Source organism: Mustela nivalis, assembly GCF_964662115.1.
Source record: "Mustela nivalis genome assembly, chromosome: 5".
Lineage (NCBI taxonomy): Eukaryota > Metazoa > Chordata > Mammalia > Carnivora > Mustelidae > Mustela > Mustela nivalis.
Window position 1 is genome coordinate 67,420,292 of NC_139024.1, and position 72,089 is coordinate 67,492,380.

General features: G+C 39.4%; 1 protein-coding gene across 3 annotated transcripts; it reads right to left on the reverse strand.

The window, feature by feature from the left end:
- Positions 1-5,838: 5,838 nt before the first annotated feature.
- Positions 5,839-54,854, reverse strand: LOC309865597 (uncharacterized protein). Of its 3 annotated transcripts, XM_082732106.1 has the most exons (9): positions 54,476-54,854; positions 51,055-51,212; positions 49,567-49,674; positions 38,095-38,162; positions 9,611-9,749; positions 9,207-9,249; positions 8,818-8,948; positions 8,342-8,432; positions 5,839-6,651 (listed from the first exon to the last, which is right to left on the reverse strand). In XM_082732106.1, the coding sequence occupies exons 5-9, from the start codon at positions 9,621-9,623 to the stop codon at positions 6,507-6,509; spliced, it is 423 nt and encodes a 140-aa protein (XP_082588232.1). In that variant the 5' UTR covers positions 9,624-9,749; positions 38,095-38,162; positions 49,567-49,674; positions 51,055-51,212; positions 54,476-54,854; the 3' UTR covers positions 5,839-6,506. The 3 variants fall into 3 exon arrangements, 2 of the variants coding, with proteins under 2 accessions (XP_082588232.1, XP_082588233.1); XM_082732107.1 differs by lacking the exons at positions 49,567-49,674; positions 51,055-51,212; positions 54,476-54,854 and adding an exon at positions 38,248-38,437; XR_014312191.1 differs by lacking the exons at positions 5,839-6,651; positions 8,818-8,948; positions 49,567-49,674; positions 51,055-51,212; positions 54,476-54,854 and having other exon boundaries at positions 8,349-8,432; positions 38,095-38,437.
- Positions 54,855-72,089: the final 17,235 nt, after the last annotated feature.

The window sequence follows — 72,089 nt, forward strand, 5'->3', positions numbered from 1 at the left end:
GATTGATTACAGAAATTTGCCTTCAGAGCCCAAAACTCTGACACTTGTTTCTTGTACTGCATTCTGTATTAAGTTATCCAAAAATAACAGTGCCAAAAGCCATTATGAGGACAAGCATTTAGAAGAATTTTAGGGTAAAGCTCATGGAAAGCAAATAAAAAGGAGCCACATAATATTCCCCACTTAATGTTTCACTTTCTCTCCACTCAAATATTCTTTTTTTTTTAAAGATTTTATTTATTTATTTGACAGAGAGAGATCACAAGTAGGCAGAGAGGCAGGCAGAGAGAGAGAGGAGGAAGCAGGCTCCCTGCTGAGCAGAGAGCCTGATGCGGAACTCGATCCCAGGACCCTGAGATCATGACCTGAGCCGAAGGCAGTGGCTTAACCCACTGAGCCACCCAGGCGCCCCTCAAATATTCTTTTTTTAATAACATGAGTAAAAGAGAGAGCAAATTAAACTTTCTCACCACTATTAAACATTACAAGATACAGATATATTTCCACTAAGCATCATTAACATGTCATAAATTATCCAAATGTTCTTTCCCTCCTTAGGAATGGAAAGGAAATCTCAAACACATACACAGAGCCCCAAGATGACACTGACTTCCTAACACTAAGTTGAAGTTCTCAGCTTCCACATTTCATTGCCTTGCACAGTAAAATAATAAATATTGGACATGCAATATAAAAAGGAGCTATAATCTCATCAGAATATATAGGTACATACAACTTAATTTCTTATTAGTAATTGGGGAAAAGACCAAAGTTTGACCCTGATTCATTCTCCAGTTAAAGATATGGAACAGGAAAAAAAAAAAACCACAGGAAAAAAAAGATATGGAACAGGTTATGGTCATCAAAATTATACACAAAATGTGGGAAATATATTAAAACTTATCACCCAAATATCTATTTATAAAGATCAAAACCATTGGATTAAGAAAAACTTGAAGGTGATGAATGAGACCAATACTGAATTGGACTGATAATGTTTATTTTATTTATTTTTTAATTATGTTATATTAGCCACCATACAGTGTATCATTAGTTTATGACGTAGTGTTACAAGATTCATTGTTTGTGTACAACACCCAGTGCTCCACGCAGCAGTTGCTTTCCTTAATATCCACCACCGGACTCACCCCCCCCCCCTACTCTTCTCCCCTCTAAAACCCTCAATTTGTTTCCTGGATTTGCAGGAAATCAAAATCTTCTTCTTCTAACTAAGTTCTTCTAACTAATCTTCTTCTTCTAACTAACTTCTTCTAACTAACTAAATCTAAATCTTCTTCTAACAAATCAGAAGAATGCTGGCATAAGTTGATAAGTTGACTCTGAAAACAATTACCTACGTATGTCATACAAATGCTTTGAAATAACTGGGATAAGGTCGTTATGCAAATTATAAAGTAGCACACACCTGAGAAGGAGCCTCACCAGGAAAAACTGCTTATGCTAGAATATCAGCCAGTAGGGCGCCTGGGTGGCTCAGTGGGTTAAGCCGCTGCCTTCGGCTCAGGTCATGATCTCAGGGTCCTGGGATCGAGGCCCGCATCGGGCACTCTGCTCAGCAGGGAGCCTGCTTCCTTCTCTCTCTCTCTCTCTGCCTGCCTCTCCATCTACTTGTGATTTCTCTCTGTCAAATAAATAAATAAAATCTTTAAAAAAAAAAAAAAAAAAAAAAAAAAGAATATCAGCCAGTAGGGGAGAAAAAGAAAAACACATATGACAAATGCAACTGAGCAAAAACCCAGATATCATCTTCAGAGAATTTTGTATATTTATCAATTATTTGGACTTACCAACGATATTGTTAGAACATTAGGTGGATGGTTAGCTCTAGATAGCAGCTACATATAAGTGTTTATTATGTATTAGAAATTGTCCTGGGGTGCCTGGGTGCCTCAGTGGGTTAAAGCCCTTGCCTTCGTCTCGGGTCATGATCCCAGGGTCTTGGGATCAAGCCCCGCATTAGGCCCTCTGCTCCTCGGAGGGCCTGCTTTCTCCTCTCTCTCTGCCTGCCTCCCTGCCTACTTGTGATCTCTCTCTCTGTCAAATGAATGAATAAAATCTTAAAAAAAAAAAAAAAAAGAAATTGTCCTAAGCACTACATCAATCCCCGTAATCTTCATAATAATCCTAATAGAAAGTACTATTATGATACCTATTTTTAAGAAACATAGTAACGTAAACTGAGGCACGAGAAGTTCTATAACTTGTCCCAGGGAATAAGTAAACCAGAGCCACTACTCTCTATTACCTCTTGACTTTGAATGGACAAGACTAACTTTCATTAAATAATCAGAAAACAATTGTAAATGTATTACAAACCTATATGTGCATGCCAAAAAAATGTGGTGAATGGATATGTGGTTTTGGAGAAGGAACAGGGCCCAAAAAATGAAAAAAAAATTCATAATATTTAACTAGGGCAAAATAAAGTATATCAAAAGAGATATGATACTTCATAGTCTCAGCCTGAGTTAGCAAAATAAATTAAAGTGCATTCAAAAATCATAAATAGAACCCCAAGAAATAAGAATCTTGAGAGAATGTTCCTCCGGCATACTTGGTCAGATTATTCCTTGCCACCATGCCATCGCTGGACAAAGCTGAAGCTCAAAAATGTAGGTATAGGGGCGCCTGGGTGCCTCTGCCTTTGGCTCAGGTCATGATCTCAGGGTACTGGGATCAAGCCCAACATGGGGCTCTCTGCTCAACAAGGAGCTTGCTTCCCACCCCACCCCCCGCCTACCTCTCTGCCTACTTGTGAGCTCTGTCTGTCAAATAAATAAAATCTTTTTAAAAAATGTAGGTATAAACCATCCAAATAGTAAATTTATATTTTCTGCTTTCCAGACACTGTGCTTTATTAGTAGTATTACTGTTAGTTTCATTATTACCGTTAATACAAAAAAATCAAATTTTCCTTGCTGTGATCCAAAATAAGTACTGAAGCAAATAAGGTAAGCTCAACAAGAATGATAAGGACAGACTGGACATAGTAAAGACTCCTGAAAAATGCAGGTCAAAAGTTGTATGGAATTGCAGCATTATTGACAATAACCAAGGTATTGAAATAACCTCAGAGTCCATCAGTGGCTGTGGTATATCTATACAATGTAATAACATTCAGCTATAAAAAGAAAAAATATTGCCATTTGCAACAATATGGATAGAACTTCAGGGCATTATGCTGAGTGAAATAATTCAGAAAAAGAAAGACAAATACTGTATGATCTCACTTATATGTGGAATCTAGACATCAACAATAACAATAACAACAGCAGGAACAAATTCTCAGAAACTTTAAGATCAGTGGTTGCCACAAGCAGGGGGTTGGGGAGTGGGTGAAATAGGTGAAGACAGTCAGTGGGTACAAACTTCCAGTTACAAAATTTAAAAAGTCCTGGGGATGTAACATACAGCATGGTAACTAAAGTTAATTATACTGTATTACATATTTGGAAATTGCTAAGAGAGTCCATTTTAAAAGATCTCATCACAAGAAAAAAATTGTAACTATGTACAGTGATAGATGTTAACTAGACTCATTACCATGATCATTTCACAATACAAACAATATATTGAATCATTATGTTGTACATGTGAAACTAACATAATGTTAGTGTCAATTATACCTCAACTAAAAATAAGAAAAAAAGAGAGAGAGAGAGAGCCTGCAAGAGATAATCATACCTTTCCTGGATCTAGAGAGGATCTAGACTGGCTACTCTTCCCTTGCATGAACTTTGAGTGAACTTTTTCCTATCAGGGTTCTCTTCGAAGTAGTCCTCATAGTGAAAATTTGTGAAGAGATATTTTATGGCCGATGGAAAAGATTTTTTTTTTTTCCTAATGAAGGGCAGAACAAAATACTGCTTTGAAAATGGTAGGATTCAGTTTAGACATAGGAGAAATTTCTTGGCTATAAAAACCTACACTATCTGCTGTATCATAGGAAAGTAAATTATTGACTCATCTAGTGTTTTTATGACTAAAGAAGAAAAGTCTCTTGCTGGACTGCCTAGAAACAGGGGGATGGACTAAATGACTTCAAGGATTCCTTCCTCCTAGCTGATTTGGGGATAATTACAGGGAAGAACAAACACAGTCTACTGTTAGTTCTCTGGTATATCCTCAAGAGATTTTTTAAAAAGTTTAAAAAAACACATTAAGGTACATTAACTCATTATGATATCTTAAATACACTTACATCAAAATCTTTGCAGATGTGAAAATATGTTTCTCTTGCCTTCTTGTGTCTAGTATCTGACGTCCTTGGCAAATTTAGCCCTAGTGTATCCCTAGCACTGAGGCAGGGGTTTCAAATTACTGATGAGGTCTTCTGTCTCTTTAAAGGTGGTATTAAGAGTACCTAGGAGTTCTGAGCAATATCGTCCCTTTTTAGATCTGTCCATTCATCATGATCCCGTGCCAGAATTTGTTAGGTAAACATGATTGACAGACAGCCATCTTTATCCTTTATATGGCTGGAGGTCAGCCCTGGTGGAAAGTAATGCTTTTTTAATTAGCTGTTAGAGGATTGAATTTCCTTTGTGTGCATTGCATGCTGCTTTCTCTCTTAGCCAGTATCCAAAGTGGGCATCTCTTATGCCTTTCGTGCTTAGTATAACTCAGATGACTGAAGAACAATCATAAAAGATTCATATTGAAGCTGTTTTATAAAAATTTGCACAGCTGGCAAAAAAAAAAAAAAAAAAGAGAGAGAGAGAGAGAGAAAAATACTTGAAATAACAGAGTCCTCAGAAAGGAAAATGAGCAAACTTTTCAAGGCTATCTTGGCAAATAGAGGCTGCAAAGAGAAAATGGTTTTGTCACAATACCTCCGCTGCAAAAATAAAATAAAATAAACATAATTTTTAACTGTAATGTGCAAAATATAATTTCCCTCCAAGGAATTGGTCCTTCCATTGAAAGGTAAAATAAACCCCTGAAACACTTTTGGTTTGGCAGAGTTTGCAAAAAAAACAGAGCAAGCATTCGTGACTAATTCAATGGCACTGTTCTCCTTCCATATCTTTTGTGAGGCAAGATGTTCACTTCAGAAAAAGCTGATGATTTTTATGCCTAAAACAATTAATTCCACAATATGTGGAACCACTGTGAAATAAGAAGGGGTGTGCACAAAACATTAATACACATTCAAAACACATGCTTTTTATTTAAGTGTGAAATTGATGGGCTATAAAAGAAACACTCTCGGTCTTATAATATAAACTACTAGGTAGTTTATAAATACAGTAATGAGATATGAAGATTCAGTATAAGGGCTAGTTTATACTAAGATCCTAAAAATAAATATTCTAACTTATGAATCAAAAACTACGATCAAGTATTGTAATGTAAGGCAAAAAATAGACCCCGACTCTCTTTTGTCCAGTTTTGTGTCTACGCTAGTCTACTGGTTCTCTTTATCGTTTTGTTTCCAATTTCATTGCTTTCTGATCTTTTAATTATTTTCTTCTTCTTAGGGTTCTTATACTCTTCTTTTTCTAGTTGTTTAAAGTGAAAGCTTACACAGTTGACCAGCTGTGTGATCTTGGGAAAATTGCTTATGCTCTCTGGGCTTTGGTTTTCTAATCCGTAAAATGGGTCTAAAAATACTTCTTGCCCATTTAACAGTTTGTTGTATGGAATAAGTGAGGAAAGATATCTACAGAACTGTGAAGTTCTTTGCAATGTGTGCGATTTAAGTGCTATTATTCTTCCAAGTGCCCTGAATTTATAAAATGTGTCGAGTGTCCATCAGGGATAGTCTACCTTTTGAAAAGCTAACTTTGTTTAAATAACACATTACCAGTAGCGAAAAATTTATTGGGGTTTTTGTTTATTCTCCATTCCTCAATGCATCAATCGAGCATCAATGCACAATATGGGGTTGTACTTAGAGGAGGAAAATGAATTTATCCACTTATAATGTTGATGACGTCTATCACCCAGTGAAGGTATCCATGCCAGGGTGTGCAAGTTCAACCCACAGGAACTTGAAGAAGTCTCTACTGCATGCCTTTTGTATGACAAGAATTGATTCGTTATGAATTATCCTTGTTAGCTAATTAAGCTCCAGAAATTAATGCATTACTAACCTATACCTCTTCTCTTTTGAGAAGAGGTATTGATTAGTGACCTGGTGGATATATTGTTTAAACAAGGAACAACCTACAAAAGCAAATGGCTACAAGTCCAGATGCCATGCATGATTTAAACAAACAAACAAAGAAACAAACTCAAGGAGGACGTGGTTGTCAGAGATTTCCCAAGATGTAGTTTGGTTAGTTTTGTGCTGGATGTTGGGCATGTCATTTCTTCTGATAACTTCAGGCAGAAAACTGGTTGGTGCTATCAGAAACCTGGACCACGTTTGAATTCGCTTGAGATTTTGTCTTGCTAAGACTGAGTTTTTCCCCACCAAAGGGTTGTGATGGCTGCGAAGGAATCCACATAGAAAATGTCTGCCACGGTTTGAAAAAGTCGTTTCATCTGCAGCTGCTCGGTAGACAGGCAACCACGCAGAGCCCACCGAGCGAAGCGCCCTCGAAGGTCACATCTCGTGCACAGCCAAGATTCGTGCTTTGGTTCCAATTTTCCCCACCACATGGCATCTTCGCCTTCAGTGGGGGACTATGAGAGAAGTAGCCGGGGGGTGCAGAGAAGGGACGGACGGGAATTAAAACGAGGCAGGAAGTCATCCACATTCTTGAGCACTTACTCTATGCCAGGTGCTGTGCTAGGTAAGCCCACTACGTGTTATTCTCCTCTGATCAACTGAACAAAAGCAATCTTAGAAAAGCCTTTCAGGATGAACAATTATTTGAGAATTGGAGGTTGCGAAGAGGAGCTCTTTGGGATGGCCAGGATACAAGGCACTAAGATGTGTCAACGCTCATTTTGAGAGCATTTTGACGCATCTCTTTTCCTCTCCTTTATGGGACTGCAGGGCTCTACCTCATACAGCCAGTCTTCTTCACTGCTGTGGGTGCACACAAATCTACATAGTCATGAATATATAAAGTCTGCAAAAACCTGTTACAAGATAGGTTTTAGCCGGGGTTTTTTTGTTTTTTTTTTTTTTTAATTTTATTTCCTTTTGCCAAGACCCAGTTTGGAAGGGAAAATACTGCTGCTTTGGTGTTTCCTCTCATTAAAAGACTCCACGGAAAAGAGTGTGCTAGAAATTTATAAACAAGTGCAGCATTATGGGTCTAATTAGCTGGAAGAATACCTGTATAAATGGAATCTGTCGGACACAATAAGCTGCCCTCCCCCCACTTATATAATAATCCTGGCTTTCAGAAGACTAATCACTACACACCATCTACACAGCATCTAATTTCCTCATCAAATTTCTCTGCTGGGTTTAGCCATGCTTGTCAACTTCCCAGCTCCCTCTTCAATAACTGGGTTTATTCTTAGTGTCTCGCCAATAAACATTCCTATGAGCAAACCCATGAAAGAATGAAGTCCAGATTTCTTTATCGCTCCCTCTTTCGGGAAGGGTTTTCTGCTCAGACTCCTGGGAAAGGTCACAGGTAATTTCGGCTGGTCACTTTAGGGTGGCAGGATTGCAGCGAGCACATTGGGGCCTTTTGTTTAAACGGCTGCCCGACCACCAAAGGTGACCGCAAGCTGCAGGGAGACCGTTTAGAAAAGCGAACCGGCGATCATGGAAGCAAGTCTGCCCAATTCAGTCTCCCTTTCCGCACAAATTAAGTTGCTCATGTTCCCCATCCGGACAAATGTGGCTTTCTGAGAGCAAACTTATCTTCCCTTTTGCTTAGGTGCTCTGCATTGTTTTGGGCTTGCAAGGCATTTTTAAGATGACTCATTGTGACAGAGAAAATTGTCATGAGTGAACTGAAAGCCAAATCCTTTTCATATTAATTTCATCCAAGGAAAGTTCATTTACATCTTTCCCGCAGAGTATCTTCAGAATCCTGCTTTGTAGAGTCTCAGAAGAGAAGTGGGCACCTAGCTGGTTGTGTAAATGTGGAACGGCTGGGTTGGCTGTTTCTAAAATACTATTGGCGTGAGGCGCTGGAAGGATGGAATTATGTCCCCTCCACCTTCCCCAAAAACATATGTCAGAATCCTAACCCCCAATGCCTTAGAATGTGACTTTATTTGGAGGTAGAGATGGTACAGAAGTAATCATATGAAAATGAGATCATTAGGATGGGCTCGAACCCACCATGACTTATGAAAAGGGGAAATTGGACACACACGGAGAAGTTGGCGTGATACAGCAGAGGCCAAAGATTGCCAGCAGAGGACCAGAAGCTAGGAGAGAGGCATGGAGCAGCTTCTCGCTCACATACCTTCGCCAGAAGCAAGCCTGCTGCTACCAGGGTCTTGGACTTCCGGCTTCCAGAACCGTGAGACAATACGTTTCTGTGCCCCTCCGTCTGTAAGACATCGTTATGGCAGCCCTGGGAAGCTGCTTTCCTTTCCAATAATACATTCCAGGGTATTAAAAAAGTAATTTTTTTAATACCTGGACCTGAAAAAGCATCCTAGGCCCACAAATAAGTCAGTAGCAGCTGTAGAAGTAGAGACTAGCAAGATTCCACTATGACACAAGCTTCTTCTTGAGCAAGTTAGACTTGGCCTCTCCTTCCACCTGTTAACTACACTGCCTAAGTGTTTCACCGCCCTCCAACACTAGTAAAACCCCTAAGCCAGAGTTTCACAACCTCTGTGCTATCACCATTTGGGGTCAGATGATTCTTCAGCATGGGCTGCCCTTTGCACGTTGTAGGATGCTGAGCAGTATCCTTGACCTCTACCTACTAGATGCCCATAGAGCCATCCCCCAGCGTTGGGACAAAGGCTGCGGACGGGTTCCAATATTCCATGAGAGGCAAAATCCACCACAATGGAGAATGACTGCTCCGAACACATTTTCAGGAAGCGATTGCAAACTTGTAATGGAAAAAAAAAAAAAAATGTATAATTGATGTCCCCTAATCCCCAGTTTTCATGGCCTTCAGAGACTTTTTCCAAAACTTAGTAAATGAAAGCCTTGTTTTATTCACAGGCAAACCAATCCTATGCAATCTCATTTACTAGCATTTACCGAGGGCTTCTCACTAACCTCCTAAGTTAGGCCGCAGGTTCCTTGCCATGTGCATCTTACTCAATTAGCCTCGGAAATCCTCTTTGTATCCGGGAGCTCTTACCTAAGAAATGGGTCAGTCTGGCAACCGTCATCTTCCGCTTGTCCTGAGGGTGAAAAGGAAAGTTTATGTGAATTAACATCCCTCCTTTCAAGAGGAAAGGGTGGTCTTCCGTGGCTATGGGGCACCTTGCCAAAGTCAATACTCAGTAAATATTTGTTGGATCAATGACAGCTCTTGTTCATCAAAGACAAGAAATAAAAAGTTTCAGGCAAAACATAGGACAATCTTATTATATTGGTAAGTTCATCTTTAGTGAGTGAACTTAATCTTTTCTTTTTATTCTACACTAGTTTTTATACTATATGTTTTCAATCCCGAAATATGCATTTGTCCCCCCAAAAGAAAGTTTTTCCTCTTTGTGGGGGGAGGTGGGTTTGCCTTGTGTGGAGGGTACCAGTATTTACCATCTCTGTACATTATCACAGTGTGATATTTAGATTCCGGACTCTGGATTCAGATAGACATGAGTTTGAATTCCAGATGCAACAGGGAGCAGTTTTTTGCCAGTTCCTTGTCCCAACACAGCTTCAGGTTTTTTATAATCTGTAAAATAGGAGTAATAGTACCCGATAAAATTATTATGGGATGAAATAGGATAATGCTTGCATAACACTTAGTTTGGATAAAAGCACAGTTACTGTTAATTATTGTTTTTAGAGCTGGACAATTTCCAAACGGATCCATTTAAATGTGTTCTTCCCCTAAATCTTTCCAAATGACCCAACTTTGTTGCTGTAGAGATACTTTCCATGGCTTTCCATGAGAACAATATACAAGTGAAAGGTTTTCTAAAATAGGGGTTAGCAAACAGAGGAACAGGCAAAAATATTTTAATCTTTGTCAGACAGTCTCCATTTCAACTACTCACCTCTCCCGTTGTAGCTTGAAGACAGCCGTAAGCACCATGGTACCAAATGAACATGGTGGTGTTGCAATAAAACTTAATTTACAAAAACAAGGGACCAGCTGGGCTTGCCACACAGGCTGTAGTTTGCTAATGCTTATTCTAAAAAGAACAAACAGCTTTCCCTTTTCACATGTCACTACCCAGGCTTTGTGTGTTGGTGCTCCATTAAAAAAATAATAATAATAATAACTCCCAATATAAACCACGTCTTATCCTCTTTCCTTAGCAATTAAACTGAGCTTATAATTTGTGAGATGAAATCAAGGCTGAAAACATCATTTCACTTCTGCTCAGGAGTACAGGTTGGGCATGCGTGCCTCCACAGATGCTCATGGGTGTGTCTGATTTAGCCCTTCTCCTGCTGACTTTATCCACAGGTGAAGATGGAGTTCCTGGGGAGACCTCCCATGATACAGGAAGCACTATGACAAGAACTTCATCTCAGACATCACAGTGGCCTTAAGGACTCAGTGCCAGGACCATCAAAAACACCTAAGATTTTGTGCCCAGTTTAGGTTTACAAGTCTTTGCTCCCCTGTGGTCCAGACTTTGAGGGTTACATAATTCAAAGAACAGAGTCCAGCTTACAAAAGTCATTTCTAAAAACAAAACAAAACAAAAACAAAAATCCTCAGTCATTTATTTCGATTTTTAATAACATTGAGGGGATCTGTAGAACAAAGTATGTCTCTTTAAAATCCCACTTTTGAAGCACCTGGGTGGCTCAGTGGTTAAGAGTCTGCCTTCAGCTCAGGTCATGATCTCAGGGTCCTAGGACCGAGCCCCACATCAGGCTCTCTGCTCAATGGGAAGCCTGCTTCCCCCTCTCCAATTCCCCTTGCTTGTGTTCTCTCTCTCTCTCTCTGCTAAATAAATAAATTTTCAAAATCTTAAAAAAAAATAAAATAAAATAAAATCCCACTTTTGCCTCATATCTATGTCTATGTTTAATGTAGTTTATTTTGAAAGATTTCTTAATACCACTTGCGGTTGGACAACAACACTCAGACCAGGGACGTGAGATCCCTACTTTCATGGTCAGGATAGTCTCTGCCTGACAAATTCCCCAAAACAAAAGCCCAACCCTGGCATTTGTACCAGCTGTCATCTTCTCCTTTCTCCTTCTGGGTTGCTCATTATAAAGCCCAAATGTTAGGCTGGTAACAAAGAAAGTAGTCCAGAGAAAAAGCTAGGAACCTCGTGAATAATTAATAAATCTTATAACAAAAATAGGACGCGTCTTGATTACGATGCTGTGCTTTGAAGCCTTAAATCAGTATTCAAACAAACTTCAATCCCCTTTGAGAAATGAAAGAGTGGCTACCAACTCTAAGGCAGAGAAGAAAATGAGATGTTTGACAAGAAGAATGTAACAACCACTGCCACCATTTATAATTTGAAGTTCCTTCTAACAGGTAATTTGTGGCATCTACAGTGTGGGTACACTTTTCTCTTTCTTAGCAATACCAGTTCTGTTGATGTTCAAAATCTAGATACCATTTGTACAGAACAAAGGTGTATTCATTTTCTATGGCTGTGTAACAAAGGACCACAAACTTCGTAACAAATGACCATAAACTTAGTAGCATGAAGTGACATTCCTTTATCATTTCACAGCCTAACTGGGCTCCCTGATCAAGGTCTCAACAGACTGAAGTCAAGGTGTCAAACAGGGCTGTGAGCCCACAGAGGGCTCTGGGTTCTCTTCTGAACACCCATGGCTGTGACTCAACTCAGTGCCTTGCTGCTATAGGACCGAGTCCCGGCTTTCTTCCTGGCTGTCAGCTGGAGGTCTGTCTGTCCCAGCCCCAGAAGGGCCCTGGCATTCTTGCCATGCAGACTTCTCAGGTGCCCTCTCCTAGCATAGCACCTAATTTCAAAGAGAATCTCTCTCACAGAGAATTTTCTTTCACAGAGAATCTCTCTGACCTCAGGGAGGGCTTTAGGTTTTCTTTTAAAGGGCTTGCTTAATTAGCTCAGACCACTCCAAATAATCTCTCTTTTAATTAACTCAAGGTCAACTGATTAGGGACCTTAATGACATCTTCAAAATGCCTCCTCCTCTGCCATACATAACACAAGGTAATCTCAGGGACGATACCTCATCATATCCACAGGTCTTACCCATACCCAGGGACAGATTCACCAGGATGTGTACCACAGGACACAGGAATCCTGGGAATCATTTTAGAATTCTACCCACCACTATGGGAGAGACTGGGATGACAACAATCCATCCCAAACTACCAAAGATGTATGCGTGTAGAAGTATGCGTGTGCGTGTGACACACTCCTATCCTTAGGAACCCACTTCTCAGCATGGGCTCCCCCAAAGTGTAAAACCCCCCACTTAAGATCCACAATGATGACACAGAGTATTTCTTGTTTATTTGTTAAGACTGCGGCATAATGGGCACCTGTGTTTCCCGCTTCTGCTCCATGAAACAAAGTGAACTTGAGATAACTCTCTTGATAGGGACGGGAACCCAGATGTGCCTTTCAGGCAATGACTTTCTCTTGCCTGGAAAACTACAAAGTGAATTTGAAACCACGGGCAACACAGTGGCAGTCACATGGATAAGATTAAAAAAAAAAAAAAAAAGAGGAAGAACAGACACATCAGGAGACTGTAAGCTGTTTTCTAAATTCAGAACCAGTGGAATATTTATGTTGGCAGCACCCCCTAACTCGCAGCAGGAGAAGATCCGACAGAATGCACTCTATACATAACCCATGCAAGCCCCAGATCAAGAGGAGAGTTATTTGCATAAACAGAATCCTAGAGACCATGTCGTCGCTGTCTTGCTCTTCCTCCTTCCTGCCTCTCTCCCTTGCAAGCCAGTGGTGTTGAGTTTCCCTGGGCTACCTTCCATGAACATCAAGGAATGCAACAGAGATGAATGTTACATTGACACCAGCAGTGCCACCACAGAAAACTGTTTGTCCACTCTTTTCATTTCTCAGTCCCAGCAAGCATCTAAAGACTTTGCACCTGTTCTAGTTAGCCCTGGCAGATGCAGTCTGTATTTATATTAATAGAATGATGTTTTCATGTTTTCATAACAAAATGGGTGTGCAGCAATTGTGGCACTCCCTTTGGATGCTCTCACCAGCGCAGGACCGGGGGAGGGGCAGCTCTTACATAAAGTCCCAGGGCAAGGGTAAAAGACTCACAGATCCCAAGCTGAATCATCGGGACAGTTCGAGAACTTTTTCAGGGATGACCAGACTTGAGTATTGGAAATTGAATCAGATACTCGCGTAAGAGGAAAACATGCTGGATGTAGATGGGCTTTTCGTGGGGGAGTTTGGAGCTATGAACTTTTTTGTATTCCATCTCCTGTTTCTGTAATTTGTGTCTTATCTCCCCAGGGTAGAGCTGAGAACTGGTGAGATCATACTTGGCTCAATTCCTGAAAGTTTGTTTTGAGTCACCAGTGTAAATATTGCCCACCCAATCTGTACATTTGCACAAATTAACTGAAACCAGCTACCCATTCCTTTCTCGTATTTGGCTCTGTTGATTAACCCTGACAGCTGTAACCTCATTAGTCCAAGCTCTGGCCATAGCAAGGCAGCTGTCAAATCAGGAGGAAGTAGAAGCTGAAGTCTCCTCTACAGACCGGACATACTAAAATCGATAGGTGCTCTAAAAGGTTTCAGTTATGATTCTAATTCTAATTTATGTGGTGCAGTGGGCTTCTCCTACACCCACAACATAGGCCTGACCTCAGTTGTTGATGAAGAAAGCAGAGGGACTCTTACAAAGCAAGAACATGGGTTTTTACCTATGTAAAAACCTTCGGATCTGGATCGGTTGAAAATGGGTTTTTAGCATGCATTGTAACACAGAGACATTTTAATATATTTTAAGATATAAACTCCTAATGTATTTTTTGGCGTGAGAGATTGTGTTAGTTTTGACAAGAGGCCAACAGGGTCCTGACTATAGAAATAAGAAAGATCCTGCAGCTGGTGCTCGCTGGAAAAGTAGAGATAAAAAGCGAGGAAAGAATTAGAACACACTCCAAGAAGAATGTGGTTTCCCTAAATAGAACGCAAAGTCCTCCGAGTGAATCCTATTCTCTTCCATAAGACTCTCTGAGGAAGGGGTACAGAGGGAAAATTCTTAGTAACTATTCATTAGAACCTGAAAGTTCAGGGGAGGAGATGATTTTCCATTCACCCGTGTTGAAAAGGACAATGGGGCTGGTCAAATGCAATGTGTGAACTGCCCTTGCGGTATTCTCACTATGAGGAGATAGCATGGCGGAGCGGAAGAAGCTGTAAAGGAAAAATCTGGAGACCTCCCCTCTAGGCCCTGTTCTGCCACAGCCCACGGTCAGGGTTTTAGACCTTTGCTCTCTACAGATCTCAGTAGACTCCGTCATAAAGTAAGGAGGTTGACCTGATGATTGCAATGGCCCTGTCCATTTCTAGTGATTGAAATGATCATTTGCACAAACCCATTATCATAAGAAGTTACTCCACCATTGCCCAAGGTGGATCCAACCACAAGTTTCTCACTTGGGGGTGATTTTCTTCCACTCTTTGCAGTGCCCTTCAGGGTATTATGCAAACAGGTGCTGTCCTTTGGCACCCCCTGGTGGTGTCTATGACTGTTACATGAGCCTTCACCATGTGGCCCTTGAAAATAAGGCTTTCTGTAGGAATCCAACTGTAGGGCTCAGACTGCTCTTCACCAAAGAAAAAAGTAAATCAACACTCATTGTTGTGACATTACACTTTTTAGTCCACTGCTTTTTAGAGGCTTAGCTGAGCATGCTGATTTAAAAAAAAAAAAAAAAGCCGCATTAGTCAGGTACTTTATTGACATAAACACTATATAAGGGCCAGCCCACTTCAAGTTGAAGGATTTACAAAATAACAAGGACTTCTACTTTCATTATTGTGAGGAAATAAGATTGCTTGTATAGGAAGTATTCAGGTATTGATTGGAAGTGTTTGCTTAGCACATGACCAATTTAAATTACCAGAAATACTAGATTAACTATATCCTGATGTTTCCTAAATATACACTGAGATAATAAGAAAGCACTGAAAGTTTACTGGACCTTTCCTCCAATTTAAAAATCATGTACAGAGAAAATTATGAAATTCAAAAGCCAGTTAATGTGAAAAAATTAAGATGATTTTTTTGCTCTTAAATGACAGTTAAATAGATTCTAAGAATTGTGAGTCTTTAGAAATCAAATTCCATTTGACTGATCTATTTGATTGATTCTATCATAATTGATCTTCAATCATGATAATCTCCATTTAAGGTAGCAATTCCATTCTATTTCCCTGATCACATAATTCCCCCTCTTTTTGCTCACAATTATATCCTGTTCCTTTCACTTTGAAATTTAGTAAAAAATTGTCTTTGATTTACTGTAAAAAGCAAGTAAAAACATTTTAAATTGAAGTGCCAAAAGTTATGACTACCCAAAGAAATTAAGCAAACACAGGGTAAAAGAAAATGGGAAATCTCACAAAAGTTTAATTATTCTAAATTATGTTGACTACATTGACTCTACCATGTGTTAATGCTAAGTACTTTCAAGGCTAATTCATCTCCATGTATTTAGTTTGATATGATTATAGCAACTATAACGGTTTCCAGGTAGGGTAAGGGGGGGGAAAAAAAAACAGTCACAGGAAAGAGAAAAGTCAATATTCCCCTAAAGGAAAAAAACATTTCTTTGCCATGTTTACTTGACTCCTTCTGGCAAAAGACTGTTAGGAGTTGTACCACACAGTTCAACCAGAGCTTGTCTGCAGAAAAAAAATAATAATAATAAAAAAATTGCATCTCAGAGATTTGGTTTGGAAAATCTGCTTTTGTTTCCAATGCCTTGTCTCTTCTCAACCACGTTTATAAGCATTTTCCAAGCTCTTTACGAGCATTCTGCCTGCCTCTCCACGCTCCTAAATATCACCCTCAACTCCTGACGGCCAGCCACGGTTTCCAGCCTTGGCCAAGGAATAAAACATTGGTTCACCTCAAAGGCTGCCATTAAATTTACCTCATTTATTGACCAGCAGGAGGTGCACCCACCTTACTGGGGTCAACGTTAGCTATAATATTGCGGAGCTCATTGGCGCCCCAGACTGCTACCCTGTTTAATGACTGTTGGGCCCCATGGGCCAGGTAAATTCTACTGTTGACATATTGGTGGCAATGCCCTTGGAACACCTTTGATCCATTAGTATACTCTCTCCATTTAGGGATGTATTTTACTGTGTGTTGAATAAAAATAACCAGATATGGAAAAGTGAAGGAAACAAAGTGAGCGCCTACTGGAAGAATAAGCCGTTTATACTTCTTTGCAGTAGATACCGGGGCCTATGAGGACATCAAGTTTCAGGAAAATAAGGCTTGGAGAATGGCACCATCTGGATAGAACCACCTCAGGTCCTCTGTTGCCCTGGAGGTGGGTGGTACTGAACGGCCCAGGACTCGGCCAGCTCACTGCAAGACCAGCTTTCACTGCTGAATGACCTTCGGGCATGCATTTCTTTGCTTTTCCTCATCATCGCTTTACCATTCTGTGAAAGTGTGAGCTTTCTTAGCACAGTGACTGTGTTTAAAACAACTTGGAAGGCTTAGATACACTGTTACCTAGTAAAGAGAGTGCCTGGACTATGGGTTTATATTTTTCCATCGGCCGATAAAAGATCATACCCAATATGGGGGGGGGGGGTTCATTTTGTTTACAAATTAAGGGCATAAAACTGTGCTAAACGGAAAAGCCTGGATATCGGAATGATCACTGTGTCCATAGACTGTCAAATGCTCTCAAGCCATGATCCCTTCCATGCTCCCATGTCCCCTGCAGAGCATGGCCTGGCCTGGGTTGACCAGGTTCAACGGTCAGGGTTTCTCAGGCTGAATACTGATTCAGGCCTTCTCTCTCTGCTGCCAATAATAGTTGGCTGTAGTGCCAAATTTAGTGGTGGTTTCTTATGATGTGGATACCTGTCCAGCAGGGGTTGGACTATGACCACAAGCCGTCTTCCTTAAACCACAAAATAGCTGTCAGAGGGTAACTGCTGATCGCCATTACTTGCCAGGCTCAGCAACCTCCAAGTAAGGGCCTTGCACATCCCATAGCGATTCCACTGAACGGCCCTCTCCCACCACGAAGCCAATTTTGTCAGGACATAGAAATTCCTTGGGGTAATGATTCAGTGTTTGAGTTTCAGTTCTTTAAAAAAATAAACAGACAAAAAGCAAACAAAAATCTCCTGCTCGTCTCTTCCTTATTGATCAGGTCTTCTTATTCTGGCATTAACGATTTTCTGTTTCATGGCACTTACATATTTTACGGTCAGCCACATTCAACTTTTTTGGTCATCAGCGGGGACTACATTTTAAAATAAAAAAAAACAAATTAGGGCACCTGGGTGGCTCAGTGGGTTAAGCCGCTGCCTTCGGCTCAGGTCATGATCTCAGGGTCCTGGGATCGAGTCCCGCATCGGGCTCTCTGCTCAGCAGGGAGTCTGCTTCCCTCTCTCTCTCTCTCTGCCTGCCTCTCCATCTACTTGTGATTTCTCTCTGTCAAATAAATAAATAAAATCTTTAAGAAAAAAAAAACATATTATACTCATGAATTGCCTTCCTGTGAGAGCTGAGAATACTTTTGAGATATTGTTCTTACGGCCTCTTCTTTTTGTAGGCTGACTCCCATCTTCCTTTCATTTTATAGAAGAAGAATGTAGGTATCTATTGTAAGCAGTACAGTGCTAAGAATGCCATACTACTTTAAAGGTAGTTCCAGGGCAGAAACAGGCAGACAAACAAGATCAGAAAGATCATGCATCGCTACAATCATTTCATGATAGGTTAAAACCTCTATTCTTGAGTTGAGTCCAGCAGACTTGGACAATATGCTTTAGGTGAAGTGTTAACACAGACAGCAGTTTACTGTCACTAAGGCTGACTTCTTGGAGGAAATTTCCTAGAAACCCCAGATTGTAACAATTTCTCTGTTTCATCTCTTTTTTTTTTTTTTCTTTAATTTCAATTAGCCAACATGTAGTACCTCTTTAGTTTCAGATGTAGTGTTCAAGGATTCATCAGTTATGTATAACACCCAGCGCTCATCACATCGCATGCCCTCCTTAATGCCCACCGCCCAGTTACCCCACTCTGTTTCATTTCTTATAAACTAAAAGCGTTGTCCTGCATACTACTACTTGGAAAGCATTATTCTTTAATCCATAAAGTAGATGTAAGTTCTTGGTATTAAAAATGTTTCAAATAATGAACCAAATCCTAATATGTAAATATAATTGCACAGATACACACACACACACACACACATATAGTATGTGTGTATGTGTATGTGAAAGAAAACAGTCAAATATCTTTATAATTAGAGTGGTTCTTCACATTTGGTGTCTGAGATTTAAAGCGCACTCACTGGGGCTAGTCAACGAAGTTTCTCCCAAAGCGAGAAGTAGGATAATTCATGATTTAGAAGCTGTTGGACTTCTTTTGCCAGAAATCAACAGTCTTTACTTAAATAAAAGATGTAAATTTTTTTATTAGAATAAGCTTGAATCTCTATGATATTTTAGCTCAGACCCAAAGTGCGCAATTTTCAAACTTTTGTACACAAAAGCAACTTGTCTCCATGAGATTGTAGAAGATGTTAGAGTCTTGGAACTGAGACACCCTGGGTTTCCTATGATCTCATTCATCATACAGGACAGGAAATTGAGGCCCAGTGAGATTGAGCGAACTCCCCAAGGTCATGCAACTTGAGTTAAGACCTTACAACTTCTCCATCTCACTTCAGCAGCTCGCTATTTCAACTCTATTATAAAAACCAAAATACGGAGATTAGTCTACCCCTATATGATACCTATCTGGCTTCTACTCTTGCATCTCCCATGCAGAAGCCCAGTTCAAAAAAAATACAATCAAGCCCACTGGTTCTATAAGCTCCCAAGATTGTTTTCTGTAAGCCAAACTATGATATCTACTAAATACTAAAATGTCTTACGGATAGACAGCCACAAAAGTTCTTCAAAGTTCTAAGCCAAATAATAGATGTTTAATCTGCACATTGTGGAGGAACAAAATAGGAAAATAGGTCAAGTCGCCATAGACCAAACTAGACAATAAGAAAAAATGTCCTGTGTGTTTGAGGACTGAGAGTAGGCTCCAAACACCCTCTCTTGATCCTCTTCTAGTTTTACCAAGAGTGTCTTGGAAACAAGTGTGATTTAGAATGAAATGCAACCAGTTTCTGATAATCCTTTCAACTTCTCTATTTCCTTGGACACATTTTCAAAGTATTTAAATAAACCCCCACATGCAAATTATGTTCCCGGAAAAGAAAGCCTTCGCTGGCAAGTTGGCATTCAGTTTTTGCGGCCATGGCATAGATACACAATGTATTTTTAACATTCTTGTTTTGTTCTTGTCCTAACTGACACTAGCAATTTGAGAAATGTCGAGGGCGTTACTGAATATAAATTTGAGGAAAAACAGCTCTTCCAACTATATTGTTAGGAGTAGGATGAATATTCAATCAAAGATGATTCAAAAAGTTTGGATGATGTATGTGGCCATATACCTTCCTGAAAACAGACACTTCCCATGATTCTCTCCTCATGATGTGGTATCCACAAGAATCACACTGCAATTTGCAGCCAATTGTGTTCTGAATGATAGAAATCTGCCCCACACTCATTTAGAAGTTCTTTTTATAGATTTATTGAATTTCAGAGCTAGAGATGATAGATGAACTATCACATTTTGGAGGGTTTTGAGGACAAAACTACTTGCCTGAAGTCAAAGACTATGTTCTAGCTTTATTTAAAAACCCAGATTCTGAACCCTTAGCTGAGAAACCATCTCCCCGTTCTTAAAAATGATTAACACCATGTCTCATGCTCAGGTTTTCTCTCATGCTTATATTTAGTCATTCATTCTTAAATTCATTCCTGTCCCCTGCTTCCTTTTATAAATATATATTTAACCACATGCCAAACATTATGATGAGCTCTAGAATACATGGTCCATGGTTGTTTACAGACAAGACTTGACATAGTAACCGATGGTTCTAAACTCTTAAACTGGTTTACATGGTCCTCTACAATCTGACCCCTAACTCACCTCTCTAACTGCCCGTCATCTTCCTCTTTGCTCCAAACTTACTAGATTTGGGGGGCTCACTGAATGGGTTTCTCCCACCTGTGCCATCACATATGGCCACTTCCTGGAAGGTTGTTTCTCCCCCACCCTCCTCATTTGGCTGGTGCCACCTCATCCTTCAGGTTTTAGTCTAAATACCTGTTTGAAGGGAATTCTTCGAACCATAAGACTGGACTAAGTCTTTCTGATAATATGCAAATGTTTGCATAATGCCTCTCTTCCTTTCTTGACTTGTGGGTTCAATAAGAACAGTTATAAATAAATAATATATCCTTTCTTTTCTTTTTTTGAGAGAGAGAGAGCACACACACATGCATGCAGAGGGACAGAGGGAATGAGAGAGAAAGAATCTTTTTTTTTTTTAAGATTTTATTTATTTATTTGACAGATAGAGATCACAGAGAAGCAGGCAGAGAGAGAGAGAGGAAGGGAAACAGGCTCTCTGCTGAGCAGAGAGCCCGATGCGGGGCTCAATACCAGGACCCTGAGATCATGACCTGAGCCGAAGACAGAGGCTTAACCCACGGAGCCACCCAGGCGCCCCAGAGAGAAAGAATCTTTAAGCAGGCTCCACACTGAGCACAGAACCCACTGCAGAGCTGGATCTCACAACCCTGAGATCATGATCTGAGCTGAAATCAAGAGTTAATGCTTAACTTACATATTCATTCTTATATCCCCATTTATCCAGTTCAGGAATTGGCACCCAGTATAACTTCAGTACATACCTACTGAATAGAAGAATTTGTTTAGCATATAATAGAAGCACAAATGTAGTCAATTCAATTCAGTGGGTGTCATCTGTATGTACTTCTTTTGAAGGCTTTGGCTGAATCTCATAAAATCAAGTAGATACATGTCCTACCAAATTTCCCATCTTCTGTTCTGGTAAAAACAAAAACCAGTAAGTAAGACCAGTATTGATTTCTACTACCAATGCCACAATTTATTTTAATAATTTTTTTTTTTATAAACGTGGATGACAACCTGATCTTAACTAATAATGGTCTTTATCTCACTTTATATGGATATTCACGTTTTGCCTCCGAAATATCAATGTCATTAGTCTCATCTCACCTTGTGTGAATGTCAGTGCTGCCTCAGAAATGTTCGGTTTTGAAGCTCCCCAAGGATCATATCATTTCTCAATTTGAAACATGCCTGGTGTCAAAAATTTCTGAGAAGGGAATATGAACATGCCCTAAGGTACTATCTTGTGTTTGTGAAAATTGTTCCATCAATGCTAGCTCTTTTTTTGCACTACTCTCCTTGATTAAATTTTTTCCCTACCGAGAACAACTAAAGTAAGATGTACAGAACTTTAGAACCCCAAAACTCCAGTAATAAGATCCCTCAACATGGGCTGTCACTGGAACCGATGTTGTCCTGGATCCTTCATACAAGAGATCGTCTTAAGGCTCCATTTTTAAAGTTGTAGGATTGGTGAGGGGACATAATCTTGCCAAACTCCTGAAGATGGAGGGAGAAAAGGTCCCTTGAGGCCAAGATTTTGTCCTGTGTCACATAGCAAGTTTATGGCTGCTCTATGTCAAGAAAACAGTCATTTGGTTCCTTGTTTAGTGTTCCCTGGCCCCTACCAAATTATACCATTCAAAAAGCAAGGTGGAAATATAAAAAGTAGAACCTCAATGACCTGGAAAGCAAAGGGAATTCTATGATAGCCTCATTCCTTGTGTTTTCACAGGAGCACACTTCTGCACCCTAAGCATGACTCCCAGGCCTCAAATGTTAGGAACCGAGCAGGAACACCACTCCTGTGGATCAACTGTGGACCAAGAGATTCATGAGCAATGTGACAATGACGGGAACCTGGGAGCCAGGGGGTACAGATGCGATCCTAGACCCTGGAAGAGCACAGAGTGGGTGGGTCTAGAAGGAAGTTAGGAAGAAAGACTTCAAACATTTCTGAGATAACACTGTCATTATCCCAGCCTGAGCCCCAGAAGCTAAAATTAGGACAAAAAGAAATGTGTAGCTAAGAAGAGTCCCATCCAAGGAGCTCCCAAAACGGTCAGCTTTAACAATGAATACATGAAACATGGAAGAAAGACTTTTAGCAGGACAGATAATAAATTTGCAAAGCCTTGTTTTGAAAATGTGGGAAGAATAGTATTGAATGTCTCTGTGTTTAGGAAGGGATTTTAGCTAGTAAAAAAAAAAAGAAAGAAAAAAAGAAAGAATTATTTTTAAAAATCTATGTATTTTCTTGAGGTAATGGTGACATGTGGGTGAGAGGTGAGAACTCTTCCACTTTCTAAAAACAAGAGTCATCTTGGAGCTAAAAGAGAGAGAATGGAAAATGCCAAAAAAGACCTGAAGTCTAATATAACAGAAACACCATTAAGTGTCTGTAAATGAACCCAAGCCCCTGCTGACACACAATAAGAGAGCAAGCAAGAAATGTTGCTGCCCAACCACTAGAAATGGCTAAGAAAGGATGAACACCCGAATTTCACGCAGGAGTAATGACTACAAAACAGAACGTATTTCAAGGGAACCAAATCGCACCTGTTAAGTTCACTTTTCTCTTAGGGAGGTAACCCACAAACAAGGGAAGTGATTTCATGAACACTCTGGGTGGATTGGCTCGAATGCTTTACAGCTTAGTGGATTATTAGTCAAGGGAAGTCTCGGTGCTAACCAACCAATCACTGTGGAGGGAGGTCCCGGGGCATCTTACAGGGCTCTGTTCTCAGCTCTGTCATTTTCCACATTCCTATTGGAGGATGCAGGGATGAAGGTAGCAAATTTTCATTTGCTACAAAGTCAGTCAAGTGAGAGAAAATAAATTATTCTCGGCAGAGGAGAAATATGGCCTAGAGCAAAACAAAAATGTCTAGAGGCTTCATTGGCTGAAGTGACTGGTAAATTCAACACTCCCCAAAAGGTGTTCATGCCTCCTTCACAGATACAGCAACCCTGACTGAGGGAGACAGAAGCCTACCCTGTGCTACTCTGACCAGACATTCCTTGGAGTTGTGCTCAATTCTGGGAGCCATGCCGTGCAAGAGAGTAAATTCAAAAGACAGACAACTCCAGTGAGGAATAGAGACATTGCTCAAAATTATATTAAAGAATCTGAGAATTTTTAACCTCAAGATTGGGCTTCAGTAGGATGTGATCACCGACTTCAGATAGGCTTGCCACATGGAAAACGGATTATTGCTCTAGAGGACCCAAAGTTCAAAACCTCAAGGACATAAATTTTGGTTCCACGTAAGCAAGTTCTCCAAGGTAGAGAATCATATTGCCTCCTTCTATCTCAGAGCAGGCCACTGAACAAATCCCCAACTCGATGTAAAGTATCCTTAAACTATGAGTCAGGTTTTGAGCACCAATTAAGAAGGATGGTAGAGAATCATATCTCAGTGAAACCAACAACTGAAAAAATGTTGCTGAAAGAAAAGATTGTGTCCTTTTTTTCTTTTCATATGAATATACTCCACTGAGTTAGTATAAAGACATGAAACAAAAGTGTTACTGAAAAGTGGGCAAAGTTAAAAAAAAAATACTAGTCTTTAAAAAAGTGCTTATGTTCTTAGGGTTCAACTGTATATACCCTCGATATGGGAACTAAAAATGTGAAGTGTGACCTGTACCAGACCATTGGGGAAGAACGGGATGGTTACTGACCATGGTGTTTGTCAACCCATTTCAACGACACACAAAACCAAAGGTTTTAATCTACAAAAACGTGAGTTCAATAAACCCTTCACCCTAACTCCCTCTACACATAACTCTGAGTTATCTACACTAAATCATATTTAGATTTTGGCAGGCAAACTTCTTGGAAATAAAATCATTTTCAAAAGCCCTGATTTTTCTATTAATCTCAAGGCATGAATGGAATTTTTTTAATGTCAGCCGAAAGTCCACAGTGGGAACTTAAGAGCAACCCACACATTTCCTTTCAATGTATATATTAGAAGGGCTCTGTGAATAAAAGCATAATCTAAAAAATTCAAAAAGGGTGAATTTTTTAAAAAAAAAAACATAGAGGAATGAAAACAAAAAAGAATCTGCTCTATTGCTCACACTTTCAAAATGAGACAACAAAAAAGCCATTTATTTAACACGCAACGGTCTATCAAAGAATGTTTGCCCAGGAGGTATTTCTCACCTCCCTGTCAATTCTTAAAAGAAAAATCCAAGCTCCACCATCTTGTCCTATCTTGACATGTTTTCAGATTGTGAAAAATGACACAGGGAAACGAGAGCAGCCTTAACTGTTATTTTGTGACGGTCCAGAGGATTTAGTAATTCTTGGTGGAAAACATTAGTGAAGATCCATTAGATAAAGAACAGATTGCCTCATTTCTGCTGCCTCAGGATAGGACTGCAATCAACTGGCCGTATTTCCTAGGAAGACAGGGAAATACCTGGGCAGAGCCTCTTCTCCTGGCAGTGTTTTCAGATGTCCAGAGAAGTCTCTGAGGCGTTCTGGTTGGCTAACAACGGGGCTAGTCTACAGGGCGGGGTGTGCAGACATGGGTCATTACAGATTGGCTTACACCTACAGAGCAGAACTATCCACAATCCCAGATACGTTGTGTGTGCTCACAGACATGTTCTGTGGTAGCCAGAAATTAAGGGAGATAAATTTTATGGGATGAATGTGTGTCTTCTGGAATGACTAAATTTAGAATTTTCCACAAATATTATCAAAGTTACACGATCTGCACTACTGCTCCCCAATTAAGAGTAAGTTTTGTGTTTCTTTGTTTGAATGATATTGCCCTTCATCTTTTTTATTTTTTTAGCAGAATGAGCCAATAATGATAAAAATACAATAATTACCTCTCTGCATACTATATATTACTAATTACAGTAACAATGATGCTTCCAAGATATGTTAGTGAGGTAGTGGTTCCTAAACGCCAGTCCGGACTGGTGGAAAATTTTTCCCAGAACATGCCAAAGTTTTTACCAGTAAATTACAAAATAAGAAAAATGAGAAGAATGCAGTGGTTGATTAAAACAACGGAACTTACTCCATTTACAAGTTTGTCATTTATTCTGATATTGTGCCATGCTTATTCTCTTGGTATTAAAGAAACATCCCTCTAGGACTAGAACGACCATGAGAGGGTGGGTAAGATATGCTACTGTTTTGTTGCCTGAGGTCTCATATAGCCATAGGGTGACATGTCTGGAAGCCAGGCAAACCGACATGCCCCACTGTACCTCAGTGTCCCCATCTGAAAAATGGAGACTGAGGAAAGCACTCTCCCCGGGGGTGTGAAAAGTCCTGCGTCCCTATTGTGCTGTTCTCCAGGAATGCCTGACATAGAGGACGTTCCATATAAGAACGACTAAAGATATTCGTGTGTTTCCAAATCCTGCAGCCAGTGAATGGCAGAGCCAGGATTCCAACCTGTACAGTTGGGCTGTGTCTAGACCCTTTACCTGCACGCACCACTGCTTTAGAGTCACGCTGATTCACACCATTAAACGCAAAACGAGTGTGAGAGGCAACCACTAGGTTAAGGCATAACCAGTTTCAAAACTATCCAGGATGGAGGCAGTCAGCCATGGAAACGGGTAGTTGCCTTGTTAGCAACTAAAAAACTAAACATATCATCTGGATGGGAGGAAAAGAAGGGAACCAGGTGGGCTGTGCTCCCCAGGGGTCCCAGCACTCCTGCAGCTGTTGTGTGGGGTTAAGAGGCTTAAAATAAAAGCCCGCACAATTGTCAGCCTGACCTAGCCCTGTCTCAGGCCCTGCAGGAGACAACATGTTCGTAGAAGGAATATGCATCAGCTGGTTTTTAAGAACTCTAGATTTAGCATTAGTCATTGCTTTGCTTCTAAATGTTCTAAGTTTTCCAAAGAAGCTGTGCTTCTCAAAAGCATACACACACACAGCATTTTCAATCATCATCAAGGCTCCATTTATAAGAAGAGTAAGGAAGCATGTTCCCATCAATACAGAAGGAAGGAAAAAGAGAGATTTTGAGGTTTTCTGCCATCCTCTCTTACTTCGGCAGCTAACTGAAAGAAAAAATGATGGAAGCCTTATAGGCTCCTGGTCCCCCATCTTGCTCTGTTTTGTCCATTACTTGCATTTCATTAGCTCAATGTAAACATCCCTGCTCTTGTTGCTGCCAGGTTAGGAAAAGCTATTTAGCCTTCCAGGAAATCACCAGCACTTTGTACTTGTATCTTGATGAGTGAAAATTTGATGGAAGAATGAACCAGCAGGACTGAGCGAGTGTTTGGGGACCCATTACATGTTGCTATTTCTACAGTTGATCATGCCGGAGAATTTTGCCAATTAGCACGGCCTTCTCAAAGCACCCCACATCAGGAGAGCTGGCTCGCTCGTGTCCTCTCCTGAAGCCTCAAACTCTAAATCCAGCTCAGGTCTTTCATCGCTTGTCACAGTCTTGTAAACAACTCCAAACAGCTGCAAAGGTTTTCCTTCTTTTGCCGGTAACCTTGTTTCCCGTACATGGAAAACACGAGAGACGACATTTTGTTCGGGACTTCTTTTTTCATTAGTTTCTCTGACCAGGGAACCATTGTTACTGAAACAGATGTTGTGGGGTCCAAGAATAGCTCTCAGCTGTCAAAGGCAAAATAAGAAACTGTGCCCAGACCACGCAGAACAAATGACTACAACGAGGGGGTGCTCGAGACCAAACAAGAGAACGAGTTAGCACTTCATGTTAGCAAGCTATGTGTTTGCACAGCCTGGACATGCCTAACAGGGCTCCTGCATTCCCCTCTCTTACGAACAACCAACACAGAGGGCAGGTACAGAGTGAGTGCAAAGCCTGCCCCTCCCCAAATGAGAACACAGAGATTCACACTCAGGAACCATAGTCTAGCCAACTCACCAACTGGAACTCAAAGTCCCTCTCCCACACTCTTACCCAGTCTGTAATATTAGGCAGGTAACTCCACGTAATCTAGTTTCATGTTTAGAATGACAACTAGATTTTTTTTCGGGGGGTGAGGGGAGTCAGTAAACATAAAGTATAAATGCAACACCGGTTTATCAGAGTTGTATGCTAGTCAGCATTTTAACAACAGGCTCTCTGAGGAGAAAAGTCCTAATTGTAGTACTTTCCAGTTTCCAAGGTATAAGCATTCCCATGATGATCGATTTCAAGCTGTCAACATGACATCCCCAAGCAAAGAGATGGGAAGAGATGAGTAGTGTCATATGGTCATATAGTGATACACAAACACACACAGGAAGAAACACCGAGAGCATCAGTAATTGAGAGTTGTAGTAAAATAATTACCAAGTTATGATAGGAGTATTTATTGCCTTTGTTCACAATTCATGCAATGGTACATTTCCATGATTTAATTGTTGGTAATGACTGTGCTTGACAACGGTTCCCAAGATTCCTGAAAATTTAACAACAGGCTCTCGTATGCCAGTCGAAGCCAGCTCTGCAGCATTGCAGGCCACCATCACCATAAGAACAGCTATTTTTTTAAGACTTTTTAAAACATTTATTTATTTTAGAGAGAGAGAAAGCAAGCAAGCAGGGGAAGGGGCACAGGGAGAGAGAATCCTGAAGAAAACTTCACGCTGAGCAGGGAGCTCAATGCAGGGCTCGATCCAAGGACCCTGAGACCATGCCCTGAGCTGGAATCAGGAGGCAGCTCCTTAACTGACTGAGCCACCTAGGCCCTCCTGCATGGCCAGTGAATACTGTTCCATTCAGACTGCAGTCCTCAGTCTCGCAGGACATCATCTGAGAGCTTGTCGACGCCCACCCCCCACAGTCCTGACTCAGAATCTGCATGTAACAGAATCCCTAAGTGGTTCTCGGGGCACAGTAAAGTTTGAGAAGAACTGAGCTAACAAACAGTTTGAATGGATGCTAATTTAGGGAAATAAATATATATATACACACAGATATATAATTTATTATAATTAAAAATTAGTGACTATATCCTTAGAGCATCACTTTTTTAACTGCTAGAATCAAGAAAAAAAAAATTTTAAGAAAACCTCCAATAATCGAGATGCTTCAAGACAGCTGCAAAGTCCATAAAGTCCCAAGACTTTTGTTTGAGTAATTCTGGATAAAATGTGTGTTGGCATTCCTGCAGCTTTGGGAGTCAGAGATTCTGCTGCTCAAACTTTTGAGTTTCAATCCCAGCTGCCAAGTTTGCCAGCAAAGGAACAGTGTAAAAATTATTAAACCTCTCTATATCTCAAATTCCTCATCTATATAATGGGGGGGATCTTACTAGTAACTACCTCCTTGAGTGGTTGTAAAGAACAGTGAGATTCAAGTGTTTTCCCTAGCACCTGGCATCCAGTAAATGCCCAGTAAACCTGAGTAACTAGTACTATTTCCTAGAGGCAAAGAATTCCAAACTATTTTATATGTATCAACCCTAAAATATGTTTAAAAAGAAAGACATGCTTTCCTTGGTATGCCATCTAAAAATTCTGGTTTTGATCAGAAACTTTTAGACTGTCCTTAGTCCCTAAGATTTATAAGCAAAGAGAGCAATGAAAATTACTTCTAAAATATGTCCAAATTTCAAAGTGATTTGTCCTAACTCAGGGAGTCCCCTGGGGTACTTCTGGGAAAGGGTCTTTAAAAAGACTCAAAGTGGGGTACCTGGGTGGCTCAATGGGTTAAAGCCTCTGCCTTTGGCTCAGGTCATGATCCCAGGGTCCTGGGATCGAGCCCCACATTGGGCTTTCTGCTCTGTGGGGAGCCTGCTTTCTCCTCTCTCTCTCTTTGCCTGCCTCTCTGCCTACTTGTGATCTCTGGCAAATAAATAAATAAAATATATTTAATTAATTAATCAATTTAAAAAAATAAAAGATACTCAAAGAAGAGAAGGCCTCTTCTGCTCAACTCTTGTGGAGGCACTGCCTAGAACTCTATGTGACAGTGACCTCAGGGGCATCCAAGATGGCAGAGAGAACAATGGAAGGAACCCAAACAGTGGGGATGCCAGGAGCTCCTGCGTCCAAACCTGAACAACTGGACCAGTGCCAGTTAAGGACTTCTGTCCTTTGTGATAACAAGTAGGCCTTAATGTTGAAGTGAGGTGAGTTTACTCTTCTTTCATTCACAGGGACACATCCGATCTCTTGCAAATCTCTTTAGGTTAAATTGAGGCTCGAACTGGTAGCAGTTTGTGACAGCCAGGCTTCACAACACCTGTGGGTTTCAGGCCGGCTTTTTTTTTCTTTTTCTCTTCCCTTCTTTTCTCCTCCTCTCTCCTTTTTCTTAGCTAAGCTCACAGTAAGTTTGACCATTTCAAATTTTTCAGACAGTCAACACTACCTATTTGTGTATGCAACATGTCCAATGGTATGACTGCAGCCAAAAATGTCCCCAGGAAGCTGTAGACAGCCAAAGAGGCATTCAATTCCAAATTTTGTGCTTTTGAGTAGATTTTCTCTAAGTAACCATAGGGGAGACAGCAACTATGGTATAAAATTACACCAACACAAATCCAAAAAATTACTCAATTATGAAAGAAAAATAATACCATTAAACTGGCTGTTTGGTATCGTGTAGGGAAGAAAAAAATTGATTTATTTTCTAACTTTTGCTACATCCAGCCAATATTGTTGGTATAACCAAACCTATTTCCCCCCCTGAAATATGCAACTCCTGGAAAATGTATTCAGCAATGACTTACAAAAATAAGTTAAATCAAAAGAGATCTGATCAGGAAAAAAGAAATTACTACAAGTGATTTCAATGCAGGGAATTGGTTACACAAGTGCTAGAGAACCTAAGAAACCAAACTTGTGATAGTGAGGAGCATAGTTACAAAAAGGAAGTCATTGCCATGCTGGGCTGGATACACAAAGGGAAAAGACGCTAGTGGAAAAACCATTATTGTTCAGAAAAAACTGGGGTGCCTGGGTGGCTCAGTGGGTTGAGCTTCTGCCTTCGGCTCAAGTCATGATCTCAGGGTCCTGGGATGGAGCTCCACATCGGGCTTTCTCTCAGAAGGGAGCCTGCCTCCCCTTCTCTCTCTCTGCCTGCCTCTCTGCCTACTTGTGATCTCTCTCTGTCAAATAAATAAAATCTTTTTAAAAATTTAAAAAAAGAAAGAAAGAAAGAGCGAGCTGGATCAAGTAAGTCTGGTGGAAGCCAGCGCCACAGGGGAATCATTGCTAAGATACCACCAGGGGCCCAGAGCAGGCTAAGAAATACCTACTCTTCTCTCTTTTGCCAGCCTCCAATCCCCCACCAGAGGCTCCCACTCATCAAAGCCAGCCAGAAGCCAGATATCATGGAAACCTGGGAACTACAGCCTACAAGAATCAAGATCAAAGCTGAGTACTAGAAGAGTAAGCCATGGGTCCAAGAACAATGGACCAAGGATCCTCCCAAGGGCTTCAACTCCTTGTAAAGAAACTAGTAGTTTAATTTATTATTGCGTTTTCTCTCAATTCACTTAAAAGTGTTTCAGAGGAACATGAGGGTCAAAGATACTTTTATTCTACTTTAGTGGGTCTTCCAATCAACATACATAAGAATTAGTTAAACTTAAAGATGATAGGGACTACTCTAACTCTTTAAAAAGAAACTTCAGTACTGAGACCATTTTAATTCAGACACCAACTTCCAAGTTGGTACATGGGCTTGAAAATGAAATTTGGGCAGAAAATGGGCAGACATAGGGCACAACTGAAAACATACATCTACCCACCCACTCTCATATTAAACCAAAAGAAGGAGGAGGAGGAGGGAAAAGAGAAAACCGGAAGGAAAGAAGGAAGGGAGGGAGGAGGGAGGGAACTGCATTCAAATCAGAAATATTTTAACGACTATACGAGTCACAACATGGATATCAGCAATGACCATTTAGCCTTCGAGCATTTTGTCTTGGAAAAACACCTATTCATCTTCTAGAGCCTAACCGTGTTTCTATTAGCTGGGTTGAAACAACTGGCTACAAATGGTGTTTTACATCTTTGAAAGACATAACTCTTTCCTTTCCTACATGATATTTGTCTTAAAATGAAGTAACACATTTTCTGAAGATTTAGGAGTTTTATTCTACCCATTATTCTATCCCTCAGGGTGAGTTTGCTGGCTTACGGACCTAGCCAAGATTGAAAGATTCCAGTCTGATTCTTAATTTCAGACTGTGTAAAGTCCCACTTTAATTGAAATTGAAATCCCACAATTATATTAGAAGAGTACTTTCTCAATGAAATTTTTTTGGAAGGTTATCTTTTTCTAAGTTGTATAACTAGGAAATGAAACGGATCATCAAGAAAATTCCTTGGGTCTTGTGCATGGCCCATCAAGGAAATGTTTAGGTCATATATCAGTTCACTTTTTCCTTTTTTGCCACCCCCTTTTTGTATTAAGTGATTTTTATCTACAAAACAAGATGACCCAGGGCACTACAAAATGATTATAAGTTGATATTAAAAAGTAGGAAAGAGGAAATTTTAAACAAGATGAGTGTAGGTGATTGAATACCAATTACTTGAATAAGGCATATACTTTTTACCCTACATAGAAAATCAACAAGGTGTGTTAAAAAAATATATATATATCTTCTGTATTTAGTGAGTGTTTGGAAATGAAATGAGAATATTAAACTTTATAAAGTGTTTGGTTGGTTGCATTAGATGGGTACCACCACTTCATGAGATGGACTGATGAAACACCTTTATTGCTGTCAGAACTCAATACAACAGTTCTCATCAAGCAGAAAACACCACAGAAGTATTGTTTGGCAAGAATTTAAAGTCATGTTTCATATCAGTAGAAATTATGCCTAAGGGCTTGTGTGTGTATGTGTAGACTATCTATTAGCTCCAAAGACGTGTTGGCTTTACCCTGAGAAGACACTCAAAACCAGGATATTGAAATACTCGAATGTTCATAAGAATATTAATATGGATGACTCCCAACAAGAATGAAAAAAGGAATAATGTCCAGGCTTCCCATTACATCCAGCACACTTTTCTAGAAAAGCACATACTTTAAGCTATTTATTTGTCTGTCCCCTCTACTAAACTTTAAATTCCTTCAAATTAGGGGTTGTATCTTTCAATCTCAACCCCTCATGCTAGCATACTCCGCGACATGTTGGGAATTTTAACCACGGTTTTGAAATAATGAGATGACAAAATAAAAGTATTATATTTACTTGCATTAAAATCTTTTATAAATGTAATTGGAAGTGAATAATACTATGGAATCTAATCCTCAAATTTGGCCTAAAACACTGGTCTCTTAAGGTAGTATCAATATTTACTCTATTTGCTTAAGGAATTGTCACAGTGTTATTGATATTGGTCATGCAAATTAGCCCCCTGGATAACTGCACAAGCTTTGAGCTTGCTTTGTTCAAGCAAATAATTAAATATATGAATTTGGACAAAGTCATTACTTAAATTTCTTATCTCAGTTTATAAATCAGTAAGATTTGTGACTTGTAACAAGACATTTAGCAACACTTAGTAAATCATAGTAATTGCTCAGTGCAGATCATTGCTATTTATAATTTATAAGAAATTCAAACTTTTTTTAAATAAATTCAAACTTTAGGGCACCTGGGTGGCGCAGTGGGTTAAGTTGCTGCCTTCGGCTCAGGTCATGATCTCAGGGTCCTGGGATCGAGTCCCGCATCGGGCTCTCTGCTCAGCAGGGAGCCTGTTTCCTCCTCTCTCTCTGCCTGCCTCTCTGCCTACTTGTGATCTCTCTTGGTCAAATAAATAAATAAAATCTTTAAAAAAAAAAAAAAAAGAAAGGAATTCAAACTTTAAATTGTACAACATAAAGATACTAATATTACTATAAATTTTTATCAAGAAATTTGGGCTAAATGATTAAATTGTCATTTTAAATGCTATTTCTAGCTTCTTTGAGTTTTAATTTTGTAAAGATTTACACATTACATTTCTTGAAGCAAAAATTTATCACATTACACATGCTGTGAAGAATTTCTTAATGGTTCTTAAAGATAAAAATAAAAAGCAAAAAAAAAAAAAAAATGTACTAGAGTGCCCAGTGGTTTGGGTACTTTTTTTTTTCCTTTTTTTTTAAATTAATTTTTTATTTTTTTATAAACATGTATTTTTATCCCCAGGGGTACAGGTCTGTGAATCGCCAGGTTTACACACTTCACAGCACTCACCAAAGCACATACCCTCCCCAATGTCCATAACCCCACCCCCCTTCTCCCAAACCCCCTCCCCCCAGCAACCCTCAGTTTGTTTTGTAAGATTAAGAGTCACTTATGGTTTGTCTCCCTCCCAATCCCATCTTGTTTCATTGATTCTTCTCCTACCCACTTAAGCCCCCATGTTGCATCACCACTTCCTCATATCAGGGAGAACATATGATAGTTGTCTTTCTCTGCTTGACTTATTTCGCTAAGCATGATATGCTCTAGTTCCATCCATGTTGTCGCAAATGGCAAGATTTCATTTCTTTTGATGGCTGCATAGTATTCCATTGTGTATATATACCACATCTTCTTGATCCATTCATCTGTTGATGGACATCTAGGTTCTTTCCATAGTTTGGCTATTGTGGACATTGCTGCTATAAACATTCAGGTGCACGTGCCCCTTTGGATCACTACGTTTGTATCTTTAGGGTAAATACCCAGTAGTGCAATTGCTGGGTCATAGGGCAGTTCTATTTTCAACATTTTGAGGAACCTCCATGCTGTTTTCCAGAGTGGCTGCACCAGCTTGCATTCCCACCAACAGTGTAGGAGGGTTCCCCTTTCTCCGCATCCTCGCCAGCATCTGTCATTTCCTGACTTGTTGATTTTAGCCATTCTGACTGGTGTGAGGTGATATCTCATTGTGGTTTTGATTTGTATTTCCCTGATGGTTTGGGTACTTTTTACCCGGACGTCAAATTTGCTAAAGTTATTCGATTATTTCAAGAAGAAAATTTTCTTAACTAGAAAAACAGATTTCCCTACAAAATATAGTTCTAGATCCAGAACTATATAGTTATAGATAGATAGATAGATAGATAGATAGATATAGTTATAGATCCAGAGTCTTCTTTCTGGATCTTCTAGGTTATCCAATTACATAGTGGAAATTCTGATAGACTTTTTCCCCACCACTCTTTAAACTATTAAATGCATAGGCATAGGAAGTAAGCTGGATAGTCTCTATACGAGAGCTTCAATTGCCAAGTCAATAATCCTTGCCTGCCCACCAAAATGCCCTTGTAAGGAAATGGCCTGGCTTCCATCTGCTATTTGAGTGTCTGATCTTAGTGGCCTGGGTATCATGAGATACTCTAATCAACCCAGTAAATATATTAAGAGAGCCCCTGCCCCAAGGATAACCCAAGGATAGCCAGTGATATCTGACGTGGCCTAGACTTAAGAAAAGAAAAGACAGCTTGATCAATCAAACTCCCTTTCTCTGTGATTTTAAGTGAGAAATACCCACAGAGCCTTACTGCCAACTTTAACATAAATGCTGAAATGGCACCAGAACAGCAAGAATCATGACGAGCCAAAGCCATAAACCAGCCAAAGTAATGGCAGAGCTGAACATGTTAGCACTGAAAGAAAAAAAAGAAAGAAAGAAAAAAAAAACAAAACAAAACAAAAACGAACAGCGTGGTTGCCCAGCAGGAGAATAGATCTTCCAATGAGGCTGTAAAACTCCTAGAAAGCCTAAGAAGAAAGTCCCAGAATCTGCCTTCTTTCCATTTCAGCTTTATTCAGTTCCAACCCACGTATATTCTTCCAGTAGCTTCCTAAAAGGAAAATAGCTTTGCTGCTTTCCTGGTAGTAAACATTGGACACTGTGAAACAAACAAAATCTTTAATATGATAAGCATTTTTTAAAAACCACTAATAGCCATTAGTCTTCTCTCTAGAAAATAGTATTCACATATGATTTTTCATAGCTGATTTGTAGCTTGCATTTTTTAAGTTAAATGACATGAACACATTTCCATGATCATAAATATAGCTTTGTAGCATTACTTCTAATGGCTCACACTATGCCATTGTATCCATATACTGTAATGTCTAACAGAAATGCCTTCATGATAGACATTTATATTATCTCCAGTTTTGCTCTGTAATAAGTAATGTGGCGATAAATCTACCTCAGCATTCTAAATATCTTCTGCATGTATTTTTATTTAACTGTCCAATTATTTTCACTACTTAATATTTTTTGAAGTAGAATTATTAGGACAAATAGTGTATGTTTTTATTTTTGAATCAGTAATCCTATTGGCAATTTTAATCTCGTAAGATACTCATTTTTCTAAACCATTGTTAAATGGTTTTCCAAGAAGATAGGTGAAAAATACTATCTCATTCCTGTTTTAATTTGCTTTTCTCTGATTGATATTTTTTGACACTTTGTATTTCTTTTTTTAAGATTTCATTTATTTATTCGAGAAAGAGAGCACAAACAGGGAGGAGAGGGAGAAGCAGTTTCCCTGCCAGCAGGGGGGCTGACTGTGGGACTCGATCCCAGCACCCTGAGATCATGACCTGAGCCAAAGGCAGACCCTTAACCGACTGAGCCACCCAGGCGCCCTCTTTGTATTTCTCTTCTTGTAAGTACCTATTTATAAACTTCACCCACTTTACTATGAAATGTCGATTGTTTTCATTGACTTAAGGAGTTCTTTATACATCAAAATCATTAATATTTTGTCTAGTATATATGTTATGAATATTTCTCCAGTATGCGATTTGCCTTTTAAACTGCATAAAATACCTTTTGCTGTCAAATGTTTGAAATATTTTGTAGTCAGAGTTACCACCTCTTTACTTTATGATTCCTGGTTTTCTTGTCACACATAGAATGGCCTTCCCAAGAACAGAAAAATATTCATCCTAACTTTTTAAAGGATGTTTATGGAGTCATTTTTTATATTTATATATTTGATCCATCTAGAATTTATTTTGGTATGATTAAAGTAAATACTTAATTTCTTTTCCCTCAATTTGGAGAGTCAGACCAGCACCAATTTTTGACTAATATATTGCTTTTCCACTGGCTGATCCAAAATGCTACTTTTATCATGTACTAAACACCAGGAGAGATGAGAAAGACTGTGGACATAGCAGCAAAGCAGTTTAGTGCTGGAATTAGAAAGACTTAATGTTCACACTGACTAACTGTAACTTTGGACAAGTTCCTAAATCGATCTAGGCCTCAGCTTCCTTGTCTAAAGTGTGGAGACAATAATGCCTCCTAAAACCACACAAGGATAAAGTGATAAAAAATGCGCCACACACTCAGCCAGGCATCTGGCACAATGAACATTTCGGTAAAATTAGTTCCTAGCTGGACTTGGGGTTATTATTAGATTTTCTTTTCAGTCCTATTAGTCCTGTGATAAGTATAATTATAGTGCAATCCTGTAATGAGTGACTCTTAATTATTATGCTTCATACCTACTGAGGCAAGTGTTTTGCATTAATATTTTTCTTAGAATTATCTAAGCTTTATTAGAAGATTATTCGTTAGAAAATAGTTTTCTCCCTTGAAGTAACTTGAGTGGTGTAGCTAAAACAATAATAATTATTTAATCTCTCTGAGCTACAGTTTAAGCACATATGAAAAGTATGGAATACCTACTCCTTAGAGCTTCAGGGAAGGCTGGATATGAGTGGCCCAATCCAGGGCCTGAAGCAGAGAAGTTCAAGAATAAGTAGTATTATGGTGATTATCATCTTGATTATCATCTCTCATGATATTCAGGCAAATTATTACCACAACAGCTTTAGGTTTTGGAAAGTGACAAGCAGAACTCTGGATTGGTAATGATTACTGTGCAATCATCAATTCCAATTGTAAATGCAAACTGAACAAGACGAAAAGATTCCTGAAGTGCCTACAACATAGGATTAGTACTACTGGGGTGGACTTTGATACAATAATTAGAAAACCTTTGCTGGAGGAGGAGGAGGAAAGAGTGGGCAATTCAACTTTCATTACTCCACGGGCCCAAGACAAAACAGAAACTTGGTTTGAAATTGCAAATATCTAGGTTGTATTTTGCAGAACTTGATGCAAGGGCATGTGTGTAAGGGTCTGGATGAGGGATGATGCGGAGAGCATTTGTTACTCCTTGAAATACCGTGTCTACAAGGTAAATAACTATGCACACTTTTAAGGATGTTTATGGACTCAAAATTGAAATGGCTTTGAGAAAACAGATTAATGAGTCATTTCCTGAGAGTAAGAAGACCTCTGGGAATAATGAAACTTGCTGGCCTCCTCCCCTTCCTTCCTTCTTTCTTTACTTCCTTCCTTTCCGACTTCCTCTCTCTTCCTTTCTGACTTCCTCTCTCTTCCTTTCTTCTTTCCCTCACTCATCCATTCAACCAATAGGGCCTCCTCTTACAATTCACTCTCTGTCATTAAAAAAAAGAAAAGAAAGAAAATGTTTATTGTTCTCCTTTACCTCTGAGAGAAGGGAAAGGAAAGAATTTCAGAACTCTAGTCAAGGTAAATATCAAATGTATTATTATTTTTAATGACTCTTCCAGGGGAGGGGAGTTCCTCATCCAAACCACCCACACAAAATACCTAAAGTACAGTATCTTCTCAGCGTGAGCGTAAATCTACTAGTCATAAAGTAAAAAAGCAGAAAGAAGAAACAAGTGCCAAACTCCACTTTCTCTCTCGTTCTTTCTTTCTTCTTTTTTCATTCTTTCCTTCTTTCTTTTCTTCTTTTTTATTTTTTTAAATTTTTTATTCTAGCTAATGCATTAAAACCAACGGATGTCAGATTTTAAGAGTTTAAAATACCTACCGTACACTGGGTAATAGCCATCTGGGTAAGACTGAATGTGGCCAACAGTCACCTTACCTTTCAGTTCTGAGGTTATGTTCACGAAGAGATCTGCAGTTGGTATCACATTGCACAAGCTCCCGGAGCTTGGGGGAGAATAATGACACGAATCAATAATGCTGTCTGGGAAATGACTTAGAATAAAATATTACAGAAGGGCACGAACATCACCCAGGGGGAGACTTCAGTGTTGATTAAATATGGCTGCCTCAGCTCTCTTCCACGCAGTGACAGATGGGGTAGGAGTGCTTACTTTGGCTTTTGCTGCATTTTCCTGAACTAGGGTTACTCAGGTAGCATGAAAACAGGGCGGTGTATGCCAGCTCTTTTAGCTTCGCTGCATTTGGCTGCCCCCTGCAGGCCAAAACTGCACACACAAGCAAAGAATTTCCCCACCGCTCTTCCAACAGAATCCACAGCTTACAGGAAGTTTGTCTCTGATGCTCTTCAAAGTATCCTTGCGAAAAGAAAGACATTTAACCAACCAACACTCGCGCAGAATTCTTTTCACCAATCTCCACATCCCAAAGAAAACAACAGTTCAGTTCACTGAAGTTAACAAAATAGGTTAAATAGCGGAGAAAAATTAACAAACTGCTCCAAATAAAAATGAGAATTTAAAAAGTAGCTAGATAAATATCAACTTCAAATCATACTTGAATGCACGAAAAAAGAATGAGCACAAATTTTCACTTCCAGTGTCAATAAATCACTGTTTCTTATTTCTTCCACATACAAACTGCATATCCTGCAATGTCATAATCAGGAAATCTAGTGTTTTCCTTCCATTTTATCAGACTCTACTCTGAACTTACCATGGTGCAAAGCTAAAACAAAAATCAACACCATTTATCCTAAAATATCATATATCCTACCAATCCTTTATTTTGGCCTTTCACAGAGGCTAAATTAATTTTTTAAAACAAAACAACTTATTTTATTCATGGGAGTGAAAAATGTAGGTGGCAGAGGAATTAGCCTTCAGTAGTCTGGGCACCGAATTTCCTCTGTGTGTGAATGCTTGTGTCTCTGGGTTCCCTGTGATTGGAGACACAGGTCCAGAAATGCTCGCTGCCTACTCAGCTCTGTTATAAATTTGACTGAAACCATTAGCTAGAGTGTAATGAATTCCATGTGTCAGTCTTACTTGGCATTAAAAAAAAAAAAGATGGGATTTTTAGAACACACAATAGTGATATACCCACTCTGGATTATATACATTTTGTTTGTCTGTTTTTGCAACGAGGATTCCTTCCATACATAGATTTTAAACAGTCAAATGGACATTTACCTATTAACTGTTTGTTACAACTCCTGCTTTATAAATCTACACTTTCAGCCATTTTTTCCAGTATCTTACTCCATGGGAATTACTGAAGCAGGAAAACAGATTAACTTTTTCTGGCCACTGACACCTAGAAACTTCTTGTTGATAATTAGGTATACTCGAGATACTTCCCCAAATGTTGCATTCCTTGAAATTTTTATTTAAAAACAGAAAGTATTTTGTTCAATCAATCTAATTTGTAAGACCTCAAGCTTATTATGTGTTCTTGTACCATTCGTATGTCCTAGAAACAGTCTGTTTTGTTTCTTTTATCTAGTACCATAAATAAAAACTAAAGAAGAATCTCCCAGAACTCGTTTATGTGGAAGGATTTTAAATTTATATTCAATTGGCCACTCCCAAAGATTTTTAACTCAGATACTTAGGAAAAGATAGTAAGTTGTGTCTTTTAACAAAAAATCTTCTTTAAAATATAACTGTAGGGGTAACTGGGTGGCTCAGTGAGTTAAGCCTCTGCCTTCGGCTCAGGTCATGATTTCAGGGTCCTGGGATCGAGCTCTGCTCAGCAGGGAGTCTGCTTCCCCCTCTCACTCTGCCTGCCTCTCTGCCTATTTGTGATCTCTCTCTGTCAAATAAATAAATAAAATCTTTTATAAATAAAATATAATTGTGCCCCTTTAAAATATATACATGCACAAATACAGGTAAGTACCGACCTCTCCTATACAACATACATTGTTTATTCTTGATTAGCAGAGATTTTGAAAGAAAACAGTATCAGAAATCCAAATTTGCATTATTTTAAGTTGAAAGAAAAATTAAAATGTGTTACATAATAACCTCAAAACACCAATCAAATCGTTAACACAATGACTCATAACTATAGGTAACAAACTAGCAAGTTGGAATATAAGACACTGAAAACCTCTATTCCTCATTCCTGAACAGTTAATTTTGCTATTGACACATGGTTGTCTTGTGAAGTAGGGTGACCTTCCTTTACACCAGCAGCCTTGATTCTGATAACTGTTTGGAATACAATAAGAGTATTTTCCCATACACTCATGAGTTTGGGGGAACAATATTTTTCTTTACAGACATTATCTAAATAATGACTTGAGGAGATATGCATGCTTCCTTGCTGGAAGCCAGGAAGCATTATCATGGGAAAATGACAAAAGGGAAGAGCTTGGGCAGAGTGTACCCCCATCACCAGGGTGATCCAACAATCAGTGGACTGCCTGACCTTATAGAAGAGCAGCAATCCCAAGCTGGATGGCCTTGTGATTACAGTAGTACACTGGGTCATGGCCAACTGTATCCATTCCCTGGAGCTACCACACACACTGCATGGCTTAAAATGACAGAACTTTATTCTCCCACAGTTCTGGAGGTCAGAAGTCCAAAATCAAGGTGTCATTGGGGTCGTTCCTTCTGAGACTCCACAGGAGAATCTGTTCTATGCCTCCCTGCTAGCTTCTGGTGGCTACCAGTGACTCTTGGCATTCCTTGGCTTGTAGACACATTGCTCCAATCTCTGCCTCTGTCTTCACATTTCCTTCTCCCTTCTCTCTTACAGGGACACTTGTCATTGGATTTAGAACACACCCTAATCCACAATGACCTTCTCTTGAATTCTTTAACTTGATTTCTTCTGCAAAAAAAACTTTTCCAAGTAAGTTCAGATTCAAAGATTCTATGTAGACATATCTTCTTGGAAGGGTTGGGGGGATGCGGGGAGGACACCATTCAATCCACTATACTCTCCAAGGTTAAATTTATATAACATATCACAGCTACTGGAAATCATGCCCACAAGGCCAAGGCAGCCCTCTGTCAACAAGTTTTCACCCCATTGAGTCACAGCCTCCATTGTCATTGTCATTTGCTGAATCAAAGGAGGGACCAGAACTTCATTTAAATCTTCACTGGAGGCATTCTTATGTAACGAATTCAATAGGATCTCTTTATGCTTCCTAAGTGTACATATCTAAAAATAAGCTGAAAAAAGTCAGTAGCCAGAGAAGCTTCCTAAGACTGATCCTGTGGCAGGTACCATGTGGAGTCTCTATGGAAACATGTCAAGAATTCCTGTGATTTTCTGATTCATTCATTTATTTATTTATTGCCTAGAATTTGCTTCTAATGCACCTCCATTAAAGTGATAAATAGAAATCATTCTAATTGAGAAATCACATGTAGGCAAAATAAACAAAACAAAAACAAGAAGTGGTGCACCTGGGTGGCTCAGTCGGTTGAGCCTCTGACTCTCCGTTTAGCTCAGGTCATGATCTCCAAACTCAGTGGGTTGTCTGCACACGGCTTCCTCCTCTCCCTCTGCCCCTCCCCAACAAAATAAATAAATAAATCTTTTTAAAAATTTTTACAAAACAAGGAGTGACCAAAGAAATCACATGTTTGATGGCTCATTAGATTTTTATCACTTGCACCTAAGATCAAAATTAGAGTCCTTACACACACCACGAAAATGAGCTAATAGGCTTGACCCAGTTTTTATTCCAGTGTAAAATAAAATTAATTCATGATGTTTACAGCTGTGGGTAGATGAAGAGTTTATACATGTTCGTAAGTGCACACACTCATCTATGCACCGCCCACGTATAATTCACAAATATTCATAGATTGGCTCTCGAAGAGTTTTGTTCTTATCAATTGACTTTGCAGTTCTGAGGTTCCCCCACCCCCCCTTCTTTCTTTTTCCTCTTTTTTTTATTTTTTTAAATAAAGTTTTCTTTCAAGTCCTCTACTGTTACCGGGCTTCGGCCATCAAAGTCCCCTTGTAGCCATTTTCATTTACCTTGTGACTCTGACCCTTTGTGAAGCTGAGCATTTTCAGAGGTAAGCCGATCCAGCAGGTCCCCAAGGATGTTATTCTCATTTATTCACTCAGCCCTTTGAATGCAGCAGCCCTCACTTGGCAGCCGTTCAGCAGACCAAGATTCAAAGAGCACACAATCCTTTTTCTTCCAAGGGCCTTTCAAAACCTGGTCCAAGACTTGTCCAGGAGCTTTAATGGATGTCAGTCATTTAGCATGTTACATTTCATTCATGGCTGCCAGGGAACGTGATGAGTCGGGAAGGAATCAAAGAAAACGGGCAGACAATAGGGGTCAGGGATAATTTTCAGAGCCTTTTGTGACGTGACATTATAGAGGGCATTTTTGAGTTGCCATTACTCATGATGAGGGAGTTAAAATAGAGGAGTTAATGTACTTGTATTTAAAGCCCCACCAAAGCCTCCCAAACAGCTTTAGAGCCAGGATTTCAGGAAACTAGGGATCAGTGTGAAACGTGGGTGCTCTGGATCAGAGACAGCTGCTCAGTGGGGCCTTCCTTGTCCCCCCAGGTGGGTGATGGAGGGATGGAGTCCCTTTTGTGCCATCTGCACGGACACCTCTGACAGCTGGCTCTCCTTTTCTGAACTTCAAAACGTCGGGGGACAGGCTCTGGGGACCAGCAATAAGACAGGGAAGCTCACTGACAGTCCCAGAAGGCAGAGAAGGGGGAATGGAGGCGAAAGCACAGGGCTGCGTGCCTCTGTACCTGCCAACTGGTGTGTCACAGACAAGCTAAAATTACTGACTGGTCAATTATCTGATTAAAAAGAGCCCTTCGTATGAGGTTCTTTTTTTTTTTTCAATCCAGACTGAAATCTAAACCTTCTAGAAAGTTACCAAAACTTTTTTTTTTTTCTTTTTTCAACTTGGGCATAATCAGCAGTTACGGGGTGGGGGGAATGATATAAAGGTACAGAAAGAAACACTTTGTTACTGGCTATAGGCCATAAATTGTTCCGGGATTTTCTTTTTTTCTCTTCTCTCTCTCTCACTCTCTCTTTACCCCCTCTTGGGTCGGACAGCAATGTTATGAATTTACTTGAAACTACTGGCATCAGATTTAATCTTTCTTATCTTCACACACACAGAGAGCTACCAGGCTGATTGTATTTTTAAATTAATAGAATCAATCGATTAAAAAAGGTACCAGTGTTCCCCAAAAGCAATTTATTTTTTATTAGTTTTACAATTGCATTGAAATCCTTTTAAATTATAGAGTTCATGAATTATACCTCTGTCAGGCAGCATCAGAACGTGTCTTTATGGCTCTTGGATTCCACAGAGGCTGTTGTGGTTTGAAAATAACAGAACAATGTGCTGCTGCTTCCCCAGCCAGTTAATGACTTACCCCATAGTTAAAGGCCCCAAACCACACAGGGCAAGCGGGCTGAGCCACCCGGGCCAGGGCTGCCTGGCTGGAGCTCGCAACCATAGGGAAACCATCCCACGGCCATTATTCAACACATGCTGAGTTGACTTCTTGAGATTTTATTAATAATTTCTCCATAATTTATGCCGCCTTGTTTGTTATCTAAGAAGGAAAAAAAAAAAAAAAAAAGACACTGCAAAGTTGTGGAGTCAGCAAACAGCAATGCGGAGGAAAAAGTTAAAATGTCCGAGCTAAAGCCAAGAAAACATTCTTAATCCTTAGACCCAATACCGGGTGTGGGGGCTGTGGAGAGAGGTCCAAAAAATCGTGCCCCTTTGTGAGAAAAACAAAAAGGAGAAGGAGGAAGAGAAAGACAAGGAGAAAGAGGAGGAAGAGAAGGGGAAAGAGGAGAAAGCAAAAAGGAAAGAGGAAAAAGAGGAGGTGGAACAGGAGGAGGAGGACGATGGGGGATGGGAAGGAGACAAGAGGGCAGGAGGAATCAAGGAAGAGAAAGTCTCATCTACACAAAGTCCATTTCTCAGTTCACAGATAAATGACCTGGTCTTCCCGAATGAAGCATTTACAGTGAAGAATACAGCAGTCACTAATGCACAAAGATCTTCAGAAAACCCTATCCAGAGGGATGCCAACAATAGTCGATTTTATTTAGCCTGTTCGCGTCACACGACGTTTCTACTCTATCGTCCCCAAGAAATTCCACAGGCACCTGCAACTTCGTCTTTTGTAACTTAATGCAACACCTTCGTGATTTTCATTATAGAGCAAACATCCGTGTTGACCTCTTTCTCTCCAGGGTAGCTTCTCCCGCCCAAGATGCAAGGTCACAGCCCGACCCATGCGTGTCAAGCGACACAGCAACTACGGTAGTCAGACTCACAAACCTGGAGAGAAAAGGTTCCTGCTACAGCTGCTGACGGTGACTTGGATTTCAATGGATTTTACTGTTGTCACCTACTACCTTGTCCCCTTTCCTAAAAAATTAAGAGACGGTAAGAAGAGGAAAGACGTAAACGCGAGTGTGGACCCGCTCTGCGCGCGCGCATGCGCACATCTGTCTGCGAGGGCGGAGGGCGCGTCCGCTTTATGCCCCGGAGGCACAGGAGTGTCCCGAGTGGGTGTTTTCATGGAAATAAAAATGCGCCTTAGCTACTAAGAGGAAAAGTGGACCCGAGGCCGCGACTCTGCTTCTTGGAGGAAACAAGATAGAGTATTGCCAGGGACTCGACCTCCGACTCAGAAGGACCTGGCAGCCTCGCCTACCTCTCCCAGGTGAGCGCGCAGACCCCGCCCAGCCCTCCTCGCAGCCGGTGACTCCCTGAGACTGAGTCACCCCGTCCGTAAATAACTTTAATTATTGGCAAAGCCTTTTCTTCTAGGAACCTAAAGATGCCACCCCGTGACTGCTCCCCATACCCTAGCTCTGCAGAAAAATCTACCCGGTCTTCTGGAGAACAGCCTTTGAAATTTTTAACACAACTTGTCATTTTCTCGGGTTAAATGAACACATTCCCCCAGTTACTCCTTATATGATATGGTTTCCAGACACTTCACGGCCCCTCCTTTGAACATGTTCCAGTTTGCTGTCAACTTCTCTCTTAAAATGTGGTGCCCAGGACTCAATACAGCACTTCCTGTGTGACCGGCAGAATGAGGTTAGACTAATAATTCCCTTGATGTGAATGCTATATTTCAATTAATAGAGCTTATGACTGACTTAGGTATTTAGGAACAGATGCACACTCTTGGGTTACGTGAACTCGCCTTAAAACCCCCAATTTTTTTTTTAACATTTCTCACCAAATCATATTTTCACCATTCTCCACGTGAGGCGTTGATTATTTAAGTCTAAATGTAAAATTTTTTCATTTATCCTGTTGCACTTCCACTTCTTTGATGCAACCGACCTTTCTAACATATGCAATACTTCTAGTGAATTCTTTTTTGTTTTCAAACTCATTAGCTAATCCTCCTAATTTTGTGTCACTCACAATTTTGATAAAACTTCCTTCTTTGTCCAAGGCATTGAACAATAAAGAAAAGAGAAGCTCCTTTACAGACCAAGAATTTAATGAAGTTACCTGACACCTAGCATTTAAGAAACATTAGCAGTTAACATCATTAAAACCCTTCAGAGTCCTTCCTATGGTGGACATCATGCCCATAACTCATAAAGACTTGTAAAAAGGCAAAATGGGGGTGGTAGGGAAACAGAAATATTATAAAGGAAAGAGAGACCAGAACTTGAAAATCAAGATACCCATGAGAAAGCCACTTTGTTGTCCCCATGGTTGAGATCCTGATGGTGGTCAGGAGTCTGGTCCAACTCATACCTTCAAAGTTACCCCTGATTCCCTTTTGCTCCTGGGTTTCTATTTCCACTACTGTGAAAAAATAAAAGTGAGAACTCGTAAATAATTTAGAGTGGAAGTCCAAAATTCTGTATTTTATTCTAATAAACAATATTCTCACCAGGTTTTTATCAGTAAAATGGAGGTCGGAAGTGACTGTTAAAAGATTTATTCATTTATGCTTTAAATAAATAACTCCGTATTTTTATGGTGCCATGATAACAAATTACAGGATGTTTCCTGCTGATTCCAATTGCATCTTAAGCATTTATATGCGGTATATTCCCTTTGGCACAATATCATAAAGTTTAATAGTATACCTTCTGAAAAATATTTTTAAAATATTGTAGAAACAACTGAAAAAGTCCTGAAATCTAGTAACTGCTGTAATTTTTTAATTATTCTGTTCCTTCAGTGTATCTACTTTTGTTCTTTATTTATATACAAAGTATATACAAAATATATAAATAGTCTTTACAGTGTGTGTTTCTGATGCATATTAAATAAGTCCAAATAAATGAAGGTTTTCTAAAGTAACATGCTATCTCTTCTTTCTGTCTCCTAATTGCCTATTTACGTTGTTGAGAAAGGCAAAAATAGTATTTATTCTTAGGAAAATAGGATTTATAATATGGAAGGAATATAGATCTTGTATTTATAAACTTTAGACCACTAAAAAAGTTAAGTTATATAATAAAATTAATCAGAACCCTAGAAGCAAACAAGAAGAGGGGTAGATGATACTTACATATCCAAAAATAAATGTAAAATATACATTTCTACCAATTTCTTATATTTTTCCACTGTTTAAGGTATTAAAGAACCTGATTTCTAAAAGACTATCTGATTTCTTACCCATATCTATATTTTCCATCTGAAAGCTAATTTTATATGAAAAAATAAAGTTCTAATTATGCAACATTTGAATTCTCCTTAGCTTATGAGAAACATAGACACACATGCATTCCTCAGTTAGAATGGAATACTGTTAAAGAGCGATTAAAAAAACAAGGATGTAAAAAAAAAAAAAAAAACAAGGATGTGATATTTTTTAAGAGCCCCATGGCTGAAGGAGATGGTAGAAAAGACTATCATATATGGCTCGAAATCATCTATGTCATGGAGGAATCTCACCTTTTTCAAACCACCTTAAGCAAAGGCATGTACCTGTTCTCTGTGCACCTTGATAGTCTGAGACTGACCAGGCTCCCTACTGTGACTGGAAGCTCATTTAATCCTGGACTATTGTCCTGCTCACCTACCCCAGGACCCCGCAGTTATGAAGACATGAATGAGTAGGACTGAAGGGGGGTCAGGACTAATCCAGTACTTCTTCTCCAAAATGACTTCCTCTCCAAGGAAGCATAGGGAGTCCCTTTACTGCATTGGCTTCTGCCTTCACTTACTAATGTGTGTGTGTGTGTGTGTGTGTGTGTGTGTGTGTGTGTGTGTGTGTGTGATAATCTGGTTATTGATTCTTTTAAAGTTAACTGACACTGGATGCTTTTAATCTACCCACACAATCAATAATGGCTGAGAAAACCAATAAGAAAGAAATTCTTCCAAGTTAAGACAACTGACAAACATAGAATAATTAAAAGTAGCTATCATTGTACTAGGGGACCATTCTTATTTGGTAAATCTCTTTGAGAGAACAGAGGCACCAGCCTTTGTTAGCCCCATTTCTGCTATAAATCTGTTTCAACCTCACTGATAAGTTATTTTTTCTGACTCCTGTGTAAATACATCTATATATCTAATACCACTTTCTGAATAATTAACTATTTACATTTTTCTGATTTGTTCATGACTTGGTCTTAGTAATTTCTGTATTCTAAATATGTTATTCTAGAATTCAAAAGTCTCTCTTATAATCTTTATAAGGGTTTCACACTTACTTTTCTTACTTTTATTCATTTGAATACTCCCTTATTTTAATTTAATAAAAAAAAATCCACCAATTTACATCCAAAAAAGGTGGATTGAACAGTTTACTTTTTTTGAGAGCTTACAGAGCACAGAAGTAAGTACTTTCATTTGTTACTGATAATCCTATAACATAGATCCTATTTTTATAGTCACATTACAGATTAGGATACTGTGCTTCAGAGGGTTAAATAATGTTTCAAGATCTCATAGCTAAAAGTTATGGAGCTCTGAGAGAAGGAATAGCTCTGCTCAGATTATACTGATTCCCATCTATGCTTCCTTCCCTCAAACCAGCTTCTCAAACTCCAACATGAGCTCACGTTTAACACCTGCCTTCCTTAATGCCTGTGTTCATTATTCCCTAAATGAGAAATGCCTGCATCTTCCACTGATGTGCTCAAAGGTATGTGTGCGTGTGCATGTGCGTGTGCGTGTGTGTGTGTGTGTGTGTGTGTGAGATTGAGAGCGAGAGAGAGAGAAAGAAAGAGAGAGAACATGGAATGGGGAGGCAGGGTTAAAGAGAGGAAGAACTTAACTTTTATATTACTCAAGGGTATTGGCATTAAAAAACACAATAAAAGATGGGGAAAGAGCTCTTCTTCATTATCAGAAAAAAAAAATTATCCATGTGACTTTAAATTCTTTATGAAATTATAATGTCAAACTCACCTTTACTTCTAACATGCATCCTATTAGACCATCTTAAAATTTATGCTAACTACAGCACTATACTTTTATGCATTGTTGTGTATTTGAAATTAAAGGTTTTACAGTTTTGACAATTACAGGGAGAATTTGAGCAGAAAGCTAAAGTATATTCTACAGAGGACCCAAATGACAATAGTGACCGATTGTACACTGATTTAATATAGACCTCAAGAATGGCAATAGACCTTAAAACGTTAACCTTTTATTTGCTTAGTCAGTTTCTAACCAGTAAGGAAAATCAGATATCCACCACATGCAATAAAATGTAAGATGCTGTTGACATAACGTTAGCAAAATGTGGCTGTGACAGTGATAGGGTAAAGCTATTGTTTTTAAAGAAGACATTCTTTGACTGCTATTGAGTCCTGTGCAACTTGTCATCAGTACAGTATCAGTAAAAGGTAAGAAAATGCTATCTTGCCATGTAGGTTGTCATTCGAAATTCTACTCATTGCTAGATTAAGTTCTTTCGCACTGGAAGACATTTAACAGCATCTCTTTGATCTATATGTTAGAAAACAAGGCCTTGAGTAGCTTGTCCAAGTAAACAGAGATAACAAATGACTGAGCCAGACCCCAAACCAGGACCTCTGATTCCAGATCCAGTGCCCTTCCTCACTGCAGCAAGCACATGGAAACTCTAAGATACACATTTCAAACAGGATATGCAATTTGGAAATTTTACTTTGAATTATAACCTTGTGCCCTGATTATTTTCCATCAGTATTTATCTTTGTGTGTTTCTCTGTCCTGAGGGTTCTCTCTTTTGGATCGCTGTTATCTGATTTTTCTAAACATTCCTGTTTGTCTTTCATTTTATCTCCCTGGTTGCTTTCCATTTTTAGGCTTTATCTCTTCTTTTATTTTTACTCTGAGGGGCGTTTTTCTTTTTCCATTTTCTGAAAATATAAAATAACATGATTTCATTTTTGGGAACTTGGATGCTACTTATATATTCCGGATACTTACAGTTATCTTTGTAATTAATTTCCCCTTTGTAATTTTTATCAAGTTACCTAAGCCTTTTCATCCCTTTGTATATCTGTTTTGAAATTTGCTTTGTAGGCTATGAGAATTCTGTGGATGAAAAAAAAAATGGGATGAGTGTGGTTAGGATAAAAAACAAGACTCTGGCATGTAATCAATATGATTCAGTGGATAAGCAGAATTTCCGATTGTTATATCAGTTTTAAACCAAATCATGCATTGCCCAATTCAGGAAGCTTGATTCTTCCAACATGTTTGAACTGTTTTCTGGCAGAGAATTGAATGCCTTGAGAACAGAACAAAACCAACAGAGTTTATAGTGTGGGATAGCGCTAGATCCTCAGAGATTCTGAGGAACAAACACAGGGCAATTTAAAGGCAAAGATTTGCTCCACTGGATATATTAAGGATTATAAATTAACTATTACCATGACCAGAGAGGCAATATTTTGGATTTTGAGAATTTTGCATGTTTCAGAATTAGGGACAAGTAAGAATTTTGAAAGAGACAAACTTGACTTCAAATTCTACCAGAGCCATCACTTACTAGCCTTGAGTCCTTGGAGCTTTAACTTTCAGACCCTTACCTGTAAACACTTTAGGGTTATTACGACAATGAACATAATGGATGTATAATGGTTCCAAGTGAGTAATATGATGATAGTGTTGATGATGAGGTGGTGGTGATGATGATGGTGGTGGTGGTGGTGATGATGGTGAGGATGACGATGATGGTGGTGGTGATGATGGTAGTGGTGGTGAAGATGGTGATGAGGATGGTGGGGATGATGATGATGATGGTGTGGTGATGGTGATGGTGGTAAGGATGGTAGTGATGATGGTGGGGATGATGATGATGATTGGTGGTGGTGATGATGGTGAGGATGGTGGGGATGATGATGGTGGTGGTGATAGTGGTGATGAGGAGGAGGAGGATGTAGGGATGATAATGATGGTCATGATGATGGGGGAGTGATGATTATGGTTGGTGGTGGTGATGATGATGGTGATGAGGATACTGGGGATGATGATGGTCGGGGTGGTGGTGATGATGATGGTGGTGGTAAAGATGGGGATGGTGATGAGGAAGAAGATATAACGGTGAGGATATTATCCAGATCTCTCATTGATGAAAGGAGGAGAAGAAGCCTTAATAGCAGATAAAACTGACACAAAACCACCAATAACTGAAAATTTTAAAGAGTGACAACAATTTAAAAATCATATTGGTGATTCAATAAATAAGTCTTTGGGGGGGGATCCTCTCTTCTTGAACAAAGACCCACAGAAACTAATCTGACAAATCTATAAATATTTACGTTTGGCCTTGATTTTTAAGAGCAATGTTACAGACTTTTACAGAAAGTCATTAGTATCTCAAAACTGGTTTTTCCAGTGTCTTTCACTTTCTAGTACATGATTAAAAGATCATAAAACCTTTTTAAAAATTTACCATTTAAAATTACTTACGCGGGGCACCTGGGTGCCTCAGTGGTTTAGGACACTGCCTTCAGCTCGTTCGTGATCTCAGGGTCCTGGGATTGAGCCCCACATCTGGGCTCTCTGCTCAACAGAGAGCCTGCTTCCCCCTCTCTCTCTGTCTGCCTCTCTGCCTACTTGTGCGCTCCCTGTCAAATAAATAAATAGTATCTTTTTTAAAAAATTAATTAATTAAAATAAAATAACTTATGAGAATGAAGCAGACAGTCCAAAAAGAAGAAATCTGCTTCCATTTGTACTTTCTAGAAAGTTATTTGTAGGGCGCCTGGGTGGCTCAGTGGTTAAGCCGCTGCCTTTGGCTCAGGTCATGATCTCAGGGTCCTGGGATCGAGTCCCGCATTGGGCTCTCTGCTCAGCAGGGAGCCTACTTCCTCCTGCTCTCTCTCTGCCTGCCTCTCTGCCTACTTGTGATTTCTCTCTGTCAAATAAATAAATAAAATCTTAAAAAAAAAAAAAAAAAGAAAGAAAGAAAGAAAGAAAGAAAGTTATTTGTAGATTTTCACTCTACAATATTGTATTTGTTTGAGATATTAAACAGCAGATACTCCAGGGAGAATCTGAACCCTGATAAGGCAAGGACATGCAGATATTCTGTGCATTGTGGTCCCTATGTGGAAATAGATATACTCACGGACAGTTTTAGAATAAACAAAAATCAGACTCAGCCAAGCAGGCTAGCAAACTTTTGTGGGAGAACGAACTGGAGAATCTATGCTGCAAAAATTTTCCAGGTTCTCGATTATCAAAGCAAAGTTCTCAAATGTTGCAATGGGTCCCTTGTTTTGTTTATTTTGTTTAGCTGCAAGCCAGAGGTAACCTGCCAGCGGCTGGCCATCTTTCTGCATATTGAGTGCTTTACTCAACTCCCTCGGGGAAGAACCCACAAAAAGAGAGTCCCCGGGGGAGGGGGAGACCCTATTGTGCCCCTCACTGATTCAGCTCTCACCAGGCCTCTCTCAGTGGCTGGCAGTAGCAGGAACAGCAAAGGATCTTTTCTGTTTGCTAAAGCTAATGCTGTTATTTTGAAATTTTAAAATAATCATTTGACTCAAGCAACATATTCCTGAAAACAGGAGAAAAGGATATTTTACCCCCAACAGCAGCAAAAGAGACTCAGTACCAGGGCTCCCTCCCATGGGAGGTGTTGAATAAGAGCCTCCAATAATTATTTCCTCTACCCCACACTCTTCTTTTTGGTGCACTGCCCAGGTAGGCAGCCAGTACTAAGTATCTGATAACATGTCTTGTTGGGCCATGTAGAATAATATTTTGTTCCAAGCCATGTAATCTTGCTCCTCCACAATCTAAGGCTCCACGCCCAGCACATCTTGTCTCTTGGGAAAGCCACAGAGTCTCGGGGCCAAGAGTTATGCTATTTCTACTTCTTCCAAACCCAGACGAAGATTTGAAACTTTTGTTTGCTTATGGCCCACTTGAACGTATTCACACATTCCAAAAGCTCTGACAGAAATGCAAAGATGAAGTAGTCTCTGAATTAGAAGCCAAGTGTCTCCTCAAATCTAATTTGGCTGGTTGATTATATGTGTTTTAAAGACTATATTATGGGAATTCATTTATGTTTACCTCTCTATCAACTTCAGTAGGTGCTGTATTTCTTATGCGGAAGGATGCAGAACTGTAAACTGGTTTGCCTATTCTCTGCTAGGTAACGTGATTATATATATGCTGAATTATCTTCTTTATATTTAGCCAAGTACTGTGAGCCCTACTTTCGACATGAAAAACCGAGGTCCCAAAAACTACGTTAGTCACCCTAAAAATACAGCTTTGCTTGGAAGTGAAGAGTAACACTATAAATGTGATCTTTGAAGATGTCGCACCTGGAACTGTCATTTTGTTTCTTTCTCTCTTTTTTTTAAAAGATTTTATTTTATTTATTTAACAGAGAGAGAGAGACAGCAAGAGAGAGAACACAAGCAACAGGAGGGGGAGAGGGAGAAGCAGACTCCCCATGGAGCAGGGAGCCGGAGGTGGGGCTTAATCCCAGGACTCTGGGATCATGACCTGAGCCAAAGGACTGAGCCACCCAGGTGCCCCTTGTTTCTGTTTCTTAAATGGTCAATGTCTATAAGTGATGCATAGGTAAATGTTAGGTGGTTTGAATTATTGAGAGTAAGATGGGAGATGGAAAAACACTACACATTACTCTCTTCTTTGCAGGCCAGCTGCAGAGTGAAAATGAAGTGGAAATTACCATTATCTTGACATGCAAATCATCATTTGACAATTTTATAGTTACATTGCACAGAATGGGGGGTACTTCGCGTCTCACATACTGTTCCTTCCAACTCAACACCTTCCCACTTTTGCCCCAGTGCTCTCTTTACCCCTTCGAACACTTTGTCCAAAGGACACCTCTCCGTGAGACTTCAAGTACTCCAAACCAGACCTCTCTGCAAATCACATTTGCATCAACTGCATCCCATTCCTTATCCTGTGGCAAATAACAGCCTAAAAGGACAGATCCCTCACTGCTGTAATTAATCATTCCCTAACTTATAAACCTAATAAATCAAGATGTTGTACAGCGGATTGTCTTCAGGTACAGGACAGAGGTGTTCTTTGCTTCCTATGTTTGCTGCCGTGTTGCTCCCTTGCTTGAGAGAATGAAACCATGAGTCACCGAGAAGGCTCCATGAGGATCTCTGCTCAACGGAGAGAAGATGCTAAGGGAAAGAGAATGGATGAGCTTAAGGGGGGCTTGAATCCTGGAGGGTCGGGAGGAGAAGGGGAAGGCGTCCAGCGCTGGGACTAGTTGCAGGGAGTCCTGCAACTATTCAGAAATGGTCTCTAACACAATCAATTTTATCTCATAGTTTTCTGATTCTGAGTCTCACAGCTGAGATGATGAAGACCGAAATTTATGAAGACATAAATAACTTTAAAAAATGTATAACTCGGGCACCTGCCTGCCTTGGTCTGTTGGGCGTTTGCCTTTTGGCTCGGGTCATGGTCCCAGGTCCTGGGATCAAGGCCCGCATCCTGCTCTCTGCCCCTCCCCCCTTGCTTGTGCTCTCAATCTCTCTCTCCCTTTGTTAAATGAATAAATGAAATCTTTAAAATATATACATATAACTAAAAATATAACCAAACTATCACTTTAAAAAATACCTTTTAAAGCTTCTCTCACATATTACAAATTTTATATGTCCACAACTTTTTCTGCCCCCATTTAATCCAACAAACATAGAGGCCATATCTCCCAGACGACAGGTTGTAGATCATATCCATTGTACCCTCAGACACTTACATACATAACAGGCCTCCCGGCTGATGGCCAGGAGTGAAGTCGACGGTGAGAGTGGTTTTGTGTCTCTCCTCCTGATGGAAGCCTTATTACTGTGCAAAGCGAGGGGACTCCGTAGCTTACCTGTCTTCAGCTCATGGGAATGCTCATGGGTAGCGCAGAGATGACCTAGCACGTTGAGTGTTGGACCTCAGCTACAGGGGCTTGAGGGCCTCTGGAGGACACCGAGAGGTGAGTGGATAGTTCTCCTGTCCTGCGTGCTGCGCTCTAACGTGTAGAGTAAGGCCCCTGCTGTCAGTCCCCCAGGGTACTGTTTCATTTTTCTTCCAGTTTAAATGGTTCTTGGGTCAGCAACTGACCTTCTCTGCGCAAGACAGGATTACAGAATCCCCTCCTGAGAGGCAGGTTGGCCAAGGCTCCACATTCCATGGAACTTTCCTGGAGCTGCGGGACACAGGAAGAGGGACAGAAAACACAAGTCTCTGCTCCCAGGCCACAGACCACCTTGACTTCCACATATCTGGAGATTCAGAAAGCTGGCATGCAGTTTTCTATTTGTGGGAGGAGCTACCTAAGTTTCCAATAAAATAAACAGTTTTCCTAACTCCCACCGGTCTCTGGCAAAGTATGAACTTTCAAGTTCCTGGATCAAAATACGTAGAATTGCATTTGGATGTGCAACTTATTTATCATCTTTAAACTTTTAATTTAGAAGCCCAACTTGTTTAAAATGATTTCAAGGCCAAAACGATGCCATGGTTAGAGCTCTCTGACCTACTGTTTGTAACCAGAAAAATCAGTAAAGTCAGAAGCTTTCTGCAGTGAGCACTTTTGTTTCTCCTCTTTTGTTTTATTAACCTCTCCACAGCTGGTGCAGTTGAAAACACTCTTTCATCACATGCTTAGCAGAAGTTCAAGTGCTGCTGAGAATGCAGCCAAGAATCTGTCTGCCGGATTCACTGTCAGAATGTTGTGTTTCACTTTTAGCCTAACTCCTATCAGATACAGCTGACGGAAACAGACAAAGAAAATCTCCAACAGGAAAAGCTCTCCCTGGACCCTCTAAAACTGATTATTCCTGAGGAATCGAGGACAAGTCATGTCCAGCGGTCATAATATTTCCACATTCATATATGAATTCGGCATTCACTGGGGGCCTGTCTGCCCTTTTTTTAATGTCGTAAATAGTCTGCAGATCACAAAGCTGCTGGATTATGCCATGATACTATACTAAACTCTTATCGGATACTACTTAGAATTTACAAAACTAAAATTAAAAGAGAATAAGAAATGTAGCAGATTTCTTCTTTCCTGCCTTATTTCAATAGAGCACTTTATATTCCCAATCTTTGTATCTCAGTCTCTCTCTCTCTCTCTCTCTCTCTCTCTCTTTTTTTTTAATCTATGGACTATTCCTGCTGATTAGTTAATATTTAGGTAAATACACTTGTTTATTATAGCTGCAACATGGTAATATTGGCTGCCAGGATGTTTTCTGTAAAATGAGATGAGGACTCAAGTTACTTTTCTTGGATGAGGACATTTCCAGTAACATTTCCCAAACTACATAGTTCAGATTTTAAAAAAAAAAAATTTTTTTTTGCCTAGCCTATTATGAGAGAAGCATTTTGTCTTCTTCTCTAATACATTCATATTTTAAAATACTTCCATTTTAGCAAATTATTGACAGGATCATCTTCAAAAAGTAGCTACATACACTTTTACTGTTGTGATATTCAGTTGATAAGCACGTTAACAAAAATTAAATATTTCCTAGGGTGCCTGGGTGGTGCATCAGTTAATCTCTCAACTCTTGATTTCGGCTCAGGTCACAGTCTCTGGGTGATGAGATGAAGCCTTCCATCGGGCCCCACACTGAGCACAGAGTCTGCTTGAGATTCTCTCCCTCTCCTGCCCCTCCCACTTGTGCTTTCTCTCTCACTCTCGCTCTCTAAAATAAATAATTTTTTTAAAAATTAAGTATCTTCTGAAACTTAAGAAATGCTACAGTTGGGCATCTGGGAGGCTCAGTGGGTTAGGAGTCTGCCTTCAGCTCAGGTCATGATCCCTGGGATCAAGTCCTACTTCTCGCTCCCTGCTCAGGGGGAGTCTACTTCTCTGTCCTTCCCCTGGCTCATGGGTCCTCTCTCTCTCTCTCAAATAAATAAATAAAATCTTTAAAAAAAAGAAAAAGAAATGGTGCTATCAGGACTCATCAGCACTCTAGCCCAGGAGCGTATCTGGCTCCTTCATTTGATCGAAAGACAAATATTTATTAAGAGCCTATTACATGCCTGGCACTGCCCTAGGTGGTCCTGTGGATACTGCAATGAACAAGAGAGAGAACATTCCAGTGCTCTGATTAATTTATGTGGGGAGAATGAGACAGGAAAGACAAATACAGGGGTACCTGGGTGGCTCAGTGGGTTAAGCCTCTGCCTTCGGCTCAGGTCATGATCTCAGGGTCCTGGGATCAAGTCCCACATCAAGCTCTCTGCTCAGCAGGGAGCCTGCTTTGCCCTCTCTCTCTGCCTGCATCTCTCCCTACTTGTGATCTCTCTCTGTCAAATAAATAAATAAAATCTTAAAAAAAAAAAAAAAGGAAAGAAAAGACAAATACAAACACAACAGCTAGCAAGGAGTTCCATGTAGGGAATTGCAATTCAGGGATGAGATACAGAATGATGGGCAAAACTCTGTAATCGTGGGTAGTCAGAAGGTCCCTCTGAAGGAGTGTGCTTATATCTCAGTTCTCCCCTGTGATTAAGAAAAGACAGTCATGGGAGGATTTGGGGAGAAATAGCTAGTTGAAGGACCATGAACTGCGGAATCCAAAAAAGATTTGTAAGGCTAAAAAAATTTGAGTTTTACTACAAGGGTATTGAGAAGTCCTTTGGAGGATTCCAAATGGGAATAACTTGCTGCAACTACTGTGTTAAAAGCATCACTATAAAAATTAGGCGGTTAGTGGAAACTAAGAAACCCTGGGAGCAATGATGTCAGCTTAGACAAAGTGGTAGCTGATATTTGCTGTTACACACAGATAAAGTCAAAATATAATGTTCAGTTGTTAAAATACCGAAATGCTTCCCTTGTCCTGCATCCTCTAATATGCCACCTTCCTATCCTAGCCATCCTATACCTGCTGCAGGACCTCCAAATTTTTCAGTAACTAAAGGGTTAAGATGTGGCATAGCAGAGAACTTACAGCACTTCAGTATTTCTACTGACACTCCAAGCTCCTGCCATATATATTGTTAAATATTTTGAATATCACTGCTTGTGAGGGAAAAGAAATATGGATTTTAGAAATAATTTGTTGAGTACCAATGACATAGCAGATACTATACTAAGTCCTGGGAATGCTAGCCCTAAATTTAGTGACAATATCTGTACTATAAAGAAGTTGACAGATTGGGTTATAATTAATTTTTTAAGATTGATTATTTATTTTAGAAGGGGTAGGAGAGCACAAGCAGAAGGAGGGGCAGAAGGAGAAGGAGAAAGAGAATCTCAAGCAGACTCCCCACTGAGCACGGCTCAGTGCTCCCCACTTATAAAAGACTCCACGGGAGGCTCACAACGGACATGATCTCTCACTGATAATGACTTGAGCCAAAAGCAAGAGTCGGACACTTAACCAGCTGAGCCACCCAGATGTCCCAGGTTTGGGTTATAATTTAGAAAAAGAGACATCAGGACTTGCCAATGGATTTGGTGTCAAAAGAAGGCAAAGAGAAATATCAAGAAATTCTTAAGTTTGTTACTCAAGCACTGAGTGATGGTGCTGCTCGTTTGATGGAAAAAAGTGAGAAATGATAGGTTTGAGAAGAGAAATGTTTTCTCGTGCTTCATAGCAAAACTAAATTCACAAAAACATATATGAAGAGGCCAAGGAGAAACTTCTAAAAGGAAAATAGAGTCACATTATTCTAACCAATTATTCATGTGTAAATCTGGATGGAACATTAATATCTACTATACATACTTAGAGTTGTAGGAATGATCCAACGTGAAATAAAATATATGAAATATTTTGCTTCCTCTGGGGAACTGTGGGTGACTATCACTAAAGTATCATTAAGACCTGCATGCAGATTTCTAGGAACCACCATTCCTGGTTTTTCCAGGCTCTCCCCAGAGAGGAATGTAGGAGGCAGGAGCTGCCAAAAATGCGTCCAGAAGAGCTGGAATGCTGGTAGGTAAGACAAGCAATTAAAAGGTCCTACAAGTTAAGAGATTTTATGCATATGGCCTGTATATGTCTATTTTTATCTCTTCTGGGATATCACTTCTGGAATCATTTTTTTAGCATTAATGAAGAACTGTCCCAGTTTTACTATCACTTTATATTAATTAAATAGCATCATTTGCAATTAAGCTTATTTATCTGATAATAATTTTTTTAGATTTTTTTATCATTTATCTGATAATAATTTTAAAAAGCAGGATAAGGAGAAGAGAAGATATATGAGATGTAATTCACATGTCTCATTCATGCTTTTTACATTTCAAGTCGTTGCCTCTGTAAGACATGAATCATATATGCACTATTTACCTTCCAGAGTTGTGGAAAGAATCAAATGAAATAGGGCGTATGAGCATGTTCTTCAAATGTTTGTTGTTATTATACCAACAGGACATATAGTGTATAGTGAGAAAACTATTTGCAGGCTACAAAGAGTTGCTTATTTGTTTTAAATCTTCTTACTGCACCCCATGGAAACCACAGCATTTTGTATTTATTCCAAAGCACTTACCATCCTTCACTGGATTAAATGAATTATTATTGAAGACAGCAGATGACGAGAATATCATGTGTCTAATTTACTGTACCTAGAGGCTTAAGTTCAAAGCTTTGGCACAATTCCTAAGGTACTTTGCACCCTCCACACCATTCCAAACAACCCTTAAAAATTTCAGTCGTTCAAATTCTCTGCCAATATTTCTCAGCTGCTTCTTTTTCTTTCTCTTAAGGAATGAGTAATTTAAATTTCTGAGGCTTAATAAAAATTAGACAACATGGTATAGTGGTTAAAAACACAAGAACGAGAGTCGGGCTACCTGTGTTTGAAATCTACTTGTATGACAGATCTTGGACAAGTTATTTAAGCATTTTGTGGCCATGCAAGATGGGGAAATTGATAAAACCCATCTCCAGGGCTGTCATGAGGAATGAATAAGTTGTTACATGTAAAATGTTTAGAACAGTGCTTGGCTCATAGTATGAGTTCAATGGATGTTATATATTATTATGTCCTTAGAATATGACATGGCATCCCTAATAACAAAAAGTTTAAAAAAAAAAAAAGAAAGAAATTGGGGTGGATATATTCATGTTACTATATCTTTATACTAGTGTGTAGAAAATACTATAAGGGATTTTTTTTAAGATTTTTTTAAATTTATTCATTTGACAGAGATCACAAGTAGGCAGAAAGGCAGGCAGAGAGAGAGAGGATGGGAAGCAGCTCCCTGCGAAGCAGAGACCCCGATGCGGGGCAGGATCCCAGGACCCCGAGATCATGACCTGAGCCGAAGGCAGAGGCCTTAACCCACTGAGCCACCCAGGCGCCCCACTATAAGGGATTTTTGCGGCTAAGTCAATCAATATCGAGAACTTGATTGGAATGTTGATATATAAAATGTACTGATGAGAAAATATTTATGAAATGCATCCCATGTGCCAGGGACTATGATCATGCACAGAGTGTAAATGCAAACATACGCAAATCTTATCCTCAAATAATGCACAATGCAGTGAAAACCAATTCAAAATGAGGATATTACTTATTTATACCCATGTAGCTCCAAACTTCCATGTATAACGGTGTGAAGGGTGTTAAAACAGAGAAGCATGGAATATAGTGTTGTGGAATTATAAGTAGGCTGCACTGGGGTGAGCCATTTACAGGGTCCTGAAAAGAGGAAGCGCTTGAAACTGACCTGATAGCAGAAAAATGGATCCAAGAGCACTTCTAAGAAGATATGATACTAGATCTGAGTCTTAAAGGGTAAGAAGAAGTTTACTAGGTAAACAGAACCGGGAAGGCAGGAGTAGGTATTCTAAGGTGCATAAAAAAGTAGAGGCCTAGACGCATGAGACGGCATGCCATAATCTGGTATTTTGTGTAACTAAATATGGCCAAAATGAAGAGTGTTCAAGAAGGCACTGAAGCAGTTGAGAATGGAGAGTTCATCAAGGGTCAAACCATGCAGGGTGGAGAATATCTGTCTTAGAAGTGTGATCTTGGTGCTGAAGGTAATGGGGTGGCTTTGAAAGGCTCGAGCAAGGGAACATTGCTATCAGATGTGTGCTTTCAATGTCTGACAGACAACATCCCCATCCCACTCCCAGCATCCTTCATTCCTTCTTCCCTGTTCTATTTTCCTCCATGACACTTATCACCACCTGGCATATGATTTGATTTGTTGGTTGTCAGTCTCCCCCTGCCAGAATGTAAGCTCCATAAGGACAGATAGATAAGCACCTGTCTTGCATTAAACATTCATTAAATAAATGGCATATGGAGCAAACTTCATACAGCTTCTCATCTTCAAACTCCCCCATTGATTTGATTGCCCTTTCTTGTGGAGGCAATTTATTTCGGTGGGGTAGCCAACATTCTATAAACATGAGAATTAAAATTTTAATCAAGGTCCTTTTGTGAACTCCTTTAAATTGGCATTAAGGAAAAACACTTTATTACCGATGATCTATTCTAACTTGTTTCTCAAGAAAAGAGAAACAAGAAAAAAGAAAAGAAGTACTCATCTAGTATTATCCAAAAAAAGATCTCAAAGGTCACATGCTTCTAATAAGAAGGTAGAAATAGTACAACAGCATAGCTTTATTTGATATTTTATCACCCCTCAAAAAAGTAATATTTGTGAAAGCTTATCATTTTCATGAATTTTTTTTACTTGAATGCATTTAAGAAGAAATCCAATACAATGATTCATGAATTAGTTTACGTCACAACAAGAGTACAAGAATACGTCACAAACAAGAGTAGTTTAACAGGGGTGCCTACAGGCACAGTGGGTGGAACACGTGACTCTTGATCTCAAGTCATGAGTTTAAACCCCACAGTGAGCATAGAGTTTACTTTGAAAAATAGATAAATAAATAAAAATTTAAAAATAAATGGAATTCATTCCTAACACCTTTATTTAGAAGTGGGCTTAATAAAAAAGAGTGTTTTAATGGTCTATAATTCTAACTCCTTAAATTTACATTAAGTTCCTTAAAATGAATAAATGCATATTTAAATGGTTAATAATTATATTTAATGAAGTTTTAACCTGGACAATTCAGGAGACCTAACTAAGACCCACCACATTTTCCAGAATTAGGCATCTTTTCATTTATTTCATGATGTTTCCTTACCAGTTGGGAAACAATTCAATTGGGTTTCACTGTGTGGTATGCATCATGGGTCCCAGCTGCATTGGGACCTTTATTTACATCCTGCCTTTGATCACCAGTCTTATCCCCTGACTCATTTTTGAGTAGAAAAGTTCCATGTTTGATTCTGTCAACCCACATCCTGCCGTCCTAAAAGCACAGGATGCAATTTTCCCTTGCCATCTCCAGAGTATTTTATGTTGCTCCTGTCTCTCCCTCTTTGATGACTTTCAAGACCCTCTCTTTGGTTGTAGTCTTTGAAAGAAGCCAGCTGGGCTCTCCTTGGCCTGCCCCATTGACTGACCCTGGTGTCTCCTCTGCCTGTACCTACTAGGTTTCATTTTACCAAGTCTAAATTTGGTAAACCACAGTGAGCTGCTCTCCATCGTCAGTTCAAAGCAGTCCCCTACCAATTATTGCTGTCATTTGCTTGATATTTAGGGAAGTACTTGGGCTTTCTGTTCCTTGGGAAATTGTTTAGCTGGAATGTGATCTTCAGAGCTCAAAATTCAATCTTTTGCTTGCTGTGACTCAGAAACAATTACTATTTCCACCCAGAAGAAAACTCTTCTTAGAATAACTGTTCTTTTTTAAAAAATGGAGGAAAAGTTATAATTTTTAAAAGTCAAACATTTAATCATTATTAATGAAGGACTTTAAGACACATTGTGTGTCTTACACATTGGTTGAGATAACTATGTGTATAAATTCAATCCTAAAATTTAAAAATAATAAAATGGAAAGAAAAGATTAGGGTCAAAAGTAACTCTAAAGAAAAAGAAAAAACACTTTGCATTTTTAAATGCTGCTAAATGACGGGGCCAACATCAGCCTTTGAAATGTCAGGAACTGTGAAAAGACTGTAATGTTTATTTATAAGTTAACAAGTTAGCTGGCCACAGTCATAAATGCTCTTCAAAGACATGAAATTCCTGGGTCAGAGACGAATTACTTTACTACTCACAGCACAGCAGGCAACATGAGATTCATTCATATTGGTTCCCCTTGTGCCCTAAGTCCCATGGGAGGAGTAAAGCAAGTGGGTCTAAGTGGGTACTGCATCCTACTGAGTATATATCACAGCTGGGGAATTCTGAGCTTAGGGAAACCCCAATCTTATAAGGAGTTGCTAAACATATCTGCCCAAACTTTTCCAGAGAGAGCTATTATTTTTATCAGTTTAGTCAGGAAGCAGATTCTCCCTCTATTCCAGAAAGATCTCTTTCTTTAAAGTCTTATGCCATGTGCACAGAAAATGCCCTTGAAAACAGAGTATGGATTGAAAGCTGTCACAAGACCTGGAGAAACACCATGGAGAATTGGCCCGCACAATATCCATTCCTAATGTAGCCTTTAGAAATATAAAAATGTTGCTGAAAATTTATAAGAACTATCACTCAACTTTATAAGACATTATCGCAGCATTCAATAACAAACAACCACCATTAATTCAGCAAATATTTTGAACCTTAAAACTAGTAAACCATCATTATGAGCAATAAAAAGCTTAACATAGTAAGCACTGTTTTGCCTGTGGCACAATGTAAATTTGTCCCGTAAGGCGGAATGTTCAAGTAGTCTATGTGATCTCACATTAAAGTAAAACTTTCTATGGATGGCTGTAGAGTAAATAAATAATAACGACAACAGTGAAGACTTTTACAATTATGTAAATTTCTAGGGGGTGACTGTTTTCTATCATTATAGAGGAAGTTGAAGGGGAGAAAGTTATTACATTAAAAATATAAAATGGAATATATAATGACCTTTCCTTACCTTTCCTTTTTCCTACACCTCAGACAATATCTACTTGCTCCTTAGCTAACTGTTCTCTTATCTCACTGGGAAAATGTCAGTTAGAAGAAAATCATCTCATTTCCAATCACCAAATCTGCCATCCTCCTCACCATGGCCATACTTTTTGTTCCCACCTGCTAAACTGAATTAACCCTTTCTCTTCTCTTCTAAGGCTATTTTTTATCCCAGATCTCATCCTCTTCAAACTTCTTCAGAGAATTCTTTTCTAGCAATTGTTCCCTGCCTCTCTCTCTTTCCTGCATCATCAATATTCTCCTTATCACTGACTCATTCTTATCAGTGTATGACCGTGCTTCAGAAAACTTTTAAGAGGGGTGCCTGGCTGGCTCAGTTGGTATGTCATGTGACTCTTGATCTCAGGATTGTGAATTGAGCCCCACGTTGGGTGTACTTAAAAATAAAATCTTTAAAAAAAAAAAAAAAAAAAAAACTCTTAACAACCTTCCTTGACCTCATGTCTGCCTTCAGTTGTCACCCTATTCCCTACTTCCTCAAAAGAGGTTTCTAAGTAATCCTTGTCTCTACTTCCTCATCTCCCCATCTCCTCAATCAAACATGCTTCCCTCCGCACCATCCCACTGTGACCACAATTCTTTAGATCAACACTGACAGGTACCAAATAGACACAATTTCAGTTTTTCATTCTAGTATAGTATAGATACAATTCTCAAAAACACAATAATTAAGGGGGCATCTGGGTGGCTTAGTCAGCTAAGCATCTGCCTTCAGCTCCAGTAGTGGTCTCGCGGTCATGGGATCAAGCCTCACATCGGGATCCATGGTCAGGGGAGAGCCTGTTTTCTTCCTCTCCTGCTGCACCCCTGTTGAGCTCTCTCTCTCTCTCTCTGTCAAATAAACAAATTAAATAAACCACACACATACAATAATCAGCTATCTAATTTACAAATTGCAAGCAATATCTGTCTTCTCTACCTCACAGAGCTGTTGTAAATCATATGACATAAAGCGAATGAATATATCTGTATGCCGCAATGCATCACACACGTATGTATTGTGATTTCCTAGACTACAATAAGAGACATGGATTTGGGGATTTCTTATGTAGCCCCAGTGTAACACAAGAACTGGAATGTAGTAGATTATCCACAGACATTGGTTGAACGAACCAATAAATAAATGAATGAATGGAAATGTTTGGTTTGGTGGAGACTGGCTGGAAGCAGGTGGAAGCCCCTATCTGGAGTGGCATCAAGGAAGAGAGCGGGGTCTAGAGAATACAGTAGGAAAGTCATTCCTCCCTGAAGAGTGTACAGAAACCCCACCACCAAACTATCTAATGTCTCAAATAACTATTAAACCTTTATCTTGTTCAAGAACTTGTCTGAGCCTTCAAGGGATCCTTCTAAAGGTCTTTTTTTCCTTTTTTTTTTTTTTAAAGATTTTTATTTATTTATTTGACAGATCACAAGTAGGCAGAGAGGCAGGCAGAGAGAGAGGAGGAAGCAGGATCCCCACTGAGCAGAGAGCCTGATGCAGGGCTCGATTCCAGGACCCTGGGTTCATGACCTGAGCCGAAGGCAGAGGCTTTAACCCACTGAGCCACCCAGGTGCCCCTCTGTCTATTTAACAGCCACATAGCAAATAAAGATAACAAATATATACATGGAAGACTTGCCTTGACTCAGTCAGACTTGACTTAACTCAGTCAGTTAAGCGTCTGCTTTCAGCTAAGGTCATGATCCTGGGGTCCTGGGATCAAGCCCTGCATTGGACTCCCTGCTCCCTGCTCAGCAAGGAGTCTGCTTCTCCCTCTCTCACTGCCACTCCCCACTTGTTCTCTAGCTTGCTTTCTCTTTCAAATAAATAGATAAAATCTTTAAAAAAAAAAAAAAAAGACATGCCTCTCTGCTTAACCAAGAGTCAAACATCAAGATTAATCAACACCATCAACTAAAATATAAAATGTGTCAAACTCAGTTAAAATATATTTTTTGTCATCTGGTGAACCATTGGTTTAGGCTACACTTAAAATAAGCTAATGAAGATGTTGAGACCCTGAATTAGGAAAACAATAGCTTACTCTTTGCAAAGTTGCACTTTAATTATGATGGTCTCTTCTCCATAAAATACTTAATTTTAAATTTTGGTGATCCACAATATAATGTTCTCCCAGACATTAAAAGCTTTTACCACACATTATCTAATGAGGATCTTGGAGGCTGGACTGGTCAGCATTAGATCAAAAAATAAATATGCGGGACGCCTGGGTGGCTCAGTTGGTTAAGCGGCTGCCTTCGGCTCAGGTCATGATCCCAGCGTCCGGGATAGAGTCCCGCATCGGGCTCCTTGCTCAGCAGGGAGCCTGCTTCTCCCTCTGCCTCTGCCTGCCATTCTGTCTGCCTGTGCTCGCTCCCTCTCCCTCTCTCTCTCTGATAAATAAATAAAATCTTAAAAATAAATAAATATGCTATTTTCAGATAGTTTCTTCAAGGTTGGCAGATGTCAGTCTACCATGTAACAGTTTGTGGGGAAGAGCAAGAAAGCTTGACGTAAGCATAGCATTGCCCCCAGAATAAACAGTGCTGCAAACCAAGGAAATTTAAAGCACATGCCTTATTGTCAGGTTTAACTTGCTTTTCATACCCAAACAGCAATCCAGCTTTTAAAAACCCATTTCCACTTCAATAACTAACATTTAATCATGAAGATAAAATGAATATATTGCGCACATAAACACATGTTAATTATAATTTTTGCCCCAAAACTTGACTTTTCAATGTACTATAGGGAAATCATGAGAGGAGCTAATAATAAAAACAGAAATGTTAACCAAGCAGTATCACTGAAGAGCTAAGACACATTCCTTTCTAGACTAGAGATGTACATCTACAAACCTGAAATATAAGGTGATACTGTTTTGTCAATATATTCTCTTTCTACATGTCTTATGTACTACCCTCCTAAGTTATACTATACACATCTTTGGCTGAGCACAGAGTTGGAGCATCAGGAAGACTTGGATTTGAATCTTCTATCTGCTACTTGCTAAATAACATGTTCCCTTACAGGAACGTTTTGAAGGGGCCTCTGACATGGTTGGATATTTCTGTCATGTGATTACTGGCTCTGACCTTATCCTGTTGGGACACCATCAAATCAATGGATTTGCTGGTGTAATTATTCGGCCATTAGGCTGCAAGCTCAGTGTAGACAGGAAGCCTATCTAGTTTATGTGACCCTGTATCCTCAAAATCAACACAATGCCTGGCTCTTCTAGTTACTTATTTGTTGAGTGAATGCACAGATGGGTGAGGCATAGAACACTGTTCTCTGCCTTTTCATTCCCTTCAACGGTCACTTGAAATCATGTTTACATGAATTTTTTCCATGCTGACATTTCTACTGCATTTTATTGTTAGAGTGTATTATTGGATTATTGATTTCGAACCTTGGTCCTACCCATGTTATTCTTCCAACTTGAGTAGGAAAATCGGGTTTCATAAACCTGTTTCCTGTTTACTTTGAAAATAGGGAGCAACACACTTAAAATAATATGCAAAAAATAATGTCACTAACAAGCCAGGAAAAGAAACTGGAAAAAAAAAAAAAGTATTTTGTTCCATGACATTTTTGGTTTTTTTAGAGATTTTCTTTATTTATTTTTGAGAGAAAGAAAGAGAGAGTGAGCACAAATACACACATGCTCCAGTGAGTGGGGGGAAAGGCAGTGGGGAAGGGAGAGGGACAAGCAGTCTCCACACTGATCATGGAGCCTAACGCAGGGCTCAATCCCAGGACCCTGAAATCATGACCTGAGCTAAAGCCAAAAGTCAGTTGTTTAACCAATGGGCCACCTAGGCGCCCTTCTATGACATTTTCAAAGGTTTGAAGGGTATGAATAAGTAACACCTGGGACTACCCTGGAGGGAGACTACCAGTGTGATAATTATGGTGAGCAACTTTGCAATCTCTAAGAAAAACTTTACAAGTGATTACCTTCTTTGCCCAGTTTTCTACTTCCTTGACTTATCCTATGAAAATAATCAGAGATGCACATAAAGATTAAAGATTTCTGTGTAGAGATGCTATGGATAAGGGTATTAATTGAAAATACAGTAAAATGTAATTAACAGGGGCGCCTGGGTGGCTCAGTGGATTGAAGCCTTTGCCTTCGGCTCAGGTCATGATCCCAGGGTTCTGGGATGGAGCCCTACATTGGGCTTTCTGCTCAGCATGGAGCCTGCTTCCTCCTCTCTCTGCCTGCCTCTCTGCCTACTTGTGAACTCTGTATGTCAAATAAATAAATAAAATATTTAAAAAATTGTAATAACATAGGGAGTTGGCTTAATACAATAGAATTCCAGACAGTTATTCAAATTAATGTAAGAGAGGAATAATTATATTTGAAAATGATTAAAGAGAAAAAAGTAAATCACAAAGAAACGTAAGTGAAAATTACCACAATTATTTAAAATATAAATATAAAACTAGAAATGTGTAGACTTAAATACTATATTTATATTTTATTCATGATATATGTATCATGTTTATAGACAAGAATAAAATATATGGTAGATTTTATGAGGTTATGCTGCAGTAACAAATAATCCATAAACTTAGTGACATAAAATAAAGATCAAATTCTTGCTTTTGTTTCCTGTCAGCTGGAGTCAGCTGTAGTTCTGCTCCATGCAACCTCTTTGTTCTACTACTTAGTCTGAAGATACAGTCTTTCTTGGTCCTTGGTCCTTCACGTCAGAGAAAGGAGAGTCAAGTGGAAACAGTGTGATGACAATTTCGACAATAATCATTATCTAATTTTTGTTTTTTCTTCTTCTTACATCTATATGTTACCCTTTTCCTGTAATGAACACATTAGTTACCTTTAAAAGCAGGAAAAAATTACACACAAAGAGAAATCCATTGTATCATACCCCATGATGCACCTCCCACTTCACTTCCTCCTGATTAACTTGTATACTGTAGTCTGTGGTCAAGTGTGTTCTGGATGTATCATCGGTTACAAGTCTTGCTGATCTGGTTGGTCTGACATTCTTTCTCATATGTAAGCTTCTTTTCAACCCCTCATAGTTGCATAAAATAGATCTATAAACAGTATCAATTACATAACTTAAGAGTGGATATTGGTGTGGCATATAGCCCAGTGGTTCTCAGCTGGGGATGATTCTGCCCCCCAGAGGTCATTTGGCAATGTCTGAAGACATTTTTGGTCATCACCGTTTGGTGGGGCAACAGTATGCTTCTGGTATCTACTAAGTAGAGGCAGGAATCCTGCTAATGGAAACTCCCTCCTCCACCTCCATAAAATTATCTGGATGAAAAGGTTAAAAAGTGCCAAGACTGAGAAACCATGTGGCTCCACGATAGTGCAATTCATACTTTGACAGGGGACTGAGAATGGTGCAAGCGATTTGACACCTAAATCTTACAAGTTCAGTCTTCAGACACGGATGGTGTAAGCACATCAGTGTAACCTGTGATTGAAGACCGTGCTGTTAACCAGCTTTATTGACTGATTAGGATATACATGCATTTTACCATCAGGGCTTATGGTCTAAGTTAATTTTTAAAATAATTTGGAAATAATGTCTAAGTGATAATTGTGAGACTCAGTCCTGAGAGCGGGCTTTTGCACAGGAAATTGTTGCCCATATGAAGAGGAGTATTTGGAAAAAAACAAGGAATGTTGTGATGTTTTGTCAGTTATGAGTAACTTCCAATCCTGTAACCATTACCATCAATTGTGTCCACATCTGTCTTAGCCTTCATCTGTTATATATTTGGGAGATGAAGGGGAATAGAAGTGACATCACCACATATTCAGAAGCATCTTGTAACATTTGTCTAACACATTCTGTTGTCAAGGTTATTAATTGACTACGGTTTTATTCTAAATGTCAAACAAATGTTACATGAATGTCTCAATTTAAGAGATCGTTTTATAAAAGATTATTTTTAAATCATTAAAATGTGACCTGTGCTGTCTTTACTTCTTGCCATATATTTCCCTACTCCTTATCTTAGAAATACCAACCCACCCAAAACTCAGAGGTTTTGCCACTTGCCCTATGCTGAAGTTCCACATCCTCACAAAATACTCCCTCCATCACCCCGAGTGTGTGGATTAGCGGCGCCACCCACATAACATGCCCCTCCACATCACTGTAGTTAAGCTGGTCTCTGAGCAAAATTATGGACTTCTGAAAAAAAGAGACTGCTTATAATTTGTCTTTGTAACCCAGAGATTTATATAATATCCAGTCATGGCAGGTGTCAATAAATGATTATGGATTAATAAATTTTCTCATTGACCACATTTAATTATAGGGAAGAAAGAATGAATTAGAGCTGCTTTTTATATTAAGAAGTAAATGACTTAAGTTTTCAAAAGAGTACGTATCACTGATTCACAGGAATGAATAGGTGGTAGGTGAGATTTCACTAGGAAGATGGTAGTATAGAAAACATATTTTGAGGCAAGAGAGACTTTCTAGGTTCTCAGTTCATTACTCAAAGGCAAATGGCCTATGCCAACATGATCATGTCATGCCCTGTTCTAAAGAAAGAAAGCAGGGCACCTGGGTGGCTCTGTCATCAAGCGTCTGCCTTCGTCTCAGATCATGATCCCAGGGTCCTGGGACTGAGCCCCACATCGAGATCCACATGGGGCTCCCTGCTTGGTGGGAAGCCTGCTTCTCCCTCTCCCACTCCCTCTGCTTGTGTTCCCTTTCTTGCTGTGTGTCTCTGTCAAATAAATAAATAAAATCTTGAAATAAAGAGAGAAAGAGAGAAGTGTACATCTAGGACACTGTCCTTCCCTATGTGGATTCTTCAAACTGAAAAATATTTTTCCTAAAATCATAGCTGATGAAATTCTAACATGCATTGCAAAAATATGGCTAAAAAATTTTGACTACATATGAATACCAGTTTGATATAAGAAATTATTTTGGGTATTTTTTTAAAGGTTTTATTTATTTAAGAGACCAAGTAATAGCATGAGCGGGACAGGGGTTGGCCAGAGGAAGAAGGAGAAACAGACTCCCCACTGAGCAGGGAATCTGATGCAGGGCTTGATCCCAGGACCCAGAGATCATGACCTGAGCCAAAAACAGATACTTAACTGACTGAGACACAAAGGCACCACTATTTTTGGTGTTTTGGGGTTTTTTTTAAGATTTTATTTATTTACTGGACAGACAGAGATCACAAGTAGGCAGAGAGGCAGGCAGAGAGAGAGAGAGAGGAGGAAGCAGGCTTCCTGCTGAGCAGAAAGCCCACGTGGGGCTTGATCCCAGGACCCTGGGATCATGACCTGAGCCTAAGGCAAAGGCTTTAACCCACTGAGGCACCCAGGTGCCCCAATGGTATTTTTTTTAACATATACCTGTAGTTATAGAATTTAAATACCTAACACTATGGTGAAATTCTTCTAAGCTTTATAGTTTATTAAGTTGTATTTTTTTAAATACTGTGATAGATTCATTTTTCCTTTTTATAATTTCAGGCTTGATTTTGATTTAACTCTTTTAAAACACATTCTCTGGCAACAATTGCTTTTTTCCCCCTCTCTGGTTGTCCTTAGATCTTAATGGCTACACTTTATATTTGGAATTCTTGGTGATACTCAATTTAGTATTTTATTACATACCTTCCTCTGTTGATCACTAACACTTTCTTAGAGGTGTCATATCTCCCACTGAAAGTTCGCTGAAAAAGAAGTTGAGTTGAAGGCAGGTATTCTGAACTTACAAATGCATTGTATTTTCCATGTCATGCATGTTTTCAATATATATTTACTGATCATTTATCCTATATCAGACTCTGCTAAGTGTTGGAAGTAAATGCAGCCTACTTAATTGGAAGTTGATTTTTTTTTAACTTAGAATGCATTTTTCCATAGACACAGAGCTTCAAAATAAGGTTGGGTTCCCAGATGACACCCGTAAATTACTTGTATACAGCACATGGCTCTACTGCGTTCATCCTTTGTTCTTAGTTCTGGATCCTAATAGCAACGTTACTCTAATCGTATTCCCTTTAAGAGGAATAAAATTTAATTGTGGGGGAAGAGGGGAGACCTTTTCCAGAAATGGCAGCAAAGAGTATTTCAATACCGCAATGAACAAAACAGGAACGAGTCTATGCCCAGCTCCTAAGGTAGATCTTGATACTTGGAGTCAATTAGCAGATGGTGTTTTTCTGGCCACTCCCATGAGTTCAAAGGTATAACCAGATTGATAGGAAAAGTCTCTTACCATGTTTGAAGGCAAGAATTTCTTTCCCTTTCTCCTACTGGGTGTGATCCAGAAAGGGAGACTCCTCACTACCTTTGTCTGATCTCTCATATCTAGGAGAGGCTGCGGTGGTCCCAAGGTGACTGTGAGGGAGGCAAAAACTCTGGCCCTTGTTGATGCCTCCAAGTTATTAAACTAATCACACCTGAAGTCTTGTTTCTGGGATTTCTAAGTTGTGTTATAATAATTTTCCTTTGTGTTAATCCAGTTTACATGAGGTTTTTAGTACTAC

Coding starts and splice junctions, on each gene's coding strand:
- LOC309865597 (XM_082732106.1), bottom strand. Junction 8,949..9,206: donor CAGACTGACCCATTTCTTAG/GTAAGAGCTCCC, acceptor TTCCATTACAAG/TTTGCAATCGCTTCCTGAAA. Junction 6,652..8,341: donor CTTGCTTCTGGCGAAGGTAT/GTGAGCGAGAAG, acceptor CTTCTCTCATAG/TCCCCCACTGAAGGCGAAGA.